At 45.2% G+C, this 69,776-nt stretch overlaps 4 protein-coding genes and 1 pseudogene across 4 annotated transcripts; all 5 read right to left on the bottom strand.

Annotated features, from left to right (window-relative positions):
* Positions 1–3,961: 3,961 nt before the first annotated feature.
* Positions 3,962–7,758, bottom strand: LOC118077480 (vitelline membrane outer layer protein 1-like). Its single transcript, XM_088669000.1, has 3 exons — positions 7,588–7,758; positions 5,392–5,489; positions 3,962–4,253 (listed from the first exon to the last, which is right to left on the bottom strand). Exons 1-3 carry the CDS (start codon positions 7,756–7,758, stop codon positions 3,962–3,964), a joined length of 561 nt encoding a protein of 186 aa, XP_088525126.1.
* A 7,667-nt stretch (positions 7,759–15,425) lies between these two features.
* Positions 15,426–18,692, bottom strand: LOC148686024 (vitelline membrane outer layer protein 1-like). The gene is made up of 3 exons (XM_088668991.1): positions 18,503–18,692; positions 16,751–16,851; positions 15,426–16,528 (listed from the first exon to the last, which is right to left on the bottom strand). Exons 1-3 carry the CDS (start codon positions 18,671–18,673, stop codon positions 16,237–16,239), a joined length of 564 nt encoding a protein of 187 aa, XP_088525117.1. The 5' UTR covers positions 18,674–18,692; the 3' UTR covers positions 15,426–16,236.
* A 19,118-nt stretch (positions 18,693–37,810) lies between these two features.
* On the bottom strand, positions 37,811–43,424 carry LOC118085718 (vitelline membrane outer layer protein 1-like). Its single transcript, XM_035116678.3, has 3 exons — positions 43,160–43,424; positions 41,459–41,553; positions 37,811–38,196 (listed from the first exon to the last, which is right to left on the bottom strand). Exons 1-3 carry the CDS (start codon positions 43,331–43,333, stop codon positions 37,902–37,904), a joined length of 564 nt encoding a protein of 187 aa, XP_034972569.3. The 5' UTR covers positions 43,334–43,424; the 3' UTR covers positions 37,811–37,901.
* A 1,761-nt stretch (positions 43,425–45,185) lies between these two features.
* Positions 45,186–60,621, bottom strand: LOC118085108 (vitelline membrane outer layer protein 1-like; annotated as a pseudogene).
* A 4,170-nt stretch (positions 60,622–64,791) lies between these two features.
* Positions 64,792–69,132, bottom strand: LOC118085366 (vitelline membrane outer layer protein 1-like). The gene is made up of 3 exons (XM_035115934.3): positions 68,918–69,132; positions 66,939–67,042; positions 64,792–65,391 (listed from the first exon to the last, which is right to left on the bottom strand). The coding sequence occupies exons 1-3, from the start codon at positions 69,086–69,088 to the stop codon at positions 65,097–65,099; spliced, it is 570 nt and encodes a 189-aa protein (XP_034971825.1). The 5' UTR covers positions 69,089–69,132; the 3' UTR covers positions 64,792–65,096.
* Positions 69,133–69,776: the final 644 nt, after the last annotated feature.

The raw sequence follows: 69,776 nt of genomic DNA, 5'->3' as shown, positions 1-69,776 counted from the left end.
GTTCTGTTCAGTTTTTCTTGCCATTGTTCTTCCAATTTTGTGCTATCAAAATTCTCGCTGCTGTGGTGCTCAAGGCTCTTGGGGGTTGGGCCAGGTTGCAGCCACCAAAGTCGCCAGGTAGGAGGCCGATCACATTTGACATTTTATGCGGTGTGCACAGCAAGTTGAGACTAGTTTGCTGGTCTATTTATGAGGCGAGACTCTTTTCAGCAGCTCCCTCAATAGAATTTTTTGGTGCACTTCGTGTGGGGAAATGGGTGCTGGAGTCAGCACAGTGAAGGGCTCCCAGGGGCTTACATTTGCAGGACATTCAGCTGTCTGATGCTGAGCTGGTGCTCACCATTCGAGATTCCAAAACGGACCAGTTGGGCAGAGGTGCCTTGATGAGGCTGCCTGCCACTGGTAAGCCCAGCCCTTGTACAGTGAAAGATGCCAAGAGACATTTGTCACTTTGCCCACCTGCGGATGTTCCCTCCCTGGTACACAAGGATGGGTCCCTGTTAATGTGGCATCAATTTGCTGCAGTAATGTGTAAAGTGACCTTGCACCCCATTCTTTCCTTATTGGGGCAGCTACTACCACTGTGCTTGGGGCTTTTCTGTAGACAGGATTAAGGATCTGGACGCTGGAAATCTGACACATACAGGGGTTATGTTTGCATGCAGCGCTGAGATGCAGTTATTAATGTGGTTTTGTTCATTCCTACGCCCACCTGCCCTGCACGTCTGGATAGTCGGGCACAGCATTGTCCACTGGGCCAGCAAGAGGGCAGCGGAGTCTGGATTCGGACGCAGGCTCGGATTTCCCAAACACGGGCGCGTCTCATGGGTGAACAGACGAGGAATGCCTTGGGAGGGGCTTCTCCCAAAAGGTGTGGGCAAAGGTGTCTGCGGAGGCACGCCCACAGTGGTGGTGGTGCAGCTGGGCATAATTGCCAAAAGCCCCCGGATGAGCTTGCGGTCCTGCATGCAGGAGGACTTTGTGGAGTTGAAGGCAGCTCTTCCTGGACTCAAAATTTGGTCACCGATGGCAGTGACGTGTGTGGCGAGGTAGCCAATGCAGAGCTGCCAGCAAGAGGGCCAAGATGCACGTCCAGAGCACTGTGGCCAAAAAGGTTCTGGCCTTGGGCAGGGACGGTGAGCCGTCACCCAGCCATTACCTTCCGTGATGCGTCCCTTTACTGGCTTGATGTGGTTCATCTGTCTGTGATTGGGAATGATTGATGGCTGTCCTCCGTGTCAGCGGGGTTAAAGGATTAGTTTACAGGTGTGAGTGGTTGGCGGCAAGCGCAGGTGCTCGTGTGGTGGATAGGCACTGGTTCAGGTGATAGGGATGGGAGAACGCTCTCGCCATCCCCATGTGAAGGGTATTCCATTAAAGGAATCCAGGGACTCAAATGGTTTGGTCAACCCCTGAGGGGGTTGTGCCCATGCCTGAGACAAGTGTGAATTTATTTAGGGGGAAGTCTCTGGGTGTGAACATGCAAAACTGGCAAATCCAACTACCAAAGCTAATTGCTGAAACTAACTGCTGCTTGAAAGTAAGCATTGAAACAAATTGCTGAACTGTCCATTTCACCCATTGTTTGCTTAAATGAATCATCCAGGCAAATGAATTTTTATCAGCTTAATCTGATTATAACCTTACTGGGCTGGAGGTAGTCTTGTGTCCATTATCCATGATCTTCCTGTTAGATTAACTGCAGTGAGTTATGGGTGGGGTGACTTTGAAAAGAGCACAGAAAGTTCCACATGGGGTATCAAGACTCTTAAAGGGCTTGTGGACAATTTCACTATATTGCACTAGTAATTACAACCAACCATTAGTGCATTTTAGGGAGCAATCCTATGTTTCTTAGAGGGCCTCCTAGGGGTCTATGAAGTGGGGCATTTGCCATGCCCGGGTTCGCTTTTGGCAACATCTCTTCCCCCACCTCTTCGTTTCACTTTAGTAAGCAGCTGTGCAAACTTCTGGCTTGCTGCATTCTGAAGCCTTTCCCTCCTCTTAGCCAGGTGACCTCTGCATTTTCCTAGGGCTGAGCACTATGAGAAGCAGCTCCTCCTAACACACTTCTGTCTGCCGCGACCACAAGAAATGAATGTTTCACCTTGTCACCCCTAGTTTGCTCACACACACTGGCATATTGTCCTAACAAGTCCATAAGACACACCTAGTTTTTAGAAGAGGAAAACAAGGGAAAAAATCTTTTCTAGCAAGCCTTCAACAGCTCCGAAGAAGGAAGGAAGGAAGGAAGGAAAGAGAGAGAGAGGAAGAGAGAGGGAAAGAGGGAGGGAAGAGAGAAGGAAGGAAGGAAGGAAGGAAGGAAGGAAGGAAGGAAGGAAGGAAGGAAGGAAGGAAGGAAGGAAGGAAGGAAGGAAGGAAGCTACTATATTCTGCCAAGAAGGTGGCAGTCTGGGTCACTCAGCTACAACAGCCATTTACCAGTGCAGCAAACAGAAGAGGGGAGAACTTCTATTCTGGTCACCTGAGCATCTGGAACCACAGATGTGATCATGGATCCCCTATTTGAATCCCCGCAACGGAGTGAGCTCCCGTTGCTCTGTCCCAGCTCCTGCCAACCTAGTAGTTCGAAAGCACACCAGTGCAAGTAGTTAAACAGGTACCGCTGCGGCGGGAAGGTAAACAGCATTTCCGCAGGCTCTGGTTTTTGTCATGGTATTCTGTTGCACCAGAAGTGGTTGAGTCATGCTGGCCACATGACCCAGAAAGCTGTTGTGAGGGATAACTGTGGACAAACACTGGCTCCCACAGCCTGAAAACAAGATGAGCGCCACAACCCCATAGTCGCCTTTGCCTCGACTTAACCATCCAGGGGTCCCTTACATTTTACCTTTACTACTCGACTGCTCTCTAACCATAGTTTTGATTGCTGTGTTTCAGGACTCAGAAGAAAATAACATATCCATTTGTCAATCCCTATATGACAGGAGCAGGGAAGCAATTTCACCCCAAGGGGTAGATTGGAATGTGGCCAATCTTCCATGGGTGGTTGGGGCGAAAAGCAGAATAAAAATCCAAATAAATAAATAAAATAAACAGGCACACACATAGAGAGAGAGAGAAAGAGGCAGGCAGGCAGACAAGTATACATACACACATTCAGAAAGCCAGAGATCCCTTTCCCTAATCTTTGCTCTCTAAGAGCAAGCAGAGTCTTTTCTCTGGTTTCAGCACTACAGTCTCCCATAGAATGAAGGTGAATGAAATGCTGCTTGCACTTTAAGAGTAAAGGCATTTGCATCCTCCTCCTCCACACTCCTGGAGTAGGAATATGTGCAAATGTTGCCTTCTACTCCCAAATAGCAGCCCAAGGCTTACCGGTATCTCTGAGCTTAGCACTGTTGGGCAGAGTGCTAAAGTTCGGGAAAAGACTCTGCTTGCACTTTGGGCTCTTGGTGGTGCTTGGTGCCAGGAGTACCGACTTGAATACATAATTGATCATATGATGCACGCCATTTGAATGGCAATGCCTATCAACTTGGGGGGGGGGCTGAGTCAAATAGTTTATGGGGGAGGCAAAGGGACCTCGGCCCCTAGGAGTTGGTTGCTATGCTTGGTGCTAAGATTCCTTCAAATCTTACCGCATGGTGCTTGGATCAGAAAAAATAGATCTTTGTGCCTGAGATGGCTGATGATTGGCAAGTGGGTGTGATTTGTTCAAATGAACCTCATGGGACAAATTGAGAGGCTGGTGGGCCTGGCTAGATCAATGGGCTAAAGATATCACACTACGGCTCTAGGATGGTACCCTCTTTAACTTCGCATTGGCCTCCTATCCAAAACCAATTCATGCAGGCCTAAGGAATCGAGATCAGGAAGGGACAAAGCTCCAAAAGGTACACGCAACTCTTTTGTTAAGATTTATTGTTGGTTAAGTTTCATGCCAACAAACCATTAGAACACAGGCAGCTGTGTTGTAGCAGGATGAAGCCCAGGTGATTCAGTCGCAGCAGAAGAACTTGACATCATTAAGTGCTGTGCTATCAACTAGAGCTGAAGCCTCCACCTTTGTTTGGATCCCGCAGATGGCACCAGTGGTGCAGCGCTTGCTCCATGGGCCGTAAGTACCAAAGTTGGTGGACTTGCCCTCCAGTCTAGTCCCATCTGTACAGCTGAACTGGATGTTGTTGGCTGCTGTATCATCAAGTATCAATTGTGGGCCTTCCACTCTTAGATCAAAGGAGATCAGGAGACCCCTGCGGCATTCCTGAATCTTTGTCCACTCTCCCAACCTGCAAGAAGAAAAGAAAAGAAAAGAGAAGAGAAGAGAAGAGACAACGTGGTAATGTCTGCCTCTCTGGAAATAAGATCCAAATTGGAATGAATTGCTTTCCACACGAAAGTCAAGAGGGCAGTTGCCTCCTTAGATTTTTTAAAGGCGTCTTTTGTAGACCTCATCAGGTATAGTATGTCTCCCAAACCTCAACTTCTCAGAAGGGCTGTGTGTTGTGACCCCTGGATTAGGTGGATTTGCCCTGTGCCACCCAGGGGTCACCCACACCACACCCTCCCAATCTGCCCCTGAAACAATCTAGGGATGGAGCTAAAGAATCTTTAACGGGGTTTTAAACCCTAATATTCTGTTAAGAATTGGGGGTTTTTTAAGGTCAGGGTGCATCAGTGCTATGCAGGATTTACTCCCCTGCCTAACAGATATTAAGCAGAATGACCTGATTCTGTGGGGTGTTGCTACTCCTTCATGAAGTCGAGTGACCAGCACCAACCCAGAATGGGATCCACTCACTTAAGTGGTAGTGACTTTCCTGCAAGAAAGCCACTGGCAAAGCAGCACCTGCACCCCACAGGATCAAGGTCGCTGCTAAACAGCTGTTGAGTGGAGGCATTGATCTTTTAGGCCAGTTCCTCTGGCAGGAAGGAGAGCTTCAGTATTGTGCCTCCTTTCTCTCAGGAACGCACAGCCACTGGTTAGGTAGCTCTTGGCCTTTTCATACAGCTTTTTTGCTCAGCCTGCCTCTCCTTCCTGCCTGAGGTCCTGACCCCTAAAAGTCACAGATATTCATGAGGACCAGACAGAGAAGTTAGGGGACCACATTTGACCCCTGGACTTGAGGTTCCTCTTGCTCTCTCTTTCCTTGGGATGTGTGGTCCTCAGGAAGAAACTCTGCTTTTCCTGACCTTTGTACTTTGTTGTTGCAGTCTCTTTCCTCTTTGTTATGTGGGGCTTGGGTCCCTCTAAAATTCAGAAGGCAACCTAGAGTTGGTATCCTTAGGCTCCGAGAGCTGAGAATGAGGCTGATAGACCCTGACCTGACATTATCCTGCCCTGGTGCTGAAGCATAATAGATTTCAGCCAGCCCCTCACACCATCACTTTCCAAACAAAAAAGAAAAAAATCAAGAAGATGCTCACGGTCCAACGGTAGATTCTACAGCTGCACCTTTATTGCAAAGGAGACGGATGCCATTGAGGGAAGTATCGTCTTTATTCTTACCTTGTTTTTCCTGTACCTGGTGGAAAAGAGAGAAAGAGACTGCAATAAAGCTGTTTTTGCAAGCTATGACTCTGTTTTATATTCTTAATTGAAAAATAAGAAGTACAAAATTACAAGTGTACAGAGTAAGACCAGACACAAAATTAAAGAAACAAGAAATAGTACCCATGTAGAAAACAAAACAGAAAAAAGAGGTGTTGTATGTTACAAAAGGGGGGTTGTTATTGTAGTTAACCGAACTTGGACTCTGACAACACTCACATTCAGACTGCAGTTATCTGTTCATAATACGTGGAAGAGTATTTTAAAAAAGAAAATATCAAAACAGAGCTAGTGATTTGTCTGGAATAGAGAAAACATGTAGGAACAACTCAGTTGGATTTAATAAGAGGGAAAGCAAACTAAAGAGGAAAATAATAGTAAGGGAAGCGATATATTGGCGATTGGAAGCCAATTTTAATCTGAAATGAATGGATTTTATGGAGCTAGGCCCATGTGTTAAGATCTGATTTGGGGATAATTTTCTTTTTTGTTATGTTATGTTATGTTATGCTATGTTTGTTTAAGTTGATCTTGTATATTATTTGTAGTTTGATTGATTTAATTTATTCAGATCAACCTGATTTGTTTATTTATGTTGATTAATTTATGTTGGGTGGCTTAAATACGTAGTTATGTTATTTATGTTACTTATGTTATGCTATATTATTTAAGTTGCTAAGTTATCTTATGTTATTACGTTACTTTAATTTTCCCTGGTGTATGTATACCTTTTTAAAATTTTCTAATAAAGTCTATTTTTAAAAAAAAAAATTAAAAAAAACATAATTACAGGCCCCTACTTGTGTACAAGTATTACTGGTTATGGATTAAGGTTTACATTCCCAGCTCCATCCAAAGACAGTAGCTTTGTGGTGCAACCAGTCCAAAGAAAGCAAACTGAATAGGGAAAATTTGATCTTGCTAATGACTGGCTAAGGCACCCTCAATCCCTCTCTTATGTCTTCATATTCAACAGCAGGTTTCCTCCAGTTTGTGAAGTTAGGGTTGCCATATTATTTCAAGAAGTGAAACCCGGACACAAAAAGTTGTTGAGCTTTTGGGGGGGGGAAATGGTTGAAATCCTGGACATGTCAGGGAAAATCTGGACGTATGGCAACCCTCCTAGAAAGCACCAGAACTGACCTGGTTGCTTCCACACTAACAGTTTACAGTGGTACCTCAGGTTAATAACTTAATTCTTTTTGTAGGTCCGTTCTTAACCTGAAACTGTTCTTAACCTGAGGTAGCCTCCCGCTTCCACCACGCCACTGCTGCCCTATTTCTGTTCTCATCCTGAAGCAAAGTTATTAACCCGAGGTACTATTTCTGGGTTAGCGGAGTCTGTAACCTTCAGCATCTGTAACCCGAGGTATCACTGTAGTCTGTATTTGCCAGTTGGACGCTCACTTTTCAGGGAGAGAAACCTGGTTTAAAGACTGTCTCTTTAAAAATGTAGTATAAACACTGACAACTGGGAAACACTGGCTTGCGAGCGCCCCAGTTGGAGAACAGCCTTTACCAAAGGGGCCATGGGCTTTGAAGACATTCGATCTCAGGACTCAGGGCAGAAACATAGTAAGAGGAAGGCACGCTTGGCAAATCCACACCGTGATCAACTTCTGACTGGAAACCAATGTCCCCACTGTGGAAGGACGTGTGAATCCAGAATTGGCCTCCACAGTCGTCTACGGAACCATTGTTATAACCGTGTTTATGGAAGACAATCTTATTCGGCTATGAGTGATCGCCGAAGAAGAAGAATTGCCAGCTCATTGCACTCCAAACTTTTCTGTATCCTGGTAGTTTCCTTTTATGTAAAATCCAATTCACTCTAAGTGTGGATTGACAAAGAGGCATGGAGACATTTTAGAGCTATTACCTCTAAATCTTTAAGCATGGCAGTCAACATTTCAAAGCACCTTGGAGGCAGCAATATACAGGCAATGGGTTCAGAAATAAATATGGAGAGAGAGAGAGAGAGAGAGAGAGAGAGAGAGAGAGAGAGAGAGAGAATTATTGCGACTACTCATTGGGAACAGGATATCAAAAAGAAGATATAGATAAGCCTTTACCTTCAATGAGAATCCGTATGCATATCCTGAAGGACAGAATTCAATTTCCCCCCATTCTCCCCACTTCCCGCCATTGGGCACCGTGAGGACTGAATAATAGCTTCGATCACGTGCCTCACAGAGGTGGTAGGTGAGAAACAGGAAGACCATAGCACTGGTAGAGAGATCCATGGAAGGTGGACTGCACCAGATCGAGCTGCAAGAACTGAGTGGAAGAATAACAGCCTTGAGAATTTATTCCCCATAAATTTTTGTTCTCTCTCCTCTGCTCAAAATCTTCCTGAATCTTGTGTTTCCCCCTGAAGGGAAGTGTGATCACTTCTGGTTGATGAGTAAAATCAATTAATGCCTTTTCTGACTGCACTTCTGGTTTCAATAGACTACTCAGAGTTGCCGGACATTGAGGCTAGATCAATTCCTCAAACAGAAAGGCAAGGCAGGGTGGCAGGAATTGGCTTATGTAAGCTAACTAACTAAAATGTGCAGCTTCCGGTTCCGGTCTGTCTTAGTGGAGGCAGACCCCATGGCAGCGGGAGACTGTTGGCGAAGGAAAAACAAAGATATTTGAGGGTAATTGTCCTTGCAAATGCCCCCCAGGGACAGGGGGCAATAGGCTTCACTCGCAGTTCATCTCAGTACCTGGCTCTCGCTCTGGCATAACAGGGAGGTGCTGAGTGCAAAAGCACTTTGCCTGTTGAAAACCCTCCAATGCCTCCACCAAGAAGCAGAGGTTCTCCTGTTAATTAGAACTTAATTGGACTAAAGTACAGGGGCACTCTAGAAGAGATGAGATCACAAACTGCAGAACAAAACCAACTACAAGGACTTTAAGGGTTAAACTTGAGGGAAGACTTCATCTGGTGCAAAAGATGGTGTGGGGGAGGGGAGCCTAAATCTTCTTTATTTAAAGTTCTCTTCTCTACATTTATGATTCGGCAACCCTCCTCTGAGTGTTAGTTCAAATTGTATATTTGTAAAAGCAAGGTTGGAAGAAATTGGATTATAGATACGGAATATAACATTAGATGAAACTGTGTGTGTGTAAAAAAGGGGGAAAGGGAGGGAAGATCTATTTTGCAAAATGTTCACGATGGAAACATAGAGTTGACTCTCGAACTGAAGAACTCTAAGAGGACTTGGGATATAATTTAATTGGAAGCGTAATTACTCGTATAACTTCCATTCAAAGGAAGGTTGAAAGGAGTCTGTGAACCTGCCAAGGAACTGTTAGTGTTCATTACTGAGTCATCTGCAGTTCAACAGACCACTCTTCTTCCCAGGCTGAGAGGGAAAATGGTAAAAACAGGTTATTTAATTGGGACAGAGTGACTTTTGCAGCTGTTGTTAAAGTTGCAAAATAACGAAGTACAGGACAGAGAAATAGAGAAATTTCTAGAACAACAATGAGATATCAGTTCTGCCCAAGGCATGATGCATAACAGCGACAACTGGGGGAAAGAAAGACATAAAAGGACAGGAACAAAAACCACGGACAGAATAATTGCCACACAGGAAGAACAAAGATTTATTTACTTATTTATTTATTTATACCCCGCCCATCTGGCTGAGTCTCTCCAGCCACTCTGGGCAGCTACCTATCAAATATTTTAAAAATACAGCATTAAATATTCAAAGCTTCCCTAAACAGGGCTGCCTTCAGATGTCTTTTAAAATTAGGATACCGTATTTTTCACTCCATAAGACGCACTTTTTTCCTCCTAAAAAGTAAGAGGAAATGTCTGTGCATCTTATGCAGCGAATGCAGGGTCCCTGGAGCCGAATTGCGCAGGGCGGGGCAAAAAGCAGATCGTGCTTTTTTCCCTTTTTTTTAGAAAGTGCTAAAGGCTAACAAGAGGGAAAGAGGGTGTTGAAAGCAACCCGCTCAGCAGCGGATTGCAAGAGATCGGGGAGGGAGAAAAGAGACGCTAGCTCCCGCCCCGCCCCACCCTCTTGCCCAGGCCTCCATTGTTGTGTTTCCCCAGCAACATGTGACTGGCTGGTTAGAATATCTGTCTGAAAACTTTAGAAATGGCTCCCTTTCATTTCCTAAAGAAGCTGCAGAACTGTGAGTTGAACCCCATAAAAACAGGATTTTTTAAGCTCAACAACTTTGAGCTGCTCCTCAAAAATGGAGCTTTCCCGCTTTTCAAAAAAGCTGCACAACTGTGAGCTGATCTCCCCAAAACGGCGCTTTCCCCCTTTGCAAAAGAAGCTGCACAACTCTGAGCTGATCCTAAAAAAAAACCAGGGCATTCCCCCTTTCCTCTAAAAATTAGGTGCATCTTTTGGTCAGGTGCGTCTTATGTAGCGAAAAATATGGTAGCTGCTTATTTCCTTGACCTCTCTGATGGAAGGGTGTTCCACAGGGCGGGTTCCGCTACCGAGAAGGCCCTCTGTCTGGTTTCCTGTAACCTCACTTCTCGCAATGAGGGAACCGCCAGAAGGCCCTCGGTGCTGGATCTCAGTGACCGGGCAGAACGATGGGGGTGGAGATGCTCCTTCAGGAATACTGGACTGAGGCCTTTTAGGGCTTTAAAGGTCAACACTAACACTTTGAATTGTGCTCGGAAACGTACTGAGAGCCAATGTAGATATCTCAGGACCGGTGTTATGTGGTCCCGGTGGCCACTCCCAGTCACTAGTCTAGCTGCCGCATTCTGGATTAATTGCAGTTTCCAGGTCACCTTCAAAGGTAGCCCACATAAAGCACATTGCACTAATCCAGGCAGGAGATAACCAGAGCATGCACCACTCTGGTGAGACAGTCTGCGGGCAGGTAGGGTCTCAGCCTGCATACCAGATGGAGCTGGGAAAAAGCTGCCCTGGACACAGAATTAACCTGCGCCTCCATGGACAGCTGAGAGTCCAAAATGACTCCCAGGCTACACACCTGGTCCTTCAGGGGCACAGTTACCCCATTCAGGACCAGGGAGTCCCCAACACCCACCCCCAACATCCCCTGTCCCCCCAAAACAGTACTTCTGTCTTGTCAGGATTCAACCTCAATCCATTAGCTGCCATCCATCTTCCAACCACCTCCAGGCACTCACACAGTGCCTTCACCACCTTCACTGGTTCTGATTTAAAAGAGAGGTAGGGCTGGGTGTCATCTGCATACTGATGAACACCCAGCCCAAACTCCCTGATGATCTCTCCCAGCGGCTTCGTATAGAAATTAAAAAGCATGGGGGAGAGAATGGAATACTGAGGCACCCCACAAGTGAGTGCCCAGGGGTCTGAACACTCATCCCCCAACAGCACTTTCTGGACACAGCCCCGGAGAAAGGAGCGGAATCACTGTATAACAGTGCCCCCAGCACCCAGCCCTTCTAGACGGTCCAGAAGGATATTATGGTCAAAGGCCGCTGAGAGATCCAGCAGAACTAGGAAACAGCTCTCACCTTTGTCCTTAGCTTGCCGGAGATCATCGACCAGTGCGACCAAGGCAGTTTCAGTCCCGTGGTGAGGCCTGAATCCTGATTGGAAGGGATCCAAATGGTCCACATCCTCCAGGCATACTTGGAGATGTTCAGCAACCACCCGCTCTATCACCTTGCCCAAGAATGGTAAATTTGAGACTGGGCAATAGTTAGCCATATTGGCCGGGTCTAAATATGTTTTTTTAAGAAGCGGTTTAATGACCGTCTCTTTCAGCGGGTCTGGGAAGGCTCCCTCGCAGAGGGAAGCATTCACCACCCCGCAGAACCCATCGCCCAGCCCTTCTCGGCTCGCTTTTACTAGCCAGGATGGGCAAGGATCAAGGAGACCGGTTTCACTCATCCAAGCAGCCTGTCCACATCCTTGGAGGTAACGGACTGAAATTGATTCCACGCAACTTTACCAAACAGAGCTCCAGCACTCTTCCACCCTGGCCCTGCTTCCATGGTGGTGTCTACCTCCTTCCAAATCTGAGCGACTTTATCTGCAAAAAAACTTTGCAAAATCATTGCAGGAGATCTTTACCAGTCCCCGGTGGTAAAGGTGTTCCATTAAATTGCGAACCACCTGAAAGAGTCTCCTGCTACTATTTTCTGCAGATGCAAATAGAGGTGGTGAAGAAAGAAAGTCTTCTTCGCCGTCGCCATCGCCACTTGGTGGGATCGATGTTGAGCTCTAGCCCGTGTACGGTCCGATTCAGAGTGAGTTTTCTGCCACTGGCGCTCTAGCCGTCTCAGCGATTGTCATCACCCTCAGCTCCAGGGAAAACCACGGGGCTGTCCGGGCTCCATGCAATCGGAGAGGGCGTTTCGGAGCTAGACAATTATATAATTTGATATTTAAATTATTGATATCAAAAATTGTATTATAAACTGGTATTGTTATGATGAGGCTATTATTGGATTGTAAATGAAAACTAATAATATTATTGAAAAAACTAAAATGTGCATTTCTTACCCAGCCTTTGGCCTTGCTAAAATGTCTCTCCTATGCAAACTCTGAGCATATTTAAATACCCTGAAAACTTGTGTGAAAAGTGGGGTAATACCAAGGGCCTAATACCAAGAACAAGAATACTTGGCTGAAACCCACCCAGATCTACTTCACTCAAGTCTGACAGTTGAGCAGGCTGCATCATTCTGGCTACATTGAAAGCCTTGCCTTTCTTTGCCCTCACTTGGAGTTCTACTTACCGTCTCTCAGCTGCCAATTACTCTGCAGGCAGAAGCAGAGAGTCCATAAACTGAGTGAAGAGACATGACTGTGAACAGGGAATTTAAAGGGTTCGGGACAAGGAAATGTAGGAACTCTCTGTCCTGAGCAACGCAACTCCCATGCTCCACTGATCCATCACAGAGCAGAGCAGATGGAGAGGGCTGTGATGTCTTCCTGGTCCTGTGCTTTCCTCACCTCTCTTACCAGTGGCTTCTACAAAGTTCCTGCACAAGCAGAAACCATTTCCCAGGGGGAGTGGAGTGACCTAGCAGAAGGGTGAGGACATCATTTCAAGGCCAAAGACTAGGACCGTACATCTTGCTTTAGAACAGGGTTGGGCAAACTGTCACTCTGGAGCCACATGCGGGTCCTCAGCCTAATGGCCATAAGTCCTCAAGCAGGGAGTTCAGACTTCCAGCAAAAGTGATGTTTCCTTCTCATGGGAAACCACTAGGAATGGAGGAAAGGGGAGAAGGAGGGTGACACATACAGAAGAGGCTGTCAGAGAGAGAGAAAAGAAGGTGTCTTGTATCTTGATAACTGTGGCTCCACTGTATGTGTGGATTAGTTTTCTCAAAGGGAGAGTTACAGTTCTCTCATCAAGCTGCTGTTCACAAAACCATTCAGTTGAAGCCATGACAGTTCACCTGATAGAAATGTGATGTAACTTTGTGGTATAGATATGTCCACAGAATACCAGAAGTGCAGAATTTCACCCTCAGCTTCATAGTACCCTTCAGAATTTTACAGGAAGCCTCACACTGTAAGGCCTATTAAAGGTAAAGGTAAAGGGACCCCTGACCGATGACTCTGGGGTTGCGGTGCTCATCTCACTTTACTGACCGAGGGAGCTTCCAGGTCATGTGGCCATCATGATTAAGCCGCTTCAGGCGAACCAGAGCAGTGCACGGAAATGCCGTTTACCTTCCTGCCAGAGCAGTACCTATTTATCTACTTGCACTTTAACGTGCTCTCGAACTGCTATGTTGGCAGGAGCAGGGACCAAGCAACAGAAGCTCACCCCATCGCAGGGATTCGAACCGGCGACCTTCTGATCGCCAAGCCCTTAGGCTCTGTGGTTTAGACCACAGCGCCACCCGCAGTGAGACGTGGAGACCAACCTCCTGTGTTGTGGGTGGGTGAGATTGGTCAGCCACAACACCCGATTGGTAGGTCCCTTGCACCTCATTCTTTCCTTATTGGGGCAGCTAGTACCACTGGGATGCGGTTGGCGCTGTGGGTTAAGCTTAGGGCAGGCATCCCCAAACCCAAGCTAACAGGACCAGTGGTCGGGGAAGATGGGAATTGTAGTCCAAAACATCTGGAAGGCCGAAGTTTGGGGATGCCTGGCTTAGGGCTTGCTGATCAGAAGGTCGGCGGTTTGAATCCCCGCGACGGGGTGAGTTCCCGTTGCTTGGTCCCAGCTCCTGCCAACATAGCAGTTCGAAAGCACGTCAAAGTGCAAGTAGATAAATAGGAACCGCTACAGCGGGAGAGTAAACTACATTTCCGTGTGCTGCTCTGGTTGGCCAGAAGTGGCTTTGTCATGCTGGCCACATGACCTGGAAGCTATATGTCGGCTCTCTCGGCCAATAATGCGAGATGAGCACCGCAACCGGAGTCAGTCACGACTGGACCTAATGGTCAGGCGTCCCTTTACATTTACTACCACTGGGAGGCAGTGGGGTGTAGGGGTTAAGAGCGGTAGACTCGTAATCTTGGGAACTGGGTTCGCGTCTCCACTCCACTCCACCCGCCTCTTCGGGTGTTCACCTTGGCTGACCTATGCGGGTGTCCTGGGTCAGCGCTGCCTGCAAGGGTGCAGTGAGCTAGTCGAACCAGAGCCTATGCAACCACTCACTTTCTGTAATCAATAAAGATGTGGCCTAAATTCTGATAAAAACCAAACTAAAATTTGAGTCAAGTGTCAATTTATTTAGCAGGGAGGTCTCTGAGTCTGAACACGCAAAACTGGCAAATCCAACTACCAAAGCTAACTGCTGAAACTAACTGCTGCTTGAAGGTAAGCATTGAAACAAATTGCTGAACTGTCCATTTCACCCATTGTTTGCTTAAATGAATCATCCAGGCAAATGAATTTTTATCAGCTTAATCTGATACACTATAACCTTACCGGGCTGGAGGTAGTCTTGTGTCCATAATCCATGATCTTCCTGTTAGATTAACTGCAGTGAGTTATAGGTGGGGTAACTTTGAAAAGACCACAGAAAGTTCCACATAGGGTATCAAGACTCTTAAAGGGCTTGTGGACAATTTCACAATATTGCACTAGTGATTTATTGTCTACTCTGGCTCCCAGTCATGTCTGGTTCCCGTTCAAGGCGATTGAACGATTAAATCTTGATGATTAATCTTGACGATTAAAGTCCTTAAATGGCCTGGGAGCATCTTACCTCAAGGATCACCTCCTCCCAGGTGTACTTACCTGGACCCCAATATCATCATCAGAGGCTCTCTTCCAGTGCTCCTGGATACAGGGTTTTATAGATGGTGTCAGCCTGGTTCTGAAATGCCTTCCCTGGAAAGGCTCCCCTGGTGCCAACTTTGTGGTCATTATTGTCCGATGTTTTAAAACTGAACCTTTGAATCCTCAGCGTTTTAGATGTGGCTGTATATATTTTTAGTGATGTTGGATATTCAACTTTATATTGTCTTATGCATCACTATTGAAACTGTTGCTTTTTAATGATGGGGGGGCTGCTTCTACTGAGATTTCTATTTTATTGATTAAATGTGTTTGCCCAGAGAAACACAAAGTAATTACAACCAGCCATTAGTGCATTTTAGGGAGCACTCCTATGTTTCTTAGAGGGCCTCCTAGGGGCCTATGAAGTGGGGCATTTGCCATGCCCGGCTTCCCTTTTGGCAACATCTCTTCCCCCACCTCTTCATTTCACTTTAGCAAGCAGTTGTGCAAACATCCGGCTTGCTGCATTCTGAGGCCTTTCCCTCCTCTTAGCCAGGTGACCTCTGCATCTTCCTAGGGCTGAGCACTATGAGAAGCAGCTCCTCCTAACCCACTTCTGTCTGCCATGACCACAAGAGGTGAATGTTTCACCTTGCCACCCTTGTTTGTTTGCTCACACACACTCTGACATACATGCTGCCTATATCTCCTCTTCCTGCTCCTCTCACAGCTGATAAGAAGGGACACACTTATTCTTCATTTCATTTCATTTTTATTGGTGAAAGAACAGAACAGGCAATCAATGAAAGTATTATAGAAAGATGTATCTCCTGCACTTGTGTATGAGAGAATTAAAATCAAAAGGAATTCTGTAAGAGAAAATAACATATATAGTCTATGTTGTCAGGAAATTTGGTACTCCAGTGATTCATAAATGAATGTCATTCCGGCGTTCAATAAATTTGTCTGGTGAATGTCTTTTTTTAAAATTAATATTAATAACAACAAAAGAGTGAACTATCACAAAATGTATCTCAAATGATCTCAAATGAATGAACCAAACATTTTCCCCAAAAGGGTTAGCGTGTGTAATATTTTAAGACTTAATTGAAACAGGAGAATCACTTCGCTGGTTTTTAGGATCTGGTGCATGACTGCTTCATTATAAGTAAACTTGATTTTTTTAAAAAAGCAGCCCAAATATGCTTGAAAGTTGAAAGAGAACCCAGAGATTTCAAAAATCATGCTATTTTCTGTCTAAATACAATCCCTTTCTCTGATTTGGGGGTGGGGGTGGGGAAAATCGGTGACCCTTCCAACAGATGAGTTGCTGCGGCTTACAAGGAAGGACAGAAAGAGAAGCAGTTAGCACAGTGCAAACACACCGGCAGGAGTACTGGATTGGCTCTGCCAGTGTGTTTGCACCACACCAAGCTCCCCAATGCCTTGCCCCTCTCCCTTCCAGCAAGCAGCAGCAGTTCAGCTTTCAGGAGGTCAGGTAAGCACCACCACTCCACCCGGTCATCCTCTACTGCCAGTGAAAGAGGGCTGTGCAGCAGGGTGGCAGATCAGTCACAACAGAACATCTTTACATCACGAACTTCTATTTTACCAAGCATCTCATCCTCCACCATTGTTTGGATGCCACATATGAAGCCACTAGGGCAGCGCTTGCTCATTTGGCCCTCTTCCTTGGTAGGCCTAAAGATATCTTTCTTCAATTTATCCCCACCACTGCAGAGGACCTCGAGGTTAATGACTGCATTAGGAATTAGCGCTAGTTCTCTTTCAGTAGTCAAAGAAAAGGACACCATGTTGCCTTTGGGGCATTTCTGAACCTTTGCTGCCCATTCCCCGATCCTGTAAAGAAAAGGACAAGGATGGCAATGTCTAAATAGAAATTTATATACCACAACTTTGTCAATGGATTTTTATTTTTAAAATCTCTCCAGAAATATAATTCCGATTTAGAGCAAAAAGCTTTATTTCAGAAAGGATGTATAGAAGAGGTTCACCTTCAAATGTGAACCAATTTGAATTTTGCTTCCATCCCTAGAAATAAATAAGCAAAAAGCTACTCACCTTCCACTTTTAGACTCTACTGTTTTGCCGTCAGTGCAGTGGAGACGGATGCCCTTCAGAGTGAAATCATCTTTATAGGCATCATCTACATCTCTGAAATACTGGTGGAGAACAGGGGGGAAAAGACTGGTGCTACTATCTGCATCTGCAGTACTGGCAACATTTATGTGTGAGCAAAACAACATGTTTTCAGTGCAAATTTCTATGTGCAAGGGCTTCCAATGACGTAGCTAGATCAGCAATGAGCAGTACTAGCTCAAGTCATGCGCACACAATTGCCCACAGGTACTGTACATAGATGAGGATTTACATTCACCTCAAAGGACAAAAACCTTTCCATCAGTAGGGTGGAGATGAACAAATGAGGGGCGGGGAATCAGCCATTCTATTGAGCAGTGGCAGACCTTGGGGTCTCAAATTTCAGTAGTGCCCTGTACAATGCCAAAATTTGGCGCTCCTCTGCTTCCTGACTTCCATTCTAAATAATAGTTGTGGCACACTCTGAGGCACCCCCAGAACTCTGCACCCAACTGCAACCAAACCAGACACGCCCCGCAAAATCTGCCCCTGCTATTTGCCGGCATAGACAACCTGCATCCAGTTCGGTGCAATCCAGATGAGCAAACGCGATGAGAAATGTAACAGCTCTCAGAATGAAACCCACACCGGCCTGTTCTTATGTCTCTTTATTATTTAAGAGAAAGGAGAAAATCCGTCCCATAGGTTTAATATGTCAGACCATTTGGTCATCTAGACCATTGGTCATCTAGACTCTGTGACAGGCAGTTCCTTCTGCCTAACCAATCCCCTCCTTTAACAGCTCAAAGTTGTCATTGTTGCATGAGCTGTTTGGACGCCAGGTGAGAAGAGACTCTGGAGGTCTAGAGCTGTTCTTTTCCTCTCCTGCTTCTGCCTCTTTATCTGGTTCTTGGAATCTCCACTGTTTTTCCCTTTCCCCCCATCTTTATTGTGGTTGGTTCATCTGAAATCGGGTACTCCCTGGAAGTTATTTTTCTGCAGTTCCCACTGCAGGATGATTGCGAGCGGATGTGAAATAATCCCCTCCACACACACAGCAGCTGTACTTTGCAAAGAAGCTTAGGCATCTCTGAAGAATTCACTGTATAATTAACTTAATATCATGGTATAATGGTCTATTCAGAAGTCTTTCTTTGTTTAATGGGGCTTACTCCCAAATACATGGGTACAATATTGCAGCCCTTGCTTTGTTTTAGGGTTAGCCTGGAGGGAAAGTAGGGTATTTGTGCCTTTCCCAGCTGTGTCACAGGCAGATATCCAGCAGGTTATGCCTTCTCTAGTATGGAAGTACAATGATGGGGTAAAGCTTTACCTGTTTGTATTCTGTCTGTGAGACATTTTATTATATTTGTGGTCACTGATTCATTTTGGGGCACTCTACTCCACCCTCAAAAGAGGACAATATCTGCATACTACACAAAGCTTATTCAAATTTAAAGAAAATCTGTCCTCAGAGGACCCGTCTATATACTGTGTGTTGGGCCCAGAAAATCTTGTTGGCACCCCTGGGATTCAGTAATTACTAAATTGAACTGTATATAGTTCAATATATATAGTATATCTTGGTGTTTCTGGGACCCTGCATGGGTTCTGTGATGTTTGTGTTTGTGTGTGCTTTTCATATGTCTATATGTGTATTCATATGTCTATATAAAATGGTGACCACGCTTTAGCATCAGGGTGTCAAAATTGAGAATATAGATAGGCATTTACCTTCATTTGGAATCCATTTGCATATCCCTTGGGACAGAATTCAGGTTTTCCCCATATACCATCCTTCCCTCCATTGGACACAGTGAGGACTGCATTATGTTTTCTGTCTTGTGCATCACAGAGATGGTAGGAGAGGACGAGGAAGACCACAACGCTGACAGGGAGGTCCATGGAAAGTGATCTGGACCAGATCTAGCTGCAAAAACTCAGTGCATGAATAACAGCCTTGAGAATTTATTCCTTCCTTAGGAATAGTGGCTCTCTTTCCTCTGGTTGATGTAGTAAAAATCAGTTGGTGGCTTTTCTGACTACACCTTTTGATTTCTAACTAACCAAAACGTGCATTTCTTACCCACCCTTCACCCTTGCCAAAATGTGCAGCCATACCTTGGTTCTTGAACAGAATCCATTCCGAAAGCACATTCAACTTCTGAAAACGTTAAAAAGCAAGACACGGCTTCTGATTGGCTGCAGGGGCTTCTTGCACTCAATCGGAAGCCATGGAAGCCCCGTCGGACGTTTGGGTTCCAAAGAATGTTTGCAAACCAGAACACTCATTTCCAGGTTTGCGGTGTTCGGGAGCCAAAACATTCGAGTCGCAAGGCGTTCAACAACTAAGTTGTTGTATTTCCTGTATTTCCTATGTCTTGGCAATTTGGTCTTCCTGTTACAACTCCTCCTCCAATTTCTGTTTCTCTCTTTCTTAAGGGATCACACACACACACACACACACACACACACACACACACACAAACACACAAGTCTCAGGTGTAAGACAGAAGGGAGAAATTGCCACACCCAGGGAAGGAAACACAAATTGTCATTTAACTTGAAACAAATACATACTTCGAATCAGCCCCAAACAGCTCAATAAGGTAAAATCATTTAGGGTGAAGACAGGTGTAACATTTAAATAGAATTGAAAGGAGACTCTACTCTGCTACTTGCCATCATCACAATTCCCTCAGTGTCCCCTCAGTGCATTCCTGTAAGTGTAATTCTGTGTACCTGTTACAGGTAGGTAGCCATGTTGGTCTGCCCTTTAAACAAAATTGAAAAATTCCTTCCAGTAGCACCTTAGAGACCAACTAAGTTTGTCATTGGTATGAGCTTTCGTGTGCATGCACACTTCTTCAGATACCATAGCTGAGATGTACAAATCAATCAGTGTACACTCTTTCACACAAGCACTTGTATAAGTGTAGAGAAAGGATACACCTCTCCTCAGAGTAATGTGTGCATAAGCCTAAAGACCTGTGCCTAACTGAAGGTGGGTGAGTTTTCTTTACTTCTGTCTCTGCCTAATGCCATAGGCTCCTAGCAGAGCCAATGACCTTCCCACCAACTCTACAGGGAAGAGGTACCCTGTAGCCAACCCATCCTTAAGCATCTTGGGATTTATTATAGCAAACTCACAGAATTATTAATTCCACACCAGAGCACCAGTTTGAAGAACAGTTGGAAACTGCTCCTAAGGGATGAACCGGTCCTCTTTCCCATGGCTTTGCAGGGCACAGTGGGAGATACCAGTGAGCTTCTGCAGACACCAGTATTCTGCTGAGCTTACTAAAGGCTGATGTTGGTGGGAGAGGGATAAGACAACACAGAGGGAGTAGATATATTTCTTCTTCAAAGCTCTTTATTATAGCCATTTTTTGCCTACAAAAAAAAACGTATTCAGCTTGGACTAAGTGCCTCCAACATCCCAGATATACACTTTAGCAGGGGCTTCCTTCTAGGAACACAGAGAATTGCCTTATTCTAAGCCAGGCCATTGGTTATCTAGCTTAGTTCTGTCTACACTAGAGCTACTCTCCAAAGTTTCAGACAGGGGACTTCCCAGCCCTACTTGGAGATGCTGGATGATACACCTGGGACCTCCTGCATGCACAGCAGATGCTGCAACACTGATCTACAATTTTTTACATGGAAAGGGCATAGCCTTGCAGTGCCCCTTAGGCCAACCTTCCCCACCCTGGCGAAATCCATGTGCTCTGGACTGCAACTCCCATCATCCCCAGCCAGCAGACATGGTGGTGGTTCCAGCTGATGGGAATTGTAGTCCAGAACATCTAGAGGTCATAAGGTTGGGGAATGCTGCCATACATTTGCAACACTTCCAAACGAATGCATCATTAAATACCCTGAAATCTTTTGTGAAAAGCGGGGTAGACTTTTCACAAAAACTAGGGCCAAATACCACTAACACAAATGCTTGACTGGATCCCACTGGTTACTGGTTACTGACTACTGATCAGGCCTCTGTAATTGTGGCCATGTTGTAACCCTTGTCTTCCCTTGTCAAACTTCTTAGAGCAGAGCAATGTAGTTCTACTTACTGTCTCTCAGCTGCCAGGCAGAATGAGAGCGTCCTTAAGCCGAGTGATGAAATATGAATGTGAGCAGGGGATTTAAAGGGGGCAGGACAAGGAAGTGTAGGAACTCTCTGTCCTGAGCAACACCTCCTCTGAGCCATCACAAAGCAGAGCATTGGGAAGGCTATGAAATCTTCTTTGTCCTGTCCCTATTTTACCCCCCATTACCAGTAGCCTTTTAGGAAGTGCCTCCACAACCAGAACCCATTTACCTGTGGGAGGGGGGAGGGCTATTGGAAGGGTGAGGACATAATGTCAGTGCCAAAGACCAATACCGTGCACTTTGCATTAAAACAGCATTTGGCAACTTGCTGCTCTATGATCCGTTATCAAAAACAGGCAGTGATTTACCACCCAGAGAAGGGTGCAGGGTGCGCAGGCGAGTACTGGCTGCTTCCCCCAAGGGGGCAGGGATGGATGCAGCGTGGGCTGGCACCTATCTGTCTCTCTCTCCTCCTGCCCCCCCCCAAGCCAGCCCTTTCTCTCTCCACCCAAAGCAGCCCTGTCTCCCCCCCCCCAGCAGCGCTCTCGCTCTCGCTCTCCCCTCAAACCAGTTGGGGCTGCAGAGCTATCCCATGCAAAGCTTCTCCTACCCCCACCCCCAAACCAGCGTACGATCACTCTCCCCTCTCCCCGGTCAATGGGAGCCATGCAGCTGATGTGGATCCCGATAGTGCGTCCCCCCTCCCTCCCTGTCAAAGGGAGCCTTCCCACGCGGCTCCTCCTCGTGCCTCCCTCTGTCTCTGGCAGCCACCCCCTTCCCTATCAGGGAAAACTACGCTAAGCCCGCCTCCTGCACCTGAGCTGCTGCATCTGAGGTTGCAGAGAAAGGCCCTGCGATTGGCCAGAAACAACCCCGGGGTCAACTGGGGGCTCATGATTGACATGTTGTACATGCCTGGCGTAGAGGAGAGCATGAGACTCTTAATCTGAGGGTCATGGGTTTGAGCACTACATCATGCATTGCATGGGGGTGGGACTAGATGACTCTCATAGTCCTTTCCAACTCTATTCGTCTATGATTCTATTATTATTCTCACTATTCCTAAATGACTTATGTGCACAAATTTGTTCAGCAAAAAAATTTTTAAGGGAGGGTCATGGAGATAGGGAGATGTGAGGGCAAAAAGAGCTGTGCTGCCTTTTTAACCTTAACGGATGTAGAGGCGGGAACACAAAAACTCAGAGGGACCTAAAAACAATGGAAATGGTTGACAACACAGACACACATTCACTGACTGGGTCGCCAGCTCCAAATACCTGACTGTGTGGACTAACAAGGGCAAATTCAAAGCGATAAAACGTGGGTTCCAAGTGAGTTGCGGCTCAAATGAGGACAAGTCCCAAGACAGATTTTTATTTTTACAAGAAACACTTGTTACAGTCCACAGACCTACATTCACTCCCTAGGATGTCTAAGAGATAAACGTATGCTTCAGTTAAATATTTTATTTCTTTTTTAACAGTAAAAGAACTGAACAGGCAGTCAACGAATGTATTATAGAAAGATGTCTCTCGTGTGTTTGTGTGTATGAGAGAAATAATCAAAAGGAATTTTGTAAGAGAAAATAACATATATAGTTTATGTTGTCACAAAATTTGGTATTCCGGTGATTCATAAATGAACTTCATTTATGAATGAATTTACCTTTCAATAAATTTGTCTGGTGAATGTCTTTTTTATAATATTTTCACTGAGTTTTAATATAACAACAAAAAGTGAACTGTAACAAAGTATCAAATGACACAGAGAATTAACCAAACATTTTCCCCAAACGTAACATGAGGGGTTAGCGTGTGCAATATTTTAAGACTTAATTGAAACAAGAGAATCACTTAGCTTTTTTATGATCTGGTGCATGACTACTTCACTATACGTAAGCTTGTGTTGTTGTTGTTGTTGTTGTTGTTGTTGTTGTTGTTGTTGTTGTTGTTGTTGTTGTTGTTGTTGTTGTTTTAAAAGAGTGGTCCAAATATGCTTGCAGCAGTTGAAAATTGAAAGAAACCCCAGAGATTTCCAAAATCATGCTATATTCTGTCTAAATACAATTCCTTTATCTCATTCGGGGGGTGGGGATTAGTGACCCTTCCAACAGATGAGTCACTGCTACTTACAAGGAAGGACAGAAAGGGAAGCAGTTGGCACAGAGCAAACACACCGGCAGGAGTACTAGATTGGCTCTGCCAGTGTGTTTGCACCACACCAAGCTCCCCAATGCCTTGCCCCTCTCCCTTCCAGCAAGCAGCAGTTCAGCTTTCAGGAGGTCAAGTAAGCACTACCACTGCACCCTGTCATCCTCTACTGCCAGTGGAAGAAGGCTTTGCAGCAGGGTGGCGCATCAGTCACAACAGAACATCTGTACATCATTAAGTGCTGTCATATCGTAACTGCTTTGGTTATCCTCCACCTTTGTTTGGATGCCACATATGAAGCCTGTAGTGCAGTTGCTGCTCCAGGGGCCAAAATTCCCCCAGGTTGGGGACATGCCCTTTAGTGCAGACCCATCATGACACATGAAATGAATGTTATTGGCTGCTGTATCATCAAGTATCCCTTGCGGTGGTTCCACATTCAAAGAAAAGGACACCAGGTTGCCTCTTTTGCACTTCTCAATCTCACTCCATGTTCCAAGCCTGTAAAAAGAAAAGACAACAAGGGCAAGGTCAAAATTAAAGTTCATACACTGCCCTTTGTCAGAAACATAAACTTACAGATCTCTCTTCTGAAGAAATGATTCCAAATTAGAGGAAAATTCATAGCCTACTCAGTCGTTATAACATTCCCCTGCATGCACACACATGTAGCCTCCTGGGGGTGAGGAGTAACTTCTGGCCTATTTGATTGGATAGACAAACACAAAACACAAACATAAAACCATAGCTGCCAAGTTTTGGATTTGAAAATAAGGGATCAGCACCCTCACCTGTCCCAGGGACAGTCCACGCCGCGGTAAAATACAGAAATCCATCAAACATTACAAGCTTCCCTAAACAGGGCTGCCTTGAGATGCCTTCTAAATGTCTCAATAACCTAAACTGATTTGTTAAAATGTTAGAGGGGAAAAATATGAGAGATATTGTACACACCTCTGTAAATCAAGAAAATTATTATTTATTTTAATATCCTTCTGGAAGCCGCCCAGAGTGGCTGGGGAAACCCAGCCAGATGGGTAGGGTACAAATAAATTATTATTATTATTATTATTATTATTATTATTACCGTATATACCTGGGAGCACATACACTCAAACTATCAGGATTCAAATGTTAAGGCATATGAAGTCTATGGTCCATCCAACAACCTTGCATTAAAGTGGTAGCTATATATAACAGATTCAGCCCCTGATTCAGCTTTGACCATTTCTTTTAGTTTTGTTTATTGTCAGAACAAAGAAATTTTCAGCTCTTCTTAGAAGATATTACAAAAAGTTTTTGGATGTTTCCAAACTACTACTGCTCTTTTTCTACTTTTCGGAAAGTACTACCAATTATTTTGTAAATGTATCCTTTGTACAGGTAGAGCTTTCTTCACCAGAGCATGAGAGTAATTTTCCATTTCTCTCTTACTAAAAACACATCTGTAAAGTCTGCCTCAAGTCTTTTTTTTTTAACTGTGGGGTACATAAAGGGTTTTTTAAAAATAAAATAAAAAGAGAAGATAAAATTTTCACACCCATCTTTTACTCACTATGAGATTAGAAGTATCAGCTTGACCAAATACAAGTAAAGGTATTCACTGGACAGCCCACAGATTGAGAACTGTAGAACTGTAGTTCCACATCTCCCCTCCCCCTCCCCGGATATACAAGCCAAGTAAATTGATTTGTCTGCCTCAGTTCCCCCAATGACATGCTCTCTGCTTTTGTACAGGTAACTTGCAACATTTACAAACTTTGCCATCACCTAGCATTTTCAGCTTTTCTGAAAGGGAAAATCAGTATACACATACTATCACATGTTGTATTGCTTCTCTGTAAACATTACAATGCATTGCATTTATGCAAATCATTAAAGCTTCCCAATGTCTGGAGCACACACACACCCTCTCCAGATTCCTCCCTTTTTGCGCACAATATACAGCACTGCACAGGGAGGAAAAAGAGATGCAAGATAAGCACTGCGATCTATTTTCAGAATTAAAATCTGGCAGTGATCTACCCCTTTTGGGGGGGGAAGAGAGCCCCGTTTTTAGGGGTTTGGGTCAAAGCTGTTTAGCTTTTTTAGAGAGAGGGAATGCCCCATTTTAAGCCCTGTTTTATTGGGGTTCAGGGAGGAAAGTTAGTTCCATTTGGGGGTTGTTCTGGGGAAATTTAAGGAGGAAGGGGTTTAATATTCACTCACCAAAAGATCGCTGTGAAAGCAATCTGCCTCACAGCAAAAACTCCGTCTTCCGTTCCAGTGATCAGGAGAAAATGCAGGGAGGGGAGAGGGGGCGGGGCCAGGTGCTCTTGCCTCTTAGGCAAAAGCAAAGGAAACGGAGACTCCGATCCACTGAAACCTGCCAGGGATCGACCAATTGCTGCCCAGCCGAGGCTGGGCTAAGGAGGAGGCTGCTTTTGGGGGTGAGGGGAGAGAGGGAGGGCGAGGCTTGTTCGCTCCATAGCTCGGCCGGGGAAGATGGTGCCTTTGCAAGCGGCTGCTTCTGGGGAAGAGGGAGGGGAGGGGAAGGTTCAGGGAAAGGAGCTGCTTCCTTTAATATACGGGAGATTTAAGGGATATTTTACGATCCGGGCTGCCAGCGGGAAACACATTTAAATACGGGGGTTTCCCGCCAAAAACGGGAGACTTGGCAGCTATGCAAAACTATCCATATTGGTTCCCTATTGCAGGTATTTAATCTCCATTTGCATTGGCATTTCCCATTCTCTAGATGGAATTCTGCCTCCTTTGTCATTAGCATTTTATACTGAGTCTCTTTATCTGTCTCTGTTTGCTTCTATAATTTAACAATGGTTGGGGTTCCGCTGCATTGTGAACATAGACCAATACAGAACTAGCACTGTGAAGCCTGAGTCTGAAGTTATTTGCCTGGGAATAAGTAGAGATAAGTAAACCTGTCGGTTCTGGTTTCTCTCCATTTCTTATTTTTTTCCAGTCTTTAAGTTCTCCACATTCCCATGTCAGTTTTTAATTATTTTTTAAAGGTGTCGTGAAAGATCTGTGAGCATTTTAGTGCAATCCTTATTTAACTAAGAAACTATGTATATATGACTGGATTGTAATAAAACCATGGTCTAAACCACTGAGCCTCTTGGGCTTGCTGGTCGGAAGGTTGGCAGTTTGAATCTGTGCAACAAGGTGAGCTCCCGTTGCTCTGTAGATAAGTAGATAAATAGGTACAGCTGTGGCAGGGAGATAATGCGCTCTGGTTTCCGTCACGGTGTTCTGTTGCACCAGAAGCAGTTTAGTCATGCTGGCCACATGACCCAGAAAGCTGTCTGTGGACAAACGCTGGCTCCTTCAGCCTGAAAGCAAGATGAGCGCCACAACCCCATATTTGCCTTTGACTGGACTTAACCGTCCAGGGGTCCTTTACCTTTACCTTTTACCTTATGCACACTCTACCCTAGTGATTTCAGTGCACATTACTTGCCTGGAGAACTGTACTGCAAAATCTGAAGAAGTGTGAATTTCATAGGATAGCTGTGTTTTGGTTTGTGCATTGTTTCAGAAAGGATTAATAAAGTAGGTTCGCTTTCAAATGTGAACCAAACTGAATTTCTCCTCCACCCCTACCAGTAATGGTTGGCATCGGGAGACAATGAATGAGTGTGCCTTTTGGGGGAGAAGTGAAACTGTTGGAAGTTTGCAGGGCCTGCTGTGGCTGTAGAGACCGATAGGGGCAAGATATGTCTTATTGCAGCTGGGGCAGATGAAGGCGTCCGGTTGTGCTGCTGCAGATGCACCATAGTGTTTCTTCTTTCTGCGCTCCTCCCAGTGGTCATTCCCCTTCTTGGTCACTGCTATGGATGCACAAACTGACTGTCTGCCTCCAGGCAGCGTGATCATCTGCAACATGGTGGGGTTGATGTTACCAGCCTTCAGGCCACATTCACAGACATCCATGTAACACAGAGTTGGTCTGCCAACAGGCCTGGTGCCTGAAGCCAGCTCCGCAAAGAGCACATCCTTGGGAATCCTGCCCTCTTCCATTCTGTCTACATGACCAAGCCAGCATAGACGCCACTGAGACAAGAGCACAAGCATGCTGGGAATGTGGAGTTGGGCATACTTCCCCTTAGCAGTAAGTTCCACTAAACTCAGTGGGACTTACCTTTGTGTAGTAGGCATGTATATTTTTCAGTTCAATTCTGTGACAGTTTTGGAGTGTGTCCAAATTACCATTGCCTTTAATCTAGCATGAAATAATTCAAACTACCCAGTGGAAGAGCAACATGCTGCAGCCCCCAGAGCAGAGGTGGGGGGCATGGCTGGCATGTGTCCCGGGGGCATGGCACGCATCCTGAGAGGGCGCAGCGCATGGCGCGCATCCGGGGGGGGGCAGCTGCGATGGCACCCTTTCCCCCAAATGGTGCCCGGGGCAGTGCGCTCCCCCACCCCCCTTCCATACGCCAGTGAAACTACCCTTCCTGCTCCTACCCCAAACTTCAAAGCAACAAAGTTATAAAGGAAGAGAAAGAAAAAAGGATACTCACGATCCACTGGCAGACTCTATTGCTTGGCCATCAGTGCTGTATCATCTTTCCAGAACTTTAAAGGATAGTATGGATCTACCTGGTGGAGAACAGGAAAAGAGACTGCAGTTTAAGCTGGTGCTGTAGTCCATGTCTGCCAAGATTTATGCATGAGTAGAGTATCACATTTTCAGTGGGAATTTCTTATGTGCAAGGGCTTGCAATGGCCTAGCTAGATCCACGATGAACAGTACTAGCTCAAGTCATGTGCACTCAATTGCCCTCAGGTACTGGACAAAGATGAAGATTTACATCCACCTCAAATGACAATAACTTTCCCATCAGTGGACAGAGATGAACAAACAGGGCAGGTGGGGTAGGGCGGGGTTATGAATCCGCCTTTCTGACTTCTGGCTTCCTGCTGTGGGAAACGGCTGCTTCACACATGAACAGACCCCAGCCGTGCCAGTACTTCAGGGTTGATATGGGGGTAATTACCCCTGGCAGGCTCCCCAGGGTGGGGGAGGACTGTCTCGCGGACCCGCAGATTGTCCGTGATCTGTCAGCTCGCATCGAGATGTGAGTGGCAGGGACGCTGGGTCCAAAAGCATGGCACAGCTGGCACTCTCCAGAGCCATTCCTACATGCAGGAGACACTTGTTTTATAAAATAATAAGATTTGGATAAAAAACAGGCATGTTGCAGATGGAGGAGATAAAAGGGGGAAAAACTGCCAAATTATACAGTCGTTGGATGTTGAATTTTGGACTCTCATCTTGAAACGTGGATTTAGGAGGTGAGCGACTGCTATCTTTCCGTACTTGTTATATTACACCATGATTTGGCAAAGCTCATTCATAAAGAATTTAATTACTTAAATGAAACACAAGAGGCGGAAATTTTAATTGAATGTACGATGCACTGTCCTCAACGGGGCAGAATCAGGGCTGGCAAAATAAGATCAGATATGGCAGCCCGGGTAGAAGACGGAAGCAAAATGGTGATTATTATGGCGCAGTTACAAAAAAAGGAGCCCTTATGGAAAAGAGCTTCTTGGGACTTGAGGTGTGCTTCGTTCTAAAATACATCTGCTTGTATGGATTGTTTTTATACATGATTGTGGACAGAAATTGTGGACAGAAGAACAGAGAGCGCTGGGTCCCTGTCAGCTCTTTCAGGGCCTGGAGGAGCATTGGGGGGGGGGGTCCTTTTGTTCTTGGAAGAATTTAAATAATTTCCACATAATACACAGCCAGGATGCTTGCCCCAGAGTACAGCATTATATACAGACATATACAGACATCAGCTCATTAAGAGACATCAGAGAGAACTTGTTGACTTGCCATTTATAAACTTTACTTTTGGAATGAAGCCCAGTGCCTTTAATGAGAACTTGATGAACAAAGGAGAGATAAAAGGACTGAACACCAAAATAATTGGACAGAGAACAAGATGAATAAAAAGAGCCTCCTGTGGGTTAACAATATAAAAACTTTGCTACAGAAGATGTGAGCCACAGAAATGACCGATCAGATTGAGAATAAGGATGGACAATATTAGTTTTGAATTTGAAAAAATAGCCGAAAATGCAGAGACAAGAATGAGGATGATTATCTCTAGACATGGGAACATGGGAAGTCCTCCCAAAAAAATTATAATTGGAAGATATAATTGGTGTTATTGTTATTATTGTAATTTGGATTGATTTGATTTGTTAATAATTAGAAGATTGTTATTGAAAATGAATAAAATATTTGATTAAAAAAAAGGAATCCGCCTTTCTATCGGCCGGCATAGACAACCTGCAGACAGTTCAATACAACCCAGATTAGTCAGCATTATGAGAAATGCAACAACTCTGTGGGCTAATCTAAAACGGAATCCCTGTGGGCCTGTTCCTACAGTATGTCTCTATATTATTCGGGAGGTTTCCTCTGTTTGTAGGAGATGTAATATTGAAGTGCCAAACTAGGGCCCAGCCATAATTGCTCCTTGGTTTAACACCCCCACACACCCACAAACAGTAGCAGACTCTGAAAATATGGGTTCCCTGTTTCAGGGGGTTGAGGCTTCAAAATGGTAAGAAATGTTCCCTGAGGCCTTACTGTTAACAGTTATGGTAATTCTTTTTGTCTTATTTTCCCTTCTCCCTTCCCTCTTTAGTGGTGGACACAAAATTCACAGCCGCCATTTTTCCTCCCAGAATGCCCCTGGGAAAATCCCATAGCATGGCATGAAGACATTTAAGAAGCAGGCAGGGGAGAATGCTATCTGCTGGCTGGTGGCTAATGAAATTTGCTGTTAAAGCAGCAGCAATAATCCAGGCTTGACGTGGGCTGCTGCCACCAGATTAGTTTGGAGTTGCCATTCTTCATTGACTCCCTTTTTAGGGAGGATCCAGACAATTTTTTTCTCAGCTGGGATTTTTTAAAAAGTTATTATTGTTCTTTCCCCAGACTGGATTTCTCATGATTTTTTCAAACATTAAAGTATAACACATAGCTGCCAAGTCTCCCGTTTTCCCCGGGAAAACCCCTTTTTAACTTACCTTTTCCCGGTGGTCCCCCGTATCACTTCATCTCCTGTTTTTCTCCGTTATTTTCTCCTGCCAGCGGCCATTTTTTTCTTTCCGATTCGCCCTTCTATGGGCACCAAAAATGGTCGCTGCCAGCTTCAAAAGTCGCATCTACACATGTCCGGAAGTGCATAGACATGACTTCTGATGTTGGCGGCGCCCATTTTTGGTGCCCATAGATGGGCGGAGCAACACCGGAAGTTGCGTCGGCGCACTTCCTGACATGCGTACAAGCGACTTTCGAAGCCAGTGGCGGCCATTTTTGGTGCCCATAGAAGTGCAAAGTGACACCGGAAGTTACATCGACGCAACTTCCGGTGTCAAATGGCTGCCGGTCCTGGATTCTGCAGTCCGGAACTTGGAAGGTAAGATAACAGCGGTGTCACTTTTTCAAATGTAGACCTACAAGGAGCTGTTAAGACTTCTTGGAGCTTCTATACTTGTAGTCAAAAAGTTCCAGCAAACTTTTTCAGCAGGGGGGCGGTCCACTGTTCCTCAGACCTCGTGGGGGGTCGGACTATATTTTTTTGGGGGGGGGAAATGAACGAATTCCTATGCCCCACAAATAACCCAGAGATGCATTTAAAATAAAAGGACACATTCTACTCATGTAAAAACATGCTGATCCGTGGGCTGGATTTAGAAGGCAATTGGGCTGGATCCAGCCCCCGGGCCTTAGTTTGCCTACCCATGGTTTGGATGAAGTCTTTGGATCTCAACCAAGCCTGTGATTGTGTATGTCTAAGATGGGAGTTTATAGTAGAAGAGATTGCTGAAGTGATTAACAAACCAGTTTCTTTGTTAAGTTAAGCTGAGCCTTTGTACATATCTAAAGAGCGTCTCCACCTCCATCATTCTGCCCGGACACTGAGGTCCAGCACCGAGGGCCTTCTGGCGGCTCCCTCGTTGTGAGAAGCCAAGTTGCAGGGAACTAGGCAGAGGGCCTTCTCGGTGGTGGCGCCTGCCCTGTGGAACGCCTTCCCAACAGATGTCAAAGAGGAAAACAACTACCAGGCTTTTAGAAGACATCTGAAGGCAGCCCTGTTCAGGGAGGCTTTTAATGTTTAATAGATTACTGTGTTTTATTTTTCTGTTGGAAGCCGCCCAGAGTGGCTGCGGAAACCCAGCCAGATGGGCGGGGTATAAATAATTTTTTATTATTATTATTATTATTATTATTATTATTATTATTATTATTATTATTATCAAGAACAGATTGAACATTAAACTCTTTGCTGTGGTAAAGCATTTCGGTGCTGTCACCCAAACCAAGGAGCTCCTGATCCCAATCGGTCAACTATGGGACTTACTGAAAGCTGACAGTGGAGAGATATGGGAAGCAGCCCTTGTCCAGGGTATCTATCTTTGAATTACAACCATTCTTGCATATCAAGCCATGTGGCTCTGCCGTTAGAGATCTGCAGGTCAGCATTGCCCTCACTCTGAATACATACCTTTCTTTTTTAAAAAAAATTAAAAATACTTTATTAATCTTTAAAAATGTATACAAAATCACAAAATCATATAAATCATATATATCAAATCCACTCATTCAACATAATATAACTGATAAATACAAAATCATACAATTGGCTTACATAAAGAAAAAAATGAAAGAAAAAAAGAAAAATAAGAACAAGAAAAACAGAAAAATCAGGTACAAAAAGCAAAAACATAAATAGGAAAATAGAGGGGGTGGGAAACAGAAGCCAAAGAAAATAAAATTCCTTCCTACTATTTACAACACGCTTCCCTTCTCCTAGTCACTTTCCCTGCTATATCTCTCTGTTCCTTTGTTTACATTCCTTTCTATTTGTCTGTACATTCCTCCTCTCCTTTTATATCTTTAATCTAAACACGTTACTAAATTACTTTCTATGTTTTCTTTTCCCAGATAGTCTTGTACATACTTCCATTCTTCTATTATTTTACGCCTAGGTACATTTCTTACTATTGCCATTAGTTTCGCCATTTTTAAGTATTCTACCAATTTCTCCTGCCATTCTTGTATTGTTGGTAACTTTTCTTCCTTCCAATTTGAAGCAATTAATATCCTTGCTGCCGCACAGGCGTATAATAAAATGTTAATTCTGTCTTTTGGGATATCTGTTGGGACCATACTTAAGGGGAATATTTCGGGCTTTTTTTCAAATGTACATTTCATCATCTTTTTTAATTTTTCGTATATCTCATTCCAGAATTTTGCCACCCTTGGACACATCCACCAGCAATGATAGAAGGACCCCGTTTTTTCCTGGCATTTCCAACATTTACCATCTATAAAATTTATCTATAAAATTTGGCAATCCTTTCCGGGGTTACATACCATCTATGAAACATTTTAAAGATATTTTCTCTAATTGTCATGCAAGCTGTAAATTGTGTGTCTAATTTCCATAATTTCTCCCACTGATTTATTAAAATTGGTCTTCCAATATCTATTGCCCAATTTATCATCACCTTCAAAAGGTGATGAATACATACCTTTCAAGTGTCCCAATTTTCCCAGGATATCCTGGAATTACAGAAGCTATCCCGGCTTCTGATTTCATCCTGGAATATCCCATTTCCCCTGACCACCGCCACCGCCGTGCCCAGGGAGGGAGGAGGTGGCACTTGTATCCAGTGTTTGACACTTGCAGTAGTGCTGAGTTCTCATGCAAGTCACCTGCTCCAGCAAGAGCATGGCACCAAAAGACTTGCTGCCTTGCTGCCACACGGGTCAGCTGGCTTCCACAGAAGCGCAACACCTAAAGACATGGGTTCCAGTTTTCATCAGAGGAATGTTGGAGGGTAACTCATTGGAGGGTAACTCAAGGAAGAGGATGGGTCACTGAAAACAGGGGTAGCACATTAAGATACTGCTGGAAAAATAGTGTGAAAAGTGCCTCCCCGCATTTTGAGGCTCGCCTCCCCACCTAAAAACACTTACCCCAAGAACAATTCAGGTGGGTCCTCCACCACCTTTGTACCTCATTCAAGTTTGGTCACTGGTCTAATCCCATGTCACAATCCTTCCACCACTTCCCTCTAACCTTGCCAAGCTGCTGATAGGAGCCCTATGCAGTTGTCAGAATGGGAGGTGCCTTGAGCTAAGCAGTAAAATATGAATGTAGGCGGGGCAGCGAGCATAGGGCTGGGAAGGGAAGGGAAATGTGGGAGTCATCCTCCTGAGCAGCAACTGCCATGCTTGGCTGCCCCATTGCTAGGGATAGGGGAGAAATTCAATTCAGTTTGCATTTAAAGGTGAACTTGCCTGATTTTTTTTTAGTTCTTTATTCAGAAAATTTTTAAAATACAGGATTCAAAGATACAATAAAAGGTCAAAGAAAATATATAAAAGAAGAGCGCATTCATACATGAACACAAAAATACATATGCGTATACTCAAAAAAATATATCCTAAAAAGGGGGAAATAAAAGAGGAAAAATATAAGAAAGAAAAAAGCAGAAAGAAAGAAAAGGGGAAAAAAATTACTTCCTATTATTTACAACACGCTTCCCTATGTGAAGTCTTTTCCCTTTGCTGTTTCTCCTACATTACCCAAATATAAATCTTACCATTATTAAATGTATGGTACCATTTTCTCCTCTTATAGCTATTACTCTAAGCACATCACTATATTATTTCCTAGATTTTCTTTCTCCAAATAATCTTGCACATATTTCCAATCTTCCATAATTTTTTTGCCTGGGTACATTTCTTATTATAGCCGTTAGTTTCGCCATTTTCAAATATTCTATTAATCTTTCCTGCCACTCTTGAACCGTTGGTAACGAATCTCCTTTCCATTTCATTGCAATTTGGATCCTGGCTGCTGCGCATGCATATAATAAAATATTCACTCTAATTTTTGGTATATTCGGTGGGATTAAACTCAACAAAAATATTTCAGGGCTTTTTTCAAATGTACATTTCAGCATTATTTTCATTTTGTCATATATTTTATTCCAGAAATCTGCTACCTTTGGGCATGTCCACCAGCAATGGTAAAAGCTTCAAATTTTCTTTTGGCATTTCCAGCATTTTCCTTCGCCTAACTTATAAAATTTTGCTATTCTTTCCGGTGTTACATACCATCTGTGGAACATTTTTAGTATGTTTTCTCTTATTGTCATACAAGCTGTAAAGTTCGAATCCACTTTCCACAGTTTCTCCCATTGATTTATTGTGATCGTTTTCCCAATATCTGCAGCCCATTTTATCATGACATTTTTAGTTAATTCGTCTTTTAATTCCAGCTCTAATAAGAATTTATACATCTTCCCCAATGGTTTTTTATCATTCTCTATTATCAATTCTTGTAATTTAGACTTTTTTGTTGGGAAGCCAATCTCTTTATGTACTTTAAAAATGCTTTGGATCTGCCCGTAATGTAGCCAGCTTGAACAGTGCCCCTTGATCTCCTCAAAAGATTTTAGAATCCATTGGTCATTTTCTCTTATTAATAGCTCCCGGTAGGTTGGCCATTTCTCTGACTTTGTACAGTTCCCCACTGCCATCATCTCTGCCGGGAACGCCCACCAAGCGCTCTGAGGTTCTACCCACCCCTTAAATTCATTCCAGATTTGATACAATGATTTTTTAATTACGTGATCTGTGAACTCTTTTTGATTCCCTTTCTTTTCCAATAAAATGAACTTGCCTGATTGAGTTTCTGAAACTTCACTAGAACAAAAACACAGCCATCCTTTGAAATTTGTGCTTCTCTGAATTTTGCACTACAGTTCTCCAGGCAAGTAAGATGTAAAGAAAAGCATATATTGGGGTGAGTATGAATAAAAATGCATATATTTGTGAAAATACAATGCAGAAACACATTATATTAAGGGAAATTGCGCTGCAGAGATGCCTGTATTAGGCGACATTACATGCGAAAATTTACGTGTGTATATTGGGAGAAAAATGTACTGAAATGCTGGTGAATTTTCTTGTGAAGAAAGAAAGAAAGAAAGAAAGAAAGAAATGCAAATTGATACTGAAGTGTGAAGAATTAGCTTAAGACTGAAATAGTGAGAAACTGGTATGGGCAGGTTCAGCTTTCACTATCCATAGCTGAGCAGAGCAGAGGGAGACTATAGAGTTTCTATGACTTCCCCATCCCCAACACTGGTTGCCTTGAGTATGTGCCTCCAAAACCAGGTATCTGAAGAAGTGTGCATGCACACGAAAGCTCATACCTTTGACAAACTTAGTTGGTCTCTAAGGTGCTACTGGAAGGAGTTTTTGTTTGTTTGTTTGTTTGTTTCCTCCAAAACCAATTAGCCTTAGAGCGTACTTTGGCACTCTACCCTTTCCCTTTTCATTCTTTTGTACATAATGCAATCGGTTACTTCCCTCTTGCTTTCCATCCCATAGCTGCCAAGTTATCCCTTTTTTTAAGGGATTTTCCATTATGCTGAATAGGCTTCCTCGCGAGAAAAGGGAAAACTTGGCAGCTATGCCAGTGACTTGATTGGCCTTTGGATTTCTGGCACATGTGTCTGCAAGAAACATAAATAAGTGTAGACTGTAATAAGCAACAGTGTGTTTAAGCAACAATCACCCTTTGAATAAATTCATGGGTCTTGTGAAGGAAAAGCACACATTTCCCTTTTCTCATTTGCTTCCTTTGGAAGAAAAGAAGATAAGCCACTCAAAAGAAAAGTACACCTTGGTATTTAAGAAAGAACATCTTGAGATCTATTTAAAATCCAAAACTAGAGCAGCCTTATGCTACTTAATAAATGATAAACTACTGAGGTACTTGCAATAAGGTACAGTACCTAGTACATCCCTGAGAAGAGGATCTCCTGTACCAGTTGTCCTTCGTTTTGCCTGAATTTGGCTCTGAGCCTGTTGTAACCAATGGAATGCAACCAGTCCCTTTGAGGAAGCATGAATGCTTGTGTTTCTTTATCCTATTGACAACATTCATATATTGTTCAATAATTATCGGAAACAAATAATCGCCGTTAGAAATCACAGCAGCAAACCATACCAAGCAGCCCAAAAGCACTGAAATATCTTAAAAACGTAAAACACCTGGGGAAATGGAAAGGTCTTCACTTAATGCCAAAAGGATTATAGTATTGGGGCCACCCAGATAAACTTAGCTGGGCAAGGCATTAAATAACCAGGATGCCACAACCAAAAAGACTCTTTCCACCCATCACACTTCACTTGGTGGGGGCACCCAAAGAAGGAACCTTAAAGCAGGTGTGTCAATAAAAAGATGTTTACCTAGTGCCAAAAGGACCACATGTGGACAGCAGGCAAGCTTAGAACTCACATATAATAATAATAATAATAATAATAATAATAATAATAATAATAATTTATTATTTATACCCTGCCCATCTGGCCGGGTTTCCCCAGCCACTCTGGGTGGCTTCCAACAGAATATTAAAATACAGAAATCCATCAAACATTAAAAGCTTCCCTAAACAGGGCTGCCTTGAGATGCTTTCTAAAGGTCTGGTAATGGTTATTCTCTTTGACCTCTGGTGGGAGGGCATTCCACAGGGATAATCCCAACAAGACAGAAGTACTGTTTGTGGGGGACAGGAGGCGGGCAGATGTGGAGGACTCCCTGGTCCTGAATGGGATAACTGTGCCTATGAAGGACCAGGTGCGCAGCCTGGGAGGCATTTTGGACTCACAGCTGTCCATGGAGGCGCAGGTCAATTCTGTGTCCAGGGCAGCTGCTTATCAGCTCCATCTGGTACGCAGGCTGAGACCCTACCTGCCTGCAGACTGACTCGCCAGAGTGGTGCATGCTCTAGTTATCTCTCGCTTGGACTACTGCAATGCACTCTACGTGGGGCTACCTTTGAAGGTGACCCGGAAACTACAACTAACCCAGAATGCGGCAGCTAGACTGGTGACTGGGAGCGGCCACCGAGACCACATAACACCGGTCCTGAAAGACCTACATTGGCTCCCAGTACGTTTCCGAGCACAATTCAAAGTGTTGGTGCTGACCTTTAAAGCCCTAAACGGCCTCGGTCCAGTATACCTGAAGGAGCGTCTCCTCCCCCATCGTTCTGCCCGGACACTGAGGTCCAGCGCCGAGGGCCTTCTGGCGGTTCCCTCGCTATGAGAAGCCATGTTACAGGGAACCAGGCAGAGGGCCTTCTCGGTAGTGGCACCCGCCCTGTGGAATGCCCTCCCACCAGAGGTCAAAGAGAACAACTACCACCAGAACTTTAGAAGGCATCTCAAGGCAGCCCTGTTTAGGAAAGCTTTTAATGTTTGCTGGATTTCTGTTTTTTAATATTTTGTTGGAAGCCGCCCAGAGTGGCTGGGGGAACCTGGCCAGATGGGCGGGGTATAAATAATTTATTATTATTATTATTATTATTATTATTATTATCATCATCATCATTATCATTATTATCATCATCCCTGACCACTGGTCCTGTTAGTTAGGGATGATGGGAATTGTAGTCCCAAAACATCTGGAGGGCTGAGTTTGCCTATGCCTGGTTTATTATCTTTGTGGCTCGCACTTCTCCCCACACCCCACCCCACCCCTAAACATCAATCTGTAACTTCACTCATTGGCTGACAATACGGAATGTTGGTAGCAGGCTGGTTTCTTACTAAGCAAATTGACAGAATAGTGCCTCCAACACTATCAACACCTGCATAGCTGTGCCCCTTATTTAATATTTTCCATTGCCTCTCATTGGGAAGTGATAGGTGCAGAGTTAAGTAATTCATTTCAAAATAGACACGCACCATTGTCAAGCTGATATTTAATTGTGGTTAACATCCATGACAACTGAAAAGTAGCAGAGTAACACTGTATGATGTGGAGACACCATAGGGTTCAGCGACAGCAGAAGAGCTCCGCATCATTAAGTGCTGTGTCATCGCTCTCGCCTTGGTAAACCTGCACCTTTGTCTGGATCCCACAGACAGAACCAGAATAGCAGCGACTGCTCCAAGAGCCAAATCTACCCCAGGCAAGTCCCTGGCCTGACAGTATAGTTCCATCTTGGCAGGTGAACTGGATGTTGTTGGCTGCTGTATCATCGCCTTCGCCTTGATGTCCTTCCACTCTCAGAGAGAAAGAGACCAGATTGCCTCGGGGACAGTATTTAATTTCGTTCCAGGATCCCCACCTGTCAAAGAAGATACTAATATTAATTAGAAATGCACAAGGATCCCTCTGCTTGCTCCAAACGGGACCAAGCACTTGTGAGCATTCCAAGAGGATGCTCCAAAAGCCTCAAAGGCCTTTCCATTGCTGCCTTCAAATGTCCGCAATGTACCTGCCTCTGCCCCTCCTTCCTACCCCAACACTCTCCCCTCCCAGTGAAGGCAGTAGTCCAGGGCCAGGAACCCAGAATTAGGTAGAGTTAGTAAGTCTATGAAACTGTTTGATATCATTTTGATGTTTCATTTACAATAAATCTTGCTTGGTAGAATGATCTAGCAAAATTTTATATTTACAGTCACACCTCGGTTTACAACCGCCTCGGTTTACAACCACCTCGGTTTACAAACACCACGGACCCATCTGGAACGGATTAATTCACTTTCCATTACTTTCAATGGGAAACAAAATAAAAAAATTCCTACAGTAGCACCTTAAAGACCAAATAAGTTTTTATTTTGGTATGAGCTTTCGTGTGCATGCACACTTCTTCATATACACTGAAACAGAAGTAACCAGACCCTTATGTATATTCACAGGGTGGGGGGAGGACTTTCAATGGGAAAGTTCGCTTCAGGTTAAGTACGCTTCAGTTTAAGTACAGACTTCCAGAACCAATTACACTCATACCTCGGGTTAAGTACACTTCAGGTTGAGTACTCCACGGACCTGTCTGGAACGGATTAATCCACTTTCCATTACGTTCAATGGGAAAGTTCGCTTCAGGTTAAGTACGCTTCAGTTTAAGTACTCCGCGGACCGTCTGGAACGGATTAATCCACTTTCCATTATGTTCAATGGGAAAGTTCATTTCAGGTTAAGTACGCTTCAGGTTAAGTACAGACTTCCGGAACCAATTGTGGTTGTAAACCGGGGTACCACTGTACTGGAAAAGGAGAGAGATGACTGGGCACATAGATCAGTTTACTAGGTGAAATATACTCGGAGTCGAGAGTGAATTTCATGGATCAACTTCTTTTGAGGTAGAGAACTCTCCTGAAGCAAAACAACCAGTATCTTTCAGAGGTTGTAATGTGGGATATCGGATTATGATCCCCCATCCCTGCTGTCAAGAAGAAAACATACAAACACCAACAACTAGGGCAGCATATGCCTGGGTACAGGGAATGGGGGTAGGCTTTAGATAGTTTAAGATTGTTTTCAAATATTTCAAATATGTTTTGTTTTAATAGTGCTTTTAAAACAAAGTACTTCTTTGGGAGGAAAGGTGGGCTAGTACTTTAATAATTAGTGGTCCTGTAAGGAAAAACAATTACTGACTTGGGCTGCAATCCTACAAACACTTTACCTGGAAGTAAGTCTCACTGATCTCAATGGCAACTCCCAAAAAAATAACTTTACTTAGTCCTTCCAGTTATTTAATCCCAGACAGTAATATAGTGTTTTCTAAGAACATCCTGGTTCTCTTGAACAGATCTGGAGTCTGTCTCTATTTGTTTCTCGGCTTCCATGAGGCAGAGCCAAGTCCAGACTTGGCCTTGAGTAAGATGCCCTTAATAGAGAGCTTTCCAAACTTTTTATGGAGGAGTGTGGGGAGCGATCGCACGACACACCTGCACACAGCAGCTGATACACCAATGTGTTGTGACACACAGTTTGGAAAGCTCTGCCTTAATGTTTCCCTCCTTAAGTGTCATCACTGTCCCTTCATTTGCCTTCTTCTCTGAGTCCAACACATATGGCAAATGAAGAGGGCAGGAAGAGCAGAATCTGCTCTTCCTCCTTCCTCCTTGCACTACTCACTTGCTCAGAGAGGATAAGCGAACATGCAAGGAGGAGGAGGAGCTAAGCAAGGAAGAGCCAGAGGTTGGTACAGGGTCCTCTACTGGAGTACAGGCCTCAGCAAGTATCCAACAGTGCCAACCCCTCAGGCTGGATTTGCCATGAATTCTGGGGTCTTGCAAAGTAGTGTTTGAAACCAGGAAAATGCTACAGTTTGTACCACTTGAGAGTTTGGAACAGGCAGTATGAATCCTGATGTTTACCTTTAATAATAATAATAATAATTTATTATTTATACCCCGCCCATCTGGCCGGGGTCCCCCAGCCACTCTGGGCGGCTTCCAAAAAAACAGAAATTCTAAAATACAGAAATCCATCAAACATTAAAAGCTTCCCTAAACAGGGCTGCCTTGAGATGCCTTCTAAAGGTCTGGTAATTGTTCTCTTTGACCTCTAGTGGGAGGGCATTCCACAGGGTGGGTGCCACTACCGAGAAGGCCCTCTGCCTGGTTCCCTGTAACTTGGCTTCTCGTAATGAGGGAACCGCCAGAAGGCCCTTGGAGCTAGACCTCAGTGTCCGGGCAGAACGATGGGGGTGGAGACGCTCCTTCAGGTATACCGGACCGAGGCCGTTTAGGGCTTTAAAGGTCAACACCAACACTTTGAATTGTGCTCGGAAACGTACTGGGAGCCAATGTAGGTCTTTTAGGACCAGTGTTATGTGATCTCGGCGGCCGCTCCCAGTCACCAGTCTAGCTGCCGCATTCTGGATTAGTTGTAATTTCCGGGTCACCTTCAAAGGTAGCCCCACGTAGAGCGCATTGCAGTAGTCCAAGCAAGAGATAACTAGAGCATGCACCACTCTGGAGAGACAGTCAGTGGGCAGGTAGGGACTCAGCCTGCGTACCAGATGGAGCTGATAAACATCTGCCCTGGACACGGAGTTGACCTGTGCCTCCATGGACAGCTGTGAGTCTAAAATGACTCCCAGGCTGCGCATCTGGTCTTTCAGGGGCACAGTTACCCCATTCAGGACCAGAGAGTCCTCCACACCCGCCCGCCTCCTGTCCCCCACAAACAGTACTTCTGTCTTGTCAGGATTCAATCTCAATCTGTTAGCCGCCATCCATCCTCCTTTTGGTGGTACTGATTTAATCCAGCATAGATAATTTCATGTCAGCCCCTCCCGCCTTCCAAACAATTACAGTGGTACCTCAGGTTACAGACGCTTCAGGTTACAGACGCTTCAGGTTACAGACTCTGCTAACCCAGAAATAGTACCTCGGGTTAAGAACTTTGCTTCAGGATGAGAACAGAAATCATGTGGCAGTGGCACAGCGGCAGCGGGAGGCCCCATTAGCTAAAGTGGTATCTCAGGTTAAGAACAGTTTCAGGTTAAGAACGGACCTCCAGAACGAATTAAGTTCTTAACCCGAGGTGCCACTGTACACCAAAGAAGAAATGAAAGCAAGAAAGCTACTTACGGTCCAACTGAAGACTCAATTATTGATCCATCAGTGCAGTGGAGGCGGATTCCATTCAGGGCTGTATCATCCCCAAGGCCTTGAAATGGCTCTACCTATTGGGAAAAATATGCCAGGCTAGCTTCCTTATGAGGTGATTATCTGGGTGATGGCCCATTCAGAGAACAAAGGAAAGGGGGCTCTATGCCAGACACCAAATGTTTGCATCCCTCCTTCAACTCTTAGATAGTTAGAAAGACAAGTCTGGGTTTTAGAGCAGAGTTTTTGGTGATGTGAGGTAGAAGAAAAGCAGCAAGCAGAGGGCCAGAGAATAATGTTTGATTTCTGTTTGAATCTAAGGCTGTGGCTATGAAAGAAGCAAAACCCTTTTGTAGGTAATGCTGTAAACCCCTCCATTGTAGGCTCAGGTTGTATATATGTGCAAATTAAACCATATATCATAAAGACACCACAGTCTCCACTGTGCCTTATTCTAAAAGGAAACCCGAACCCTGGGTAAGCACTTGGAACTCCTGGAATCTCGCACCACTTGGAAACTGGGGTGGTATGCAACAATGGTGTCAGAAGGTGAGATTTGTGTTTCCTGGAGGTGGACCTGTGAGGAAGGTGTGCCCATGCGAAAATGAAGGGAGGAACAGCAACTTCCCTGGAGTAGGTCAGGTAAATGCTCCAGCAGCAGTTAGTGCAGCAGTGAGGCCAGCTACCTGAGGAGCTGATGATGACTTTCTCTACTCCCTGGGAACCTGATGTGGAAAATGGGATGCAGGAGAAAAGTGCCTCAGTGGAGCACAAACTGCAGGATGGAGGTGAAGAGCGGCTGCTAATAGAGCTCTTTACTCCATGTGTGCCAGCGGAGCAGGAGGAGCAGTCTCATTCTAAAAGGAAACATGAACCCCAGCTAAGTGCCTAGGAACTTGCACCACTAAGAGACTGGGGTGGCATTCAATAATATCATGGAGTCCCATTCTAACCACATAGCACAGAAAGAAAACAATCTTACCATTGAGAAAAAGCTCTTATTCCCTGCACAGATCACTGGGAGTGGGGGGGTGGGGGAAATAGGGATGGTATTCAACTAAGCTTTACACAGATTTGTCCCATTAATGAACACTACTAAAGTCTATTAATTGCATAAGACTTCTCTGAGTAAAGCTGAGCTAAATACAGTACTGTACCTCCAAAAGATATTGCCTTCTGAGACAGTTGGAAGGGATTGATTGACCACACCTGGCCCAAAGGTCACTGGTCCCAACAGCCAACAGGATGCAACCACTTAAATACAGTACAACCTGTGGCATTGAGGGGGACTTGCACCCCTAAACACACACACACACAGAGAGAGAGAGAGAGAGAGAGAGAGAGAGAGAGAGAGAGAGAGAGAGAGAGAGAGAGAAACCATGCTAGAATACTTTCCCAGTAAAGAAATGAATTGAACAGAATCTCTCCTTATCAACCTCAGGGTAGGAGAAGATGAAACAAGCCCATCACCTGGTTGCTGATATCTGGCCCATCGTTCCTTAACACTTCTCCACCTTTTAGACAAAGGGGAAGAATAACAGACTTAAGAGTACAGCCATTGCCTATGCCCCGCCCCTTCCTCACGGAGGTCTAAAACCATGTTCTGGGAAGCATTTAGAAAGAAAGGAGGGAAAGAACTTTAGAGAGAGCTGGATGTGACAACATCTCAGGAGCAAACCTTACCTTCAGTGAGAAGCCATGAGCATAAGATCCTGCTGGACAAAACTGGATTGCACCCCAAATACCCCACGGTCCTCCATTTGACACTGTGAGGATAGAATTATAGTTTCGGGCTTCTGCAGGCGCAAGGCAGCAGGAGAGGGTCAAGAAGACCACAGCCGGGACAGTAAAATCCATGGAAAGTAATCTGCTCTGAATCAAGGTGCAGAAAGTTAAAGAAAATTGGGAATGTATAGCACAGGACTTTGAGCTGTGCTGCTATTTCCAGAACTCAGTAAGATGTCAGGCAATACCACCAGAATGTGGTATTAAATGCACATCATGTCAACAAGTGGCCAGGAAGTTTACAAAAGAGTTGGATTCCCCAAACCCTCTCAGAGTTGCTGGAACTCATCCAAGGTGAAATAATCCTGCAAAAATTTAACCTCTTCTCTATCTTTACAATGTCCCGCAACACACTTGGGTATTGTATCCACATCCTTGGAACTGCAACAAGGAGAATTCAGGAAATGTGAAAGAAGGGAGAAAGGTCACTAAATGCTGAGTCTAGATTTGTGAATCATACATGGTGGGGTGCAGGGTGGCCCCATAATGAGCCATTCGACCTACAGTTCCCAGGCTGCAGGTCATGGAATCACTGAGTTGGAAGGGAGCACCACCAGAAAGAAAGAAAATTTCAGTGGAAAGAGGGGTAACATATAGTTCTAGGTGGGTGATTTGTGTGCCCAAAATAAAAATATCCCCAAAATAAAATCCCCAAAATAAAAATTAACAATATATGTTAATGACAGAAACCAGGAATAGGACAGGGGGGATTTGTGGTCTCTGTGGTTTGTACTTCCTACCCCCACCCCAAACATAAATCTGGGACTTTACTCGTTGGCTAAATAATCTGAAAGTGAGTAGCAGGCTTGTTTCTCACTAAGCAATTGGACAGAATAGCGCCTCCACATTTTTCTCTAAATACTAGATGGGAATCCTCTGATGAACTAAACAGGCAGTGTTTAGCTGATTCACCCTTAACATAGGACCTCAACCGTGGCCCTATGATTTCTTCCCACAGATATATAGGAAACATCCCTGGAGTCACTAGATAGTTGCCTAATGATGAAATTTCACAAGTATGGGGGCCCTACATAGACACACACACACACACACACACACACACACACACACACACACACACACGTTCTTGGGCTGGCTAATCAAATAGATATGAACGACAGACACATCTGCAGGGCCTCAGAAGCTAAACTCAAGGCCTGGGCATATAAATTTGGATGCAGGAGGTACTTCAAATAACCTGGCCCCAAACCACTTGCTGCTTTACAGGTAATCTCCAGCATCTTATAGCGAGTCGAGAAATGAACAGGTAAGCAATGGAGCTGATACAGTATAGGTATTATATGCTCTGATCTTTTAACATAAGAAGAGTCTTGCTGGATCTGGCCACCAGCCATCTCATCCGGCATCCTGTTCTCACAGTGGCCAACCAAATGCCTATGGAAAACCAAAAACCAGCGGTTCCACATTGGTGATTCACAGCAAGTGTTATTCAGAGGCATATTGCCTCCAACAGTCAGTACGGCTACTCCTGCCGCCCACCAGGAACTAAGCAGATGCACTCTGTACCAGCTGACACCCCCAAACTATCTTTAAAAGCAGGCCCACAGGCAATGCAAGCTATTTTACTTTCTAAATTTGGATTTAAACAATGTTTCCCCACCCACCAAAACAATTTCAGTTCTCGGTTGGAAATGCCAGGGTGTGCTGTGTTTGATTTCAGGAGCATCGAGATGAATTCAGACTGTGACTCAGCACAATGTCTGTATGTTGGTTAACCAACACCTGCACAGTTGTGCCCCTTGTTTGATATTTTCTTCATTTCCTCTCATTCAGAAGGGAAATGGGCAGAGACACAATTCAGACAGACAGACACCATTCTCCAGCTGATATTTAATGATAGTTAACATCCACAACTACTAAAAAGTAGCAGGAAAACATCGTGTGATGTGGAGACGCAGAAGGTTCAGAAACAGCAGTAGAGGTGTACATCATTAAGTGCTGTGTCATCGCTCGGGCCTTGTTTATCCTCCACCTTTGTCTGTATCCCACAGATAGAACCAGTGCAATGACGGCTCCATGAGCCTAAATGACCCCTCTTAAGTCCATGACCCGTCAGCAAAGATCGATCTTTGCAGATGAACATGATGTTGTTGGCTGCTGTATCATCACTGATGCCCTGGGCTTCTTCCACCAACAGAGCGAAAGAGACCAGATTGCCTCTGGGACAATATTGGGCCTCTGTCCAGGATCCCCACCTGTCAAAGATGCCATCAATGCTAATTAGAAATGCACAATCCTCCCTCTGCTTGCTCAAAACAGGATGAAGCCTTTGTGAGCATTCCAAGTGGATGCTCCAAAAGTCTCATTCACATGTCCACCTTACCTTCCAAGTCCCGGACTGCAGAATCCGGGACCGGCAGCCTTGTGACACCGAAAGTTGCATCGACGTAACTTCCGGTGTCGCTTTGCCCTTCTATGGGCACCAAAAATGGCCGCCGCCGGTAGATGCGTAGATGCGACTTTTGAAGCCAGCGGCGGCCATTTTGTGCCCATAGAAGGGCAAATCAGGAAAAAATGGCGGCCGGCAGGAGAAATTAACAGAGAAAAACGGAAGTGATACGGGGGACCACCGGGAAAAGGTAAGTAAAAATGGGGGTTTCCCGAGGAAAACGGGGTACTTGGCTGCTATGATGTCCACACTGCACCTGCCTCTGCCTCTGCCTCGGCCTCTCCTTCCTTTCCCAACACTCTCTCCTCCCGGTGAAGGTAGTGGCCCTTGGCCAGGAGCACAGAATTAGGTATCATTGGTACATGGGTATAGCAAACTGTAAAATACTGCTTTGGTATTTCTTCTGCAATACGTATTACATGGTTGAATTTAAGATTGTCTGGGCCTTAGATGAAACAGCAAAATTGTAGAGTTAATACCCTTTGAGAGCTTAGAACAAGCAAGATGAATCCCAACATTTACCTTTTCGTGCTGCTTATCTAACCCAGCATAAATGAAAGAAAGCAAGAAAGCTACTCACGGTCCAACTTTAGACTCAATTGTTGAACCATCAGTGCAGTGCAAGCGGATTCCATTTAGGGCTGTTTGATCACCAAAAACTTCAACTGTCTCTGACTCTACCTAGTGAGAGAAGACAGAAAGAGATTTAATAAATGTGAAGCTAAAGCTAGAATTGTAGTACTGCTCATATAAATAATGGCTAAGGGACACCGGGTTGAATCCACATGAAATTAATTATGCTTAGTCCCATTGAAATCAGAGTCAAACAGATCTCATTGAACTCATGGTTAACAATTGCAATTAACATGGTGTGGATCCAACAGTTTTCAGCTGGGATTATCCATGCCCTGTCTTCTAGCTCAGACCACTAGGGGTGGGGTATGTGCTGGAAAAAATACATATTACAGGGCTGAACTTCAGATTGTCTGGGCCTTAGATGAACCAGCAAAATTATACTGTTGGTAGCATTTCAGAGTTTGGAACAAGCAAAACGAATCCTTACATTTACCTTTCGATAGTGCTGATCTAACCCAGCATTAATAATTTCATTGCAGCCCCTCCCATCACCACCTTCCGAACAATTAATCCAAAGAGGAAAAGAAAACAAGGCAGCTACTCACGGTCCAACTGAAGACTCCACAGTTGAACCATCTGTGCAATGCAGGCGGATTCCATTCAGGGAGGTGTCATCACCATTGCCTTGGTTTGGCTCTACCTAGTGGGAGAACCCCCTTCATGGATCACTGCCTTGTCGTGGCGAAGGGGCTTAAATAACTTGGAGAAGTTATGTTTTGACCAAACGTGATCCACCTGGAGAAGGAATTGGCAAGCCACTCCAGTATCCCTGCCAAGAAAACTCCATGGACAAAGACAACAGGCATATAAAAGCTATGACGCTGGAAGATGAGCCCCTCAGGTCGGAAGGCGTCCAACATGCTACTGAGGAAGAGCGGAGGACAAGTACAAGTAGATTCAGAGCTGATGAAGCGGCTGGGCCAAAGCCGAAAGGTCGCTCAGTTGCGGATATGCCTGGAAGCGAAAGGAAAGTCTGATGCTGTAAAGAAAAATATTGCATAGGAACCTGGAATGTAAGAACCATGAATAATGGTAAGCTGGATGTGGTCAAAAATGAGATGGCAAGAATAAATATTGACATCCTGGGCATCAGTGAACTAAAATGGAAGGGAATGGGCGAATTCAGTTCGGATGACTATCATATCTACTACTGTGGGCAAGAATCCCGTAGTAGAAATGGAGTGGCCCTCATAGTCAACAAAAGAGTGGCAAAAGCTGTAATGGGATGCAATCTCAAAAATACAGAATGATCTCAATACGAATCCAAGGCAGACCTTTTAACATCACAGTAATCCAAGTTTATGCACCAACTACCGATGCTGAAGAAAGTGAAATTGACCAATTCTATGAAGACTTACAACACCTTCTAGAAATGACACCAAAGAAGGATGTTCTTCTCATTACAGGGGATTGGAATGCTAAAGTAGGGAATCAAGAGATAAAAGGAACAACTGGCAAGTTTGGCCTTGGAGTTCAAAATGAAGCAGGGCAAAGGCTAATAGAGTTCTGTCAAGAGAACAAGCTGGTCATCACAAACACTCTTTTCCAACAACACAAGAGACGACTCTACACATGGATATCACCAAATGGGCAGCATCGAAATCAGATTGATTATATTCTCTGCAGCCAAAGATGGAGAAGCTCTATACAGTCAGCAAAAACAAGACCTGGAGCTGACTGTAACTCAGATCATCAGCTTCTTATAGCAAAATTCCAGCTTAAACTGAAGAAAGTAGGAAAAACCACTGGGCCAGTAAGATACAATCTAAATAAAATCCCTTATGAATACACAGTGGAAGTGAGGAACAGGTTTAAGGATTTAGATTTGGTGGACAGAGTGCCTGAAGAACTATGGATGGAGGCTCGTAACATTATACAGGAGGCAGCAACGAAAACCATCCCAAGGAAAAGGAAATGCAAGAAAGCAAAATGGCTGTCCAACGAGGCCTTACAAATAGCGAAGGAGAGGAGGTATGCAAAATGTAAGGGAGATAGGGAAAGATACAGGAAACTGAATGCAGATTTCCAAAAAATAGCAAGGAGAGACAAGAGGGCCTTCTTAAATGAGCAATGCAAAGAAATAGAGGAAAACAATAGAATGGGGAAAACCAGAGATCTGTTCAAGAAAATTGGAGATATGAAAGGAACATTTCGTACAAAGATTACCATAATAAAGGACAAAAGTGGTAAGGACCTAACAGAAGCAGAAGACATCAGGAAGAGGTGGCAAGAATACACAGAGGAATTATACCAGAAAGATATGGAGGTCTCGTACACCCCAGGTGTGGTTGCTGACCTTGAGCCAGACATCTTGGAGAGTGAAGTCAAATGGGCCTTAGAAAGCACTGCTAACAACAAGGCCAGTGGAAGTGATGATATTCCAGCTGAACTATTTAAAATTTTAAAAGATGATGCTGTTAAGGTGCTACACCCAATATGCCAGCAAGTTTGGAAAACTCAGCAATGGCCAGAGGATTGGAGAAGATCAGTCTACATCCCAATTCCAAAGAAGGGCAGTGCCAAAGAATGCTCCAACTACCGCACAATTGCACTCATTTCACACGCTAGCAAGGTTATGCTTAAAATTCTACAAGGCAGGCTTAGGCAGTATGTGGACCGAGAACTCCCAGAAGTGCAAGCTGGATTTCGAAGGGGCAGAGGAACCAGAGACCAAATAGCAAACATGCGCTGGATTATGGAGAAAGCTAGAGAGTTCCAGAAAAATGTCTACTTCTGCTTCATTGATTATGCAAAAGCCTTTGACTGTGTCGACCACAGCAAACTATGGCAAGTTCTTAAAAGAATGGGAGTGCCTGATCACCTCATCTGTCTCCTGAGAAATCTCTATGTGGGACAAGAAGCTACAGTTAGAACTGGATATGGAACAACTGATTGGTTCAAAATTGGGAAAGGAGTACGACAAGGTTGTATATTGTCTCCCTGCTTATTTAACTCATATGCAGAATTCATCATGCGAAAGGCCGGACTAGATGAATCCCAAGCCGGAATTAAGATTGCCAGAAGAAATATCAACAACCTCAGGTATGCAGATGACACAACCTTGATGGCAGAAAGTGAGGAGGAATTAAAGAACCTTTTAATGCGGGTGAAAGAGGAGAGCGCAAAATATGGTCTGAAGCTCAACATCAAAAAAACCAAGATCATGGGCACTGGTCCCATCACCTCCTGGCAAATAGAAGGGGAAGAAATGGAGGCAGTGAGAGATTTTACTTTCTTGGGCTCCTTGATCACTGCAGATGGTGACAGCAGTCCCGAAATTAAAAGACGCCTGCTTCTTGGGAGAAAAGCAATGACAAACCTAGACAGCATCTTAAAAAGCAGAGACATTGTTGTGTATTGAGTCAAAGGATTTTATATCTGTATTATTATTGTCTGTATTTGCATTAGGATAAAGTAACTGCCTTTTGGTCCCAGAGGGTACAGCTACTATTGGTTCATTTAAGCTGCTGTATTTGGATCCTCTGTCTTATTGGTTTCCTCCAAAAGGCAGCACTGTGATTGCGTGATATTGTTCCCTCCAAAATGTATCCCTTCCTAGCTAGTCCCCTGTCCCTATAAATGTAGCTTTCCTCTCCTCAGTCTTCAGTCTTGTTCACTTTAATAAAGAGCTGTTACTAGAGAACTGTCTCCAGCATGTTATGTCAAGAGAGCTGAAATCACAAACCCCACGTCACAACAACTGGCGACGAAGGTGGGATCCGGAATGCTGAGGAGCGGTTAAACACAGCCCTGCCTCAGAGTCCGGATTGCAGCTTAGAACAAGACTCACTGGCCAGCTGAGAAGACGACCCTGCCCGCTAGGACAATGGAGAGTCCAAGGGTATTGGAGCCCTTCCAGCCATCAGAGCCCCACACATGGGAAGACTACGTCGAACGCTTCGAGTTCTTTGCAGTGGCTCAAGGGATCACCGATGCCAGCAAAAGAAGGGCCACATTCCTGAGCTACTGTGGGCCCGAGACCTTCAAGCTGGCCAAGGCATTACTTGCTCCAGCGAAGCTGAGTGAGACATCTCTCAAAGATATTCTTGCCTGCCTAACAAGCCACTTGGCGCCTACTGAGACCAAGATGGCCCGGCGGATGGAGTTCCATAAGAGGCAGCAGCATGCTGGGGAGTCTGTATCCACATTTCTGGCTGAACTCCGGAAGCTCGCTCAGCACTGCGGCTTCCAAAATCTGGAAGAGACTCTCCTGGATCGGTTTATTGGTGGTCTGAGCAGCAAGAAAGCCAGAAGACGCATCGTGGCTAAAGAAGAGGTTACCCTTGCTTCAGCCTTGAAGGAGGCCACCGCCACGGAGAATTATGAAAGAGAGGAGCTTGATGCCAGTCGCAAGGCCACTAAGCCACAGATAGAAGTTGCGCATGCCATGGACGAGCTAGAGGCTACTCCGAGCCAGAGCCCAGTCCGTGGGGTCGAGTTGGTGCGTCAGGCCTGCACAGTGCACAAAGATCGCCGAGGCAGTTGCCCAGGTTGTGGCGGAAACCATGAGCGGAAGAGTTGTCGTTTCAGGGATGCTATGTGCCGGACGTGCGGAAAGACGGGTCACATCGCCAGGGTCTGTAGATCGGCGGCGTCGGGAGCAACAGGAGCACCTAGACTGGAGCATCGCAGACCGCCCACAGCAACTCGTTTTCTAAAGGACTGCCACTACGTAACGGAGATCAACGGGAGGGCCGTGCAGTTTCCAGCGCAAGGCAAGGCACACGTCAAGGTGAAGATTGAGGGTCAGCAGTGCGACATGGAGGTGGACTCCGGATCTGCATTCACCATCGTGTCGGACCAGACCGCGAAGACATTCTTCCCCAGGGGTAAGTTGCCCCCTCTGGAGCCCTTCCCGGCAACCTTGCAGTCGTACTCAGCAGGCCGCATCCATGTTATAGGAATGTGTGCCGTGAGAGTACAGTTCCGGGACAAACAGGCTGTACTCAAACTGGTGATTGCGAAGGGCAGTCGCCCCAGTCTCCTGGGCACTGACTGGTTCCCCGCCCTGGGACTGAGTATCTCAGGGCTTAATTCAATCCAAACCTGCCCTGAGATGAGCGAGGCATTATGCAAGGAATTTGCTGGTCTCTTTAATGGAAAACTGGGTTGTTATAAAGGGCCCCCAGTTGACTTCGAGTTGGACCCCGGTGTGGCCCCAATCCGACTCAAACCAAGGCGAGTGCCATTTGCACTGCAACCCAAGATCGAGGCAGAGCTGGATAAATTGGTCAAGCAGGGAGTTCTCTCACCCGTGGACTCTGCTAAGTGGGAGACTCCAATCGTCACGCCCCTTAAAGCAAACGGGGAAGTCAGGATATGTGCAGATTACAAATGTACTATCAATAAGGCACTCAGGGGAAACTCATACCCCATTCCAGTCGTATCACATCTGTTGGCTAAACTGGCTGGGGGCAAGGTGTTCGCCAAAATTGACCTGGCACAAGCTTACCAACAGCTGCCAGTAACCCCACAATCAGCGGAAGCACAGACTATTGTCACACATAAAGGGGCGTTCAGAGTTAACAGATTACAGTTCGGAGTTTGTGTGGCCCCAGGGATTTTTCAAGGGCTCATGGAACGCCTGTTAAGAGGTCTGCCGGGGGTCTTGCCATTTTTTGATGACGTTTTGATTGCTGGAAAAGACCCACAGGAACTGGTTGCGCGTGTCCGTGCAGTGTTGCTCAAGTTCAAGGAGGTGGGGTTGCAACTGAAAAAAGAAAAATGCAGTTTTGGGGTGCCAACTGTGGATTTCTTGGGGTTTAAAATTGATGCATCAGGCATCCACCCCACAGATACTAAGATTAAGGCCATCATCGAGGCACCACGACCACAGAACAAGACGGAGTTGCAGTCATTCCTGGGACTTATTAACTTTTATCATTCGTTCTTACCCCAGAAAGCTTCGGTAGCTGAACCATTACATAGACTATTGCAGAAAAAGAATGTGTGGCGATGGGGGCGGGAGCAGCAGAAGGCTTTTGACTCCTTGCGAGGAATGCTGAGTAGCAGGAGCGTCCTTGCTCATTATGATGAGTCAAAGCCGCTGGTCCTGGCATGTGATGCCTCTCAATACGGTCTGGGGGCTGTGCTGAGTCATAGGGAACCGGATGGGTCGGAAAAGCCCATCTCTTTCTATTCCCGTACGTTGTCGCCCACAGAGCGCAACTATGCTCAAATTGATAAAGAGGCACTGGCTATTGTGTCCGGAATCAAAAGGTTCTATGATTATTTGTACGGTCGCCATTTCTCCATTGAAACGGACCACAAACCACTGTTAGGGTTGTTCAACCCAAACAAACAAACGCCACAAATTCTCTCCCCCAGAATGTTGCGTTGGTCAATATTCCTGAATGGGTTCCAGTACACCTTGACCCATGTGCCGGGGAAACAATTGTGCCATGCTGATGCGCTGAGTCGCTTGCCCCTTCCTGGCGGGAGCAATGAGGATCCTGCTCCGGCGGAGCACATTATGATGCTAGAAACACTTCCGGGGGCTCCTGTAACAGCTACGGATATAGCTGAGAAAACGAGGAAAGATGCTGTTCTCTCCCGTGTGCTCACTTGGGTGGGGAGGGGGTGGCCAGGTGGTCCGCATGAAGAAAAATTCAGGCCTTATGCGACAAGGCAGCACGAATTGTCCATGCATAAGGGTTGTCTCCTATGGGGAGATAGGGTGATCATCCCAGCACCACTGAGAAACAGGGTTCTTGAGACGCTTCACATGGGACACCCGGGAATGGTCAGGATGAAGTCGCTAGCCCGATGTTATGTGTGGTGGCCTGGAATGGACCAGAACATAGAACAATGGGTACGAACATGCAAGGCATGCCAAGAGGTGCGGCCAGAAGTGGCCAGAGCACCAGTCCACTGGTGGGAGCAGTCCAGGACTCCCTGGAGCCGGCTGCACATAGATTTTGCTGGGCCATTCCAAGGGAAGGTCTTTTTGGTTATCGTTGATGCATATTCCAAATGGTTAGAAGTGGCGATGGTCCCTAGCATGGCATCAGCTGCCGTAATCAAGGTGTTGAGGCAGCTGTTTGCTACCCACGGGTTACCTGAGACCATTGTATCAGATAATGGGGCAGCTTTTGTATCCCAAGAATTCAGGGCATTCTTGGCTGATAACTTTATAAGAGGGGTCACATCCGCGCCCTTTCACCCATCCTCCAATGGGCAGGCTGAGCGCATGGTAAGAACAGCCAAAGAATCCATTGCGCGCTTAATGGAGGGTAACTGGTCGGCTCGCATTGCGCGAATGTTATTTTTGCAGCATGCGACGCCGTGTACTGCGACGGGCAAGTCGCCAGCCGAGCTGCTCTTAGGTAGAAGACTGGTAACGGTGCTGGATTATGTCCACCCAGATAAAATGCCAAACCGTAATTCAAGAGCAACGCCCCAGGCTGAGACTGACACAACAAGGTATCTCGCCCCTGAAGATCTGGTCTGGGTGAGGAACTATTCACGAGGTCCGCGGTGGGTGGCCGGTGTGATCACCCGGGCTAGTGGACCTGTGTCCTATTATGTGACCTTGGAAAATGGGCAAGTTTGGAAGAGACATATAGATCAGCTGAGGCGCCGGGCGCTCAGCAGGGAGGAGTCAGATAATTCATCCCTGGCTAATGACGCACAGCTGCGAGACCAGAGTGAAGATGGCCCAGAGGTGCAGTCACCAGGGGCTTCAGCAAATGAACCAGGGTCTGCTAGTCCTCAGGATGACGAGGTACAGGTCGGGGACCCTGAGATGTCTGGGACTCCATCTGTTCCTGACGAAACCCCTATAGCAGCCCCTCCACCACAGGTAACACCCAATCCAGAACCTGCAACACCTGTTGTCAGGAGATCAGGTAGAAGTTGTAGGACCCCACAGTACCTGAGGGATTACGTCTGCTGTGCTCACTAGGGGGGGAGGGGTGTTGTGTATTGAGTCAAAGGATTTTATATCTGTATTATTATTGTCTGTATTTGCATTAGGATAAAGTAACTGCCTTTTGGTCCCAGAGGGTACAGCTACTATTGGTTCATTTAAGCTGCTGTATTTGGATCCTCTGTCTTATTGGTTTCCTCCAAAAGGCAGCACTGTGATTGCGTGATATTGTTCCCTCCAAAATGTATCCCTTCCTAGCTAGTCCCCTGTCCCTATAAATGTAGCTTTCCTCTCCTCAGTCTTCAGTCTTGTTCACTTTAATAAAGAGCTGTTACTAGAGAACTGTCTCCAGCATGTTATGTCAAGAGAGCTGAAATCACAAACCCCACGTCACAACAGACATCACCTTGCCTACAAAGGTCCGTATAGTTAAAGCTATGGTTTTCCCAGTAGTGATGTATGGAAGTGAGAGCTGGACCATAAAGAAGGCTGATCGCCGAAGAATTGATGCTTTTGAATTGTGGTGCTGGAGGAGACTCTTGAGAGTCCCATGGACTGCAAGAAGATCAAACCTATCAATTCTGAAGGAAATCAGCCCTGAGTGCTCACTGGAAAGACAGATCGTGAAGCTGAGGCTCCAATACTTTGGCCACATCATGAGAAGAGAAGACTCCCTGGAAAAGACCCTGATGTTGGGAAAGATTGAGGGCACAAGGAGAAGGGGACGACAGAGGACGAGATGGTTGGACAGTGTTCTAGAAGCTACCAACATGAGTCTGACCAAACTGCGGGAGGCGGTGCAAGACAGGAGTGCCTGGCATGCTATGGTCCATGGGGTCACGAAAAGTCGGACACGACTAAACGACTAAACAACAACAACAAAAGTGGGAGAACAGAGAAATACACTGTGATCAGATAAACTTAGCATTGCTGAACTGCTGGGGTAAGAATTTACTTCTACACCACCTTGTTCTCACCCAGGCAAGGGACCACCTTTTAAATAAAACACGGAAAAAGGTAGTAATACAAGTCCAGTGTCCAGTTAGGACACAGTGTTTATTGTAGCTATTGCAGTAGAGCAGAGCTCAAGTTAGTGTGGTTGTTCTAGCTGAACCACAAATTAAGAAGTCTGCCATGAGAAGAACTAGAACAGGAGTTTTATAGGCAAAGCACACAAAGAGTCATTAACATCTTCTAAACAAATTCTTAAAACAAAAGGTTAAGAGGTGATATGATAGCCATGTTCAAATATATAAAAGGATGTCATATAGAGGAGGGAGAAGGGTTGTTTTCTGCTGCTCCAGAGAAGCAGACACGGAGCAATAAATTCAAACTACAAGAAAAAGATTCCACCTAAACATTAGGAAGAACTTCCTGACAGTAAGAGCTGTTCGGCAGTGGAATTTGCTACCAAGGAGTGTGGTGGAGTCTCCTTCTTTGGAGGTCTTTAAGCAGAGGCTTGACAGGCATATGTCAAGAATGCTTTGATGGTGTTTCCTGCTTGGCAGGGGGTTGGACTGGATGGCCCTTGTGGTCTCTTCCAACTCTATGATTCTATGAGTCTATCCTTCTACATACATCAGGAAAGCTTAGAAGTCATGAGAAGACAGACACACATGGGTCCATACTGGTATCTTCATCCCCCACAATCACTTTGGGGTGCCCAAAAGTGCTCAGGCCACTTGGTCTCAAATGTAGCAACCCCAAAATCTCTTACCATCAAAGGAACACAAGCGAACAGCAGGGAACCTACCCAAACGACGCTGACAAAAAAAACCACATATATTAAGCAAAATAGAAACATTGTCACCCCACCCCACCCCCATCTACCTCTTTTCCCCGTTTCTTCCCAATGTCTCAACAAATGAAACTGATTTGTAAAAATGTTATGAGAGACAATGCACATATCTTTGTAAACCAAGAAAACTTTTACTACTACTACTACTAATAATAATAATAATAATAATAATAATAATAATAATAATAATATAGCATTTGTATCACCATTGCCCTGGCAACCAGGCCTTTGTCAGGCTGTTGACATTCCTTCCTTTATCTCACTTCCCTTGCTCCTCCTATCTTCCAAGAAACTTCAAGGATAGCTGATTCTCTGGTGCTAACTCATTATAGACTTAGGATAACATCCTGGAGGGCCATCTGAGACACTTTCAGGGTCTGATAGGAAAGGAATGCAGCGTGGGAGTCATAAAATGCAGACACACAAAATGAAGCCTAATACATTCTAGTGGAAGATTCCAAAGCATTAATGTTGGAACATTTTTTAAATGTAAAAATCTACACCCTGGGTCTCCTTATTCGTACATCGTTATGGATACAAATGATGGCAAAAGGGCACAGGGTTGAATCCACACCAAGTTAGTCAGGCATTGTCCCATTGAAATCAATGTCAAACAGATCACATTGAACTGATGATCATTTAATTTAATTTAATTTAATTTATAATGTTTTTTGCTCATTTTTATATAACTGCTGTGTTAATAATTTCCCTGGTTTGTTTGCATACTCAAAATGTTTTTGTTTCATTCTTTTTATCTTCCACTCTATTTCTTGGTTAATAATAATTGAATATTGTGTTTGTAACAATTTTATTGCTTGTTTTATGGACTCTTTATATGGTTTGTTTATTAGCTATCTTTCATTTCACATTAATGCCTCTAAAATCTCCCTTTACTTTTTCTCTCTCTGTTTTCTTCTGTACATGTTTTGCTGAAAAAATAGACCCCTCATGACCACTTTACTGGCATCCCATACTACCTGAATTTTGGTGTCTTTGTTAAGATTTAGATCAAAATAATCTTCTAAGGTTTTTTGTGCTTTTTCTAAAATAAAATAAAAGATCTTCTAACAAGTCCTCATTTAATCTCCACCTAAAAGTGGATTGAATTTCACTTCTCCTACTACAACAACCACGATCCCCAAGAAGGCCATTATGGGCTAACAAGCCTTCCTTAACTTCTATAAAGCAGACATTGCAAGCCATGATAGAGAATTTTAAATAAAGTTTATATAAGATCTCAGGACAGGTGTTCCCCAGGCTGACATAATCCACAATGCCTCGCTCTGAAGGAGGGTCCTGTGCTGTTACCACGGCCATCTATAGAAGTGACTGCATGATCAGCTGGCATAGTTTTGGTGATGGTAGTGCGTGACCTAGGAGCATTGGAGTGGGGCTGCATGATCCACTACCGCATGCAAACTGCTTCCTGAGAAATGTAGGTCAGAATGGCTCAGGATGGGACCAGTCTTGGCTGTCACTATGTGAGATTCACAATCCCATCCTCGGCATGTAGTGGCACTTTCTCTTGTCTTTCCTGAATTCTCATTGTATCTGTTAGGGTGCTCACTGGAAGGACAGAACCTGAAGCTGAGGCTCCAATACTTTGGCCACCTCATGAGAATAGAAGACTCCCTGGAAAAGACCCTGATGTCGGGAAAGATTGAGGGCACAAGGAGAAGGGGATGACAGAGGATGAGATGGTTGAACAATGTTCTCAAAGCTATGAACATGAGTTTGACCAAACTGCGTGAGGCAGTGGAAGACAGGAGTGCCTGGCGTGCTCTGGTCCATGGAGTCACAAAGAGTCGGACACGACTAAACAACTAAACAACAACAACAACAGAATACCCAAGTGTGTTGCTGTAGTTGCAGCAGAGGAGATTAATTTTTGCAGGATTATTTCCCCTTGGTTGAGTTCAAGCTCAGATTTGCAGTAACTCTGGGGAGTTCAGTGGAATCAACCTGTTTCACAAAGTTCCTGGCCACTGTTGAAATTATGTGCTTTTAATGAAACTCTGTCTTAAACTGGTATTACCTAATCTCTTACTGTGTTCTGAAGTAAGCGACACAGCTGAAATTTCTGGGCTATAAATTCTCAAGACTGCTATTCTTCGATGGACTCTTTCCACCTTTATTCAGAATAGATTGCTTTCCATGGACTTCACCATCACTACTATGGTCTTCTTGGTCCACTTCAGCTGCCTTGACCATGCAGAAGATGAGAATTATAATTCTACCCTCACAGTGCCAATTGGAGGACCAGGGGGCACTTGGGGGGAGACCCAATACTGTCCACAGGGATATGCTCATGGCTTCTCACTGAAGGTAAGGTTTGCTGTTGGGTTGCTTTCACAATCAGATCTCTCTCTCCTTCAGATCTCTCTCCAGAACATAGTTTTTGAACTCAATAAGAAATGTGGGGAAGCAATAGGGCAGGGATGGACTCTTAACTAAGGAGATGCTAGGCCAAATGGCCAGAATTGCTATCAAATGTTCCCTAACCTCCATTATCCACAAAGGAATGTGTTAAGGAGATAAGGATGAATAGCCATAAATCAGCGGCAGGGAGGAAAGGAGATACCAGCTGCAAGAATAGAAGTTTTTGGATTAACTATCTGCAGTCTTGATTCAGACCGTTCTTCCTAGGCTGGAAAACAGCAAAGATGGCTTGTTTACTGGAAGCTGAATCAAGGGACAAAGTGATGCAGTGACTTTTAGAAACTGTAAGATAACAGCTTCTCCTGAGACATGATGGGAACAACCAACAGTTGCAGGAATGAAGGATACAACACCATATAGTGAGAAGTGAGGTTACAGGGAATCAGGCAGAGGGCCTTCTTGGTAATGGCGCCTGCCCTGTGGAACGCCCTCCCATCAGATGTCAAGGCAATAAGCAACTACAGTGGTTCCTCGGGTTACAGACGCTACAGGTTACAGACGCTTCAGGTTACAGAATCCACTAAGCCAGAAATAGTACCTCAGGTTAAGAACTTTGCTTCAGAATGAGAACAGAAATGGTGCAATGGCAGCGTGGCGGCAGCGGGAGGTCCCATTAGCTAAAGTGGTACCTCAGGTTAGAAACAGTTTCAGGTTAAGAATGGACCTCCAGAACGAATTAAGTTCTTAACCCGAGGTACCACTGCCTGCTTCCTGCTTCCTGCTTCACCTGGACTGCACTGCTGGCTCTCAGCCAGCAGTCCCTGGGTTATCTCCCATATGGGGTAAACCTGATTCTATGTATTCGTATCTTTAAGCGTAAAGCCTGCCTTCAGGGATCACACTGTGCTCTGCCTGATCATGAGTAAACTTCTTTTTGTTACTTATGAATAAGTCTGTTGTGTCTTTATTCTTTTAGGAGGGGTTAAAGGGATCTTACCAGGAACATATCCCAATCTGGGTGTGACGGATTGACACGGTTCTGAAATATTTATTCCTACCTGGCTGGTAAAGAGTTAATCCACCTCCAGCCTGACTGACATAACATTCTGGTGGGGGCGGGACTGTTCCCAGTTTAAAAGGAGGGAGCAGAGGTTTTGTCAGTTGAGGAGAGGGAGTGAGTAGGTGTGAATAAGAAAGTTGGGAGGCCAGGATAGTTGGGGATCTAGATGAGGTTCAGGAAGGCTCGATGTTAAATGTTTGACAGAGATTATCTACAACCGAAATGTAGCTTATAAACACATGAAAAGTTAAAGAAGCAACAATGTTCTAAGGTTAATAAAGTTCTTCTCTTTTGTGCCAAGAAGTATCGTCATTATTTTTCCAGCAAGGTATCGGGACTCACAGAAGTGGTAACTCATTAGAGGACAAAACTTACCTCAGGAAAAGAGGCGAAAGTTTGTGTCTTAGAGTAACACTGAGGAGGCTTAGAAAGATAACCTGGGGTGTCAACAAGTTGCCAGCATGGAAAGGGCAAACTTTTACAGTAGGGGGAATCAAGCCGAGAGAGAGACCCTTTACTGGTGGCAGGAGATTATTCTATTAAACAGCCTAGAGTTTTTCTTTGATACCAGGCCACGTGACCTGGAAGGAGAGTCTCTTTACTTATAAGCCCACAAGAATAAAGGTGTTTATTTGGGAGGCGGCGGGAGAAGAGTGCGTGTGGCTTCACCTCTGGATTCCTGTGTCGCATTTTAGTAATAGAGAGGGGGACATTCGTCGCACTGGGCACCTTTCAACTCAGTTCCGGCCACTCTCAAGTGGGCACTATTGCCATTCTAAGAGAACAAGACACCTCTTTTTCTAGAAAAATAGCACTGCTGCATAAGTTGCTAATATATTTCACTTGGTGGCCCAAATTACCATCTAGCTACTCAACCTCTTATTGTCCATATTTTAGATAAAGCAGAGGACTAATAGACTTAAGAATCCATCAGTTCTCTATTGTTTCCCCATCTTCAGAAGGTTTTCAGAAAGAAAGGGAGGGAGGAACTTCAAAGTGAGCCGATGGTAACAGCAACCCTAGTGGAAAACTTACCTTCAGTGAGAAGCCATGAGCATATCCCTGAGGGCAAAACTGGATTGCCCCCCCCCCAGCTACCCCAAGGTCCTCCATTTGTCACAGTGAGGACAGAATTGTAGTTTCGGGCTTCCACACCCCCAAAGCAGCAGCAGAGGATCAAGAAGAACGCAGGCGAGGCAGTGAGATCCATGGTACCTCTGCTCTAAATCAAGGTGCAGGAAGCTAGTTGAAGGAAAGTAGCTTTGGGAATTTATAGCCCAGAGGTCTGAGCCAGGTCATACCCTTAGACAAGGAAATACTTTCGAAACTTGTAAAAGGTAAAGGAAGACCACCAGTAGGTGTATTTGCATTGAATGCGCATTACGTATCAATAGCCACTATGGAGTTAAGGAAGCAGTTTGATTCTGCTAAACCTCTCAGAGCTGCAAGGGTTTTTTTTTGGGCTGAAACTGGTCTGAGGCAGAGAAAACCAGAAGAAAATGACCTCTTGGTGATATTGTGTTGCTCACTTGGTCATTGTTATTCCTTAGAACTACCATAATAAGATTTTGGGGGAGTGAAAGAAGGAAGAAACTCTCACTAAAAGCTGAGGACAGGATGTGTGGCCCTCAAGTAGTGACTGCCGGGCCTGGCCCTGACTTGAACCATTGTTGTTGTTGTTGCTGCTGCTGTTGTTGTTGTTGCTGTTGTTGTTTAGTTGTTCAGTCATGTCCGACTCTTCGTGACCCCATGGAGCAGAGCACGCCAGGCACTCCTGTCTTCCACTGCCTCTCGCAGTTTGGTCAGACTCATGTTGGTGGCTTCAAGAACACTGTCCAGCCATCTCATCCTCTGTCATCCCCTTCTCCTTGTGCCCTCAATCTTTCCTGTTGGTATTAAAGGGTTACGTTATACTAATCGCTCTGAACACTGAGCAGCTGAGCATCATTAAACATCCGGGAATGTTCGACAGCCTGTATAAATAGTCAGTTCCTTGCATGTGCTCTCTCTCTTAGTAGCGTTTTCTCATAGTCTTGGTTGCTGTGTGTAGGAGTCATGCCTCAAGTTTGTGCACTGAGGCACAGTTTTGTTTAAGTTTTTACTTGGCCAGAGATGAAGGATGTCTGCATTATCTCCAGGCTACGTTTTTTTGTAAATAAAGCCTTTTGAGTTTGCAACAGGCTCCAGAGTTCCTGCATTTACAACTCTTGCTGACTAATCCTTACCCTTTGCCGTTGTGCTAAAACGCTCTGCTGAAAAGGAAGATTTACGTCCGGAAGCATGACTGGACTGGTAACTTTGTTTACTTAAACACAAGCTAATTAAAGTTTATGGACATTTCCCAACATCAGGGTCTTTTCCAGGGTGTCTTCTCTTCTCATGAGGTGGCCAAAGTATTGGAGCCTCAGCTTCAGGATCTGTCCTTCCAGTGAGCACTCAGGGGTGATTCCCTTTAGGATGGATAGGTTTGATCTTCTTGCAGTCCATGGGACTCTCAAGAGTCTCCTCCAGCACCACAATTCAAAAGCATCAATTCTTTGGCGATGGGCCTTCTTGATGTTTCAGCTCTCACTTCCATACTGTACTGACCTACAATTCTTAGATGGCAGATGGTGAGGAATGGTGAATCTCACCCCACCGACCCTCCCATCTGCTGCTCTCAGGGCAGCCCTGTACCATCTCCACTACCATGACCCTGACCAACTAAGCAGCCATATGACCACATAGACTGTTTCTGGCCCAGTGTGCCTACAGAATCTGGTGCCCCCTCGCCCCTGCCGGTCGCGGAGGGAGAGGAGGGGGTCGGAGCAGTCCGATTTCGGGCTGATCCTGGCGCCCCCTCGCCCCTGAACGACCATGGCTTTCTTTGCCCCACTGTGGCCCCTCCCCTCCCGTGCCTTGGCCCCACCCCTTGCCCCCCCTAATTTTGATCCTGGCTACGCCCCGGTCCAGCCAGTTTAAACTTCCTGTTATACCTGGCTGGGGCATCCTTTCCTTTGCATGTGACCAGTAGGTGGGTGTGACCTTTCCAGACCTGGTAAAAGGCCAAGACACGTAGCCACCTTCCTTCTTTTTCGTCCTGCCTGCTTCCTGCTTCACCTGGACTGCACTGCTGGCTCTCAGTCCCTGGGTTTTCTCCCATATGGGGTAAACCTGTTTCTATGTATTTGTATCTTTAAGCGTAAAGCCTGCCTTCAGGGATCACACTGTACTCTGCCTGATCGTGAGTAAACTTCTTTTTGTTACTTATGAATAAGTCTGTTGTGTCTTTATTCTTTTAGGAGGGATTAAAGGGATCTTACCAGGAACATATCCCAATCTGGGCAAGCCAGATTGAATTGCTTTTTATTTTTAAGAGATTCTAAGCGGTCTGCAAGCAACTTCCTGCTGTGTGATAGGGGAATGTACTCTACTATATGAAGAAATTTGCTAGCGTGAGTTGGGAATGATAATATTAATCAATATATCCTCTCCTGTTACTCACAACATTCCCACAGGGCGACACTGATGTAGTCCCTATTTTCATCTGAGGAATGTTGGGGGGCATGCCAATGCAGCAAGTACAGCACCTTTTAATGAGGGTGAAAGAGGAGAGCGCAAAATATGGTCTGAAGCTCAACATCAAAAAAACCAAGATCATGGCCACTGGTCCCATCACCTCCTGGCAAATAGAAGGGGAAGAAATGGAGGCAGTGAGAGATTTTACTTTCTTGGGCTCCTTGATCACTGCAGATGGTGACAGCAGTCACGAAATTAAAAGACGCCTGCTTCTTGGGAGAAAAGCAATGACAAACCTAGACAGCATCTTAAAAAGCAGAGACATCACCTTGCCGACAAAGGTCCGTATAGTTAAAGCTATGGTTTTCCCAGTAGTGATGTATGGAAGTGAGAGCTGGACCATAAAGAAGGCTGATCGCCGAAGAATTGATGCTTTTGAATTATGGTGCTGGAGGAGACTCTTGAGAGTCCCATGGACTGCTAGAAGATCAAACCTATCAATTCTTAAGGAAATCAGCCCTGAGTGCTCCCTGGAAGGACAGATCGTGAAGCTGAGGCTCCAATACTTTGGCCACCTCATGAGAAGAGAAGAATCCTTGGAAAAGACCCTGATGTTGGGAAAGATTGAGGGCACTAGGAGAAGGGGACGACAGAGGACAAGATGGTTGGACAGTGTTCTCGAAGCTACGAACATGAGTTTGACCAAACTACGGGAGGCAGTGCAAGACAGGAGTGCCTGGCGTGCTATGGTCCATGGGGTCACGAAGAGTCAGACACGACTAAACGACTAAACAACAACAACAACAGCACTGATATTACGTGTGCCAACATCTTGGCTCCCTGCCAGCTGACATTTCTAAGCAATCTTTAAAAGCATCCTCTCACAGGTGATTTTCAAATCGGAAAATGAGGCATTGTGATTCCCTGCTTCCCCTTCCCACAAAGTCTCCTCCCCACCTCGGGGGGAGGAAATGTTGTGGGCGCCACGAGGCCTTCACGTGGGGGGGAATGGTTAGCATTTCCCCCCCCCAGCCCATGGGTCATCTCCCTGCCGCAGCGCGCCCCTAGTGCGGCCAATTAGGTCGCTCTGGGGGGGGGCACGGCTCGCCTATTTAAGCGAGAGCGCGGCAGGGACTCTGCCTTGCTTCTTCTGGATTCAACAGCTGCGTTTCTCCCACCCACCTCCCCCACGTAGGCCGGGTTCCTTTGTGACAGTGCTATGGACTACGGTTGGTTGCCTATTGGGGCCTGGTAGGAGTTTTTCCCACTTGGCAAATTGGCTCAGGCCTTGTGGTTTTCGCCTACCTCGTAGCTACTCGTTACAACTTGGGTTTTGGCGGTAGGCATTGGATTATCTCGTGAAGGTACAGGTGTGGGGGGGAGGTTGCGGCCATCACCTCCCCCAAAATGCGGAAAGGTACTCCCTTAAGGAGTCCAGGGGTGTTGCCAAGTCCGAAGCCGTGGTAGGTGAGGGCCAGAGGGCACGCCCCTAACGGTGGCCCCAGGATGAGCTCCTAGTTGATGTGCATCGCAGGACTCATCCAACGGTGGTTAACCTTTCACAGACTGCCAGCAGAGCGGGCTGGAGTCGGATATAGTCAGTTAGATCCAATGCCTAGGCCAATACCCCTCTACATCCGTAATCAATAAAGTTGTGGCCTTCTATGCCCATTAACCTTATGCAATGTGTCTAGTGTTTTTATTTCTCGGGGAGGCGTCGGGGTATCGCCACACACACACACACACACACAAAAACCCAAGTTCAGTTCTAGGCCAAAAAACAAAAAGAACCCAAAACTGTCAATGTGGGGCTAAGGAAGCCATCTTGGTGCCAAGATTGTCTTATTTTAGCCCCAAACAAAAGCATTTTTATTTACCCAGGTTTTGGCCCTTGATTTGGAGGGTAACCAGTTATGTCTGTGGCCACTTTTTGAGTCAGGTCTCTGGGCCAACAGAAAGGATTCAGAATGTGATTCAGCGCACTGTGTCTTTGTTTGTTAATCAACACCTGCATAGTTGTGCCCCTTCTTTTATATTTTTCATTGCTTCTCATCCACAAGTGATAGGTGCAGAATTCTGTTCAGAAGAATCACACACAATTCTCAGGACAATATTTAATTGTCGTTAACCTTCACGACTACCAAAAAGTAGCAGAGACACACCGTAAAGGGCACAGGCACATAGAGCTCAGTTACAGCAGAAGAACTTCACATCATTAAGTGTTGTATCGTCGTCCGTGCCTTGGGGACTCTCCACCTTTGTCTGGATCCCACAGATATAACCAGAGGAGCAGCGATTGCTCCATGGGCCAAAATTACCCCAGGTAAGTCCCTGGCCCATCAGCCCAGTTCCGTCTTGACAGGTGAACTGGATGTTGTTCGCGGCCGTATCGTCACCTCTGCCTTGGGGTGTTTGCACTCTCAGAGAGAAAGAGACCAGATTGCCTTGGGGGCAATACTGAATCGCTGTCCAGGTTCCCCACCTGCCAAAGAAGACACTGGTGTTAATTAGTAACACATTTGCATAGGTGCCAACTCCCGGATTAAAAAATCCGGGATCGGGAGCGGCGCAGCACCGGATGTCACATTGCAGACATTGTGGAACTGGGCAGAGCTGCACCGGAAGTTGCTGTTCGGGTTTTTGCTAAATTGGTAGCATGAGAAACCATCAGATTGCTTCTTCACACAATCAACTCTAGGACAAGCAATTAACACTGGGCAGAAAGCCAAGGTCTACTTCTGCCTTAGTAACGGTCTCTCATTGGTGGATATCAGCACTGTGACCTGTTATCAGAGAAAGCTAGCACAGTACGTGGTGTGGTGAGTATAGGAGGAAAAGTGCTGTATCGGTTGAGAGAGAGAGAGACAGAGAGGAAAGGATTTATTTTACTTTGTGTTTTGAGTTCTAAACTTTGTACATAGAAACTCTGGTTTTTCTTTTCTTTTAATAAATCCTGTATATAGTTTATTCTACGTCCAGACGTCTAGTCATTTCAGTTACCGCCAGAAGCTTCCGGAAAAACCTGCGCAAACTCTGCTGTGTTCAGGCTGAAGTTACACCTGACACTTCAAAACTCTAAGAGTTGCTTCTACGCATGCTCTGCCCATTGCCAGAAATCGCTTCTGCGCATGTCCAGAGACTCCAGACAGGCGCAGAAGGAGCCTTCCTGGGCCGGTAAGAATCCGGGGGTTTTTTAAAATCCAGGCTGCCAGCGGGAAATGGCTGGAAAAACAGGGGTTTCCCAGGGAATACGGAAGACTTGGCAGCTATGCCTTCTGCTAAATGGATCAGGTCCATGTAAATATTGCAAGAAGGTGCTCCCAAAGTCTCAAGGGCTCTGCATTGTTGCATCCAAATGTTCACAAAGCAACTGCCTCTGCCCCTCCTTTCTTACCCAACACTCCCTGCTCCTGGAGAGGGCAGAAGCAATTCTCCAGGATCCCAGAAGCAGGTATTATTGCTGTGAGAGTCTGTGAAACAGTTAATTATCGCTTTAATGTATCATTTCCAATAAATATTGCTCAACACAACCTAAGATCTTCTGGGCCTGAGATGTTTGCCTCCTTAAGTCTCATCACTGCACTCTCACTTGCCTTCTTCTCTGAGGACAACACCTATGGCAAACCAAGAGGGAGGGGCAAGATAACCAGAGGCTGTTGCTCCCTGTCCTTCCTCCTGTCCCTTGCTCAAAGAGATCCAGTGAACTTGTAAAGATAGCAAGAAAGAGTTGCAGCTAAATAAGAAAGCTCAAGGAGTCTGTACTGTTGGGATGTAGGGATTGGCAAGTGCCTAACAGTGCCAACCTCTAAAACCAGGCCTGCTATCAGTTTTGGGATCCTGCAAACTTGAGTTGGAAGCCAGCAAAAGGCTAGAGTTGGTGCCCTTTGAGAGGTCAGAAAAAGCAAGGTGAACCCTATGGTTTCTTCGTGCTGGTCTAACCTAGCATAACAAATTTCAGTTCAGCCCCTCCCACCAACACCTTCCCAAAATGTGCAACAAAAAGGAAATGAAATCAAGAGAGATGCTCACGGTCCGCTTGCAGACTCAACTACTGAACTGTCAGTGCAGTGCAGGCGAATTGCATTTAGGGCTGTATCATCCTCCCTGGGAGCACCACCTTGGAATGGCTCTACCTGGTGGGAGAAGAGACAAAGAGACAGAGATAAATCTGAAGATAAACCAAGGATTTCAAAAAATCAAAGCGAAAGTAAATCTGTCAGTGACTAGAATGAGGAGGAATGGTGGGAGGGCCCCCCATTTATCTGCCCCCCCCCCCCAGGACAGGAGGACAGTATTGATTTAGAACAGTGGTTTACAGAGAGGGGAAGCTGGGAAATACTGGGTGAGGAACAGCTAGAATAGGAAACACCAGGAAAGAGACAGCTAGCAGATTCAGTGTCCTTGGACAGCATTCCTGACCCCGCTTTTCCTAAGACTAGAAAGGCTTGGTATGTGATAGAACAGAAAGCGCAACAGCAGCAAGCTCAGATCACTCAATGTAGGAGTGAACCTTTACTGGGAGAAACACCAATATTTAGAGAGATATACAGTCCTTTGTTTCTTGCTGTGATTATTAAAGAACTTATCTGGTAAGAACGCTCATTTGATCTGCTTATTTACTCCCACCAGGGGAGGGATCCAATTCCCCAAAGCCTGACAAAATCATGAGTTCATGATTGACATGGATGCAACAGTTTTCAGCTAGAATTATCCATGCCCTTACTGTAAGTCTGCAGCCTCACCTGGATACTATTACCATGACCAGGGTAGATTTTCCATGCCTGAGATAGGAATGGAGCCCTTATCTAACCATGCAGCAAGCAACCTATCCAATAGAGAAGAAGCTATTTCCCTGGGCAGATGACTAAGAGGGAGGGTGTGGGCTTAAAATAAGGAGTAGTATTCCATTAAAATTTGTACAGAGCAGTCCCATTGATAGTAATAACATGACTCAAGTGTGTGAATTTCAAGAATTGTACACCAAGTAAAATCTGATTACTGCCGTTCCATTCATAGTTTTTTAAAAGAATCATAGAGTTGGAAGTGAAAACAAGGGTCATCTATTCCCACCCCCTGCGATGCAGGAATTATTTGCGAAACATGGGGCTTGAACCTACGACCCTGAGATTAAGAGTCTCATGCCCAACCAACTGAGCTATCACACCAGCCATTCTTTTTAGATAGGTGATGAAACAGACTGCATTCAGCCATAATTATCAACTTTGAGTGATTTTTAAAAGGAAAATTAGAGTCTGGCAGTCCCATACTGCAGATTTCCCAACTTTGATCCCTCTCAGATGTTTTAGATGATAACACCCATCATCCCAGACCATTTGTCATGCTGGCTGGGTTTGATGGGAGCTGGAGTCCAACATATCTGGAGATATACAACATCCTACATGTAAGCAGTCCCACCAAACAGAGTCGGCCCAGTAAATAGGCAGGGTGAGGTTGCTGCTTCAGGCTCCAGAAGCTGGCATGCCCATGGGTGCCCCATCTGCCTGTCTGCCTCCAACCTCAGCAGAAAAGCACCTCCACCATTGCCACTGATTTTTGGCAAGGTAGGTGGTTGAGTTAGTGGCGGCAGCAGTAAGGCAAAGTGGATCTTTCCATTTTGCCTCAAGTAGTGAAACTGGATGCACTGCCCCACCACCAAATATTCTGCCTGCATACCAGGGCTTTTTTTTTCAGCCAGAACTCACCAGAACTCAGTTCCGGCAGCTCTCAAGTGGGCACTATTGCCATTCTAAGAGAACAAGACACCTCTTTTTCTAGAAAAATAGCACTGCTGCATAAGTTGCTAATATATTTCACTTGGTGGCCCAAATTACCATCTGGCTACTCAACCTCTTATTGTCCATATTTTGGATAAAGCAGAGGATTAATAGACTTAAGAATCCATCAGTTCCCTATTGTTTCCCCATCTTCAGAAGGTTTTCAGAAAGAAAGGAAGGGAGGAAAACTTCAAAACGACCCGATGGTAACAGCAACCCTAGTGGAAAACGTACCTTCAGTGAGAAGCCACGAGCATATCCCTGAGGGCAAAACTGGATTGCCCCCCAGCTACCCCAAGGTCCTCCATTTGTCACAGAGACGACAGAATTGTAGTCTCGGGCTTCCACAGGCCCAAAGCAGCAGCACAGGATCAAGAAGAACGCATGCGAGGCAGTGAGATCCATGGTACCTCTGCTCTGACCGAGGTGCAGGAAGCTAGTTGAAGGAAAGTAGCTTTGGGAATTTATAGCCCAGAGGTCTGAGCCAGGTCATACACTTAGACAAGGAAATACTTTCGAAACTTGTAAAAGGTAAAGGAAGACCACCAGTAGGTGTATTTGCATTGAATGCGCATTACGTATCAATAGCCACTACGGAGTTAAGGAAGCAATTTGATTCTGCTAAACCTCTTGGAGCTGCAAGGGGGTTTTTTGGCTGGAACTGGTCTGAGGCAAAGTAAACCAGAAGAAAATGACCTCTTGGTGATATTGTGCTGCTCACTTGGACATTGTTATTCCTTGGAACTACTATAATAAGAATTTGGGGGAGTGAAAGAAGGATGAAACTCTCACTAAAAGCTGAGGACAGGGTGTGTGGACCTCAAGTAGTGACTGCCGGGCCTGGCCCTGTCGTGAACCATAAGGTAAAGGTAAAGGGACCCCTGACGAAGTGTGCATGCACACGAAAGCTCATACCAAAATAAAAACTTAGTTGGTCTTTAAGGTGCTACTGAAGGAATTTTTTTATTTCCCCCATTCTGTGTAACCTTAAACTTCAGTAATCCCAACTGTAGCTTTGGCACATCCATCTGTAGTTGTTCTCTGTTAACAACCTTGCACAACACATTAGCAGGAAAATCATTACCTGGCATGT

Source organism: Zootoca vivipara, chromosome 4 (assembly GCF_965207765.1).
Source record: "Zootoca vivipara chromosome 4, rZooViv2.hap1.1, whole genome shotgun sequence".
Classification (NCBI taxonomy): Eukaryota; Metazoa; Chordata; class Lepidosauria; order Squamata; family Lacertidae; genus Zootoca; species Zootoca vivipara.
Note: the sequence above shows the minus strand (reverse complement) of the source record. Positions and strands in the feature narration are given on the sequence as shown.

Coding starts and splice junctions, on each gene's coding strand:
- LOC118085718 (XM_035116678.3), bottom strand. CDS start 43,333: ATGGATTTTACTGTCCCGGCTGTGGTCTTCTTGACCCTCTCCTGCTGC. Junction 41,554..43,159: donor CTCATGGCTTCTCACTGAAG/GTAAGGTTTGCT, acceptor TTTTCCCAATAG/GTAGAGCCATTTCAAGGCCT. Junction 38,197..41,458: donor ATTGAGTCTTCAGTTGGACC/GTAAGTAGCTTT, acceptor CTTCTTTGACAG/GTGGGGATCCTGGAACGAAA.
- LOC118085366 (XM_035115934.3), bottom strand. CDS start 69,088: ATGGATCTCACTGCCTCGCATGCGTTCTTCTTGATCCTGTGCTGCTGC. Junction 67,043..68,917: donor CTCGTGGCTTCTCACTGAAG/GTACGTTTTCCA, acceptor TTCTCCCACCAG/GTAGAGCCATTCCAAGGTGG. Junction 65,392..66,938: donor GTTGAGTCTGCAAGCGGACC/GTGAGCATCTCT, acceptor CTTCTTTGGCAG/GTGGGGAACCTGGACAGCGA.
- LOC148686024 (XM_088668991.1), bottom strand. CDS start 18,673: ATGGACCTCCCTGTCAGCGTTGTGGTCTTCCTCGTCCTCTCCTACCAT. Junction 16,852..18,502: donor CAAATGGATTCCAAATGAAG/GTAAATGCCTAT, acceptor GTTCTCCACCAG/TATTTCAGAGATGTAGATGA. Junction 16,529..16,750: donor GTAGAGTCTAAAAGTGGAAG/GTGAGTAGCTTT, acceptor TTTTCTTTACAG/GATCGGGGAATGGGCAGCAA.
- LOC118077480 (XM_088669000.1), bottom strand. CDS start 7,758: ATGGATCTCTCTACCAGTGCTATGGTCTTCCTGTTTCTCACCTACCAC. Junction 5,490..7,587: donor CATACGGATTCTCATTGAAG/GTAAAGGCTTAT, acceptor CTTTTCCACCAG/GTACAGGAAAAACAAGGTAA. Junction 4,254..5,391: donor GTAGAATCTACCGTTGGACC/GTGAGCATCTTC, acceptor TTCTTCTTGCAG/GTTGGGAGAGTGGACAAAGA.